Source organism: Dromiciops gliroides, chromosome 2, assembly GCF_019393635.1.
Source record: "Dromiciops gliroides isolate mDroGli1 chromosome 2, mDroGli1.pri, whole genome shotgun sequence".
Classification (NCBI taxonomy): domain Eukaryota; kingdom Metazoa; phylum Chordata; class Mammalia; order Microbiotheria; family Microbiotheriidae; genus Dromiciops; species Dromiciops gliroides.
In genome coordinates, this window is record NC_057862.1 from 180656343 (window position 1) to 180728431 (window position 72089).

At 37.2% G+C, this 72089-nt stretch overlaps 2 protein-coding genes and 1 pseudogene across 2 annotated transcripts; 2 read left to right on the forward strand and 1 right to left on the reverse strand.

Moving 5' to 3' along the window:
- Positions 1–9626: 9626 nt before the first annotated feature.
- On the forward strand, positions 9627–22189 carry LOC122738517 (olfactory receptor 4K2-like). Its single transcript, XM_043980531.1, has 3 exons — positions 9627–10543; positions 10891–10990; positions 22052–22189. Exons 1-3 carry the CDS (start codon positions 9627–9629, stop codon positions 22187–22189), a joined length of 1155 nt encoding a protein of 384 aa, XP_043836466.1.
- A 22446-nt stretch (positions 22190–44635) lies between these two features.
- Positions 44636–45592, forward strand: LOC122742780 (olfactory receptor 4K2). The gene has a single exon (XM_043987280.1). The coding sequence runs from the start codon at positions 44636–44638 to the stop codon at positions 45590–45592; it is 957 nt and encodes a 318-aa protein (XP_043843215.1).
- Positions 45593–54955: 9363 nt separating this feature from the next.
- Positions 54956–55809, reverse strand: LOC122738286 (annotated as a pseudogene).
- Between the last annotated feature and the right edge of the window lie 16280 nt (positions 55810–72089).

A 72089-nucleotide genomic window follows, 5' to 3' on the forward strand; every position in this document is an offset into this window, starting at 1 on the left:
CTAGTTATTGTTATTGTTGTTATTTCATGTCTACTCTCCACTCATACTATCCAGCACTGTAAGTTCAATTTCACATCCTTTCATACTTGTAACAAGTTTCCTTACTGCTGTTAATCTCTCTTATTTCCAGACCATCCCTCACACAGTTAGCTGACAAAATAATCTTAACCCACATACAGGTCTAACTGTGTCATTCTTCTTATAAAGGATATTCAGTGTCTCCCTGTCCCCCCCCCACCCCGCCCCTGGCTATTGGATAAAATGTAAATTCTTTAACTTTGCAGACATGACATTTTTAGGAGTTGTAACCCACCTTTTGAACTATATTTCATGCTATTGGCCTTCACAAATTCGAACTCCATATAAACTGAATGACTAGATTTTTCTTTGATATCTTAAGCTCTTCCACCTTTCTGTATTCACATAGGACATAGTGTACTTATTATCTATATCTTTCTTTGTCCCTACATTACTATACTTTATTTTTATATTTAGGCATGTAAATGTCTTATCCCCTCTGTTAGACTGTAAGTTCTTTAGGATTCCTGTGTTATTTGTCATCTTTGTATTCCTGGCATAGTCCCTTGCACGTAGTGAGCAAATTAGTAATTACTAGTTGAATATTATTGCATGTGAAATGACTAATTTTAATATCTACAAGTCAAATCAGCAAGTATTTATTCAGCATCTAATATGTTACCTCTCTAAAAAGGTTATCACATTTTAATGTGTGATCCCTGGAAATACATTAATGTGTGCTTTTTTCACAACAGCAAAATACTAATGGGGTACCCTTCTTTTGAGAAATGGTTAAACAAGTTATGGTATATAAAAGTAATGGAATATGTACTGCACTACAAGAACTGACATGAACAATACCAGAAGAACCTGGGAAGACCTCTTTGAAATGATATAGAGTGAAATGGGAAGACCTGGGAGAATAATTCATGCAATAAAAAACAAAATTATAAAGATAAATAACTTTAAAATAATTTATAACATCAGTATTGTAAAAGCAAGCAGTTTTGAAAGGGTTAATAACTCTGATTAACCATAATTTCAGAGGAATGAAAAAGAACTCTGTCCATCTCATGACAGAGATGATAAACAAAATATATATAATACATAATAAAAATTACATTATTTTCATGGGACCATTGTGGGAACTTGTTTTGCTTGTTGATGCTTACATGATACAGGGATTTCTTCTTTCTTCTTTCTTCTCCCCCCTTCAGTAAAAGGGAGGGAGGAAAAATAAATACTTCATGACTATATAAATAGGAAAACAACTTTGAAAAACTGTAGAACTCTAGTCAATGTAATGACAAACTACAATTCTAGAGGACCAAAGATGATATATGCTAACTACCATCTTCCAAAAAGGTGATGAATTTAAAATGGAGATTGAGGCATACATATTTAGACTTGGACAATGTAAAAATTCCTTTTGACATATATATTTATTATGGTGATTTTCTTATTTTTCTTCCTTTTTATTGCTCAGTGACATAGAATAAATTCTTATTAATGTGGAAAATGTTAAAAAATTAAACTGTTGGGAAAAAATATAATGACATAACATAAAGGAAAAGACATTTTATGGTTGGGTTTTAGACACTGTGGCCAGATCCACAGGGAGATAATTGGAGACCTAGAAGCTTTTTGGTGTCCCTCACATTTAATAACTGACACTCCATTGACATTTCTTACAACCCTGGGAAAAGCCTGCTAAAAGTTTTAATAACTCCCACTGCAGACTGTGTGCAGTGTTTAATCCCTGCTCTATAAAAGCTTACTATCTCCAGTCAGCTATCGTTTCAAGACAGGAGTAAGTATATATTCACATGCCAGCATCCTGTTGCTAACCAGAAAATATTAATGTCTTCAACAACTTGGTGGTTTCTGGAGTATATGGTGCTTCTAATTCTCCCTGCATAGCTGGTAGGTAGAATAGTTGACAGAAGTTTGTAAGACATGGAATGAGGGCTGTGGTTTATTTTTATAATCTGGACACTAAAATTTGGTCTTGATATTGCAAGAATGATTTTCAGCTATTAAATGTGAGCTTGCATGTAAATAGAGAACAATGATGGGGAAAAGGAGCTAATCTTGGCCATCTGTCCAGGTTGAGCAGAGAGTGGCCTATATGGAATGATTTGAAGGTCACCCAAAGGCTTTTTGGCTTTCAAATGTTTTTTCCTGTGCCTATCACAGTGTTGGAACTACCTTGTTATTATTCTTTGTGTCTTCAGTGCCTAGTACAATGCTTTATATGTTTAAAAAATTAGATCTGTGATTTCTCCAATATGAAGAACTGCAGGTGATGAAACTCCATCTGACAATGCAAGTGAGCATCCATTCAGAAGCTTCCAGTATTAGAGTAGCCAGAGGGTGTTGAAAGGTTAGGTTATTTATCCATGGCCACACAGGCTATCTGCACCACGAGTGACACTTAAATCCAAATCTTTCTGACTCTAAGGTTGGTTATGCCATGCTGCTACCTCATATGTACTTTGCATATTGTAGGACCTTAATTTCAACTGAATAATTAATCAAGCAAAGAAAACGTGATTCAGGCATTTTACTTTTATGTCAATATTCATGATAACTTAAATATGAGTATATAAACAGAACCAAAAGAATGTCAGAGCTAGAGGAATATTAGTTATGAGCTAGTCCAATATCCTGATTTTGATAGATGAAAAAAACTGAGCCCCAGAGACACAAAGCATTCACTCTCCCCTCTCCCCCCCATTCAAAACCATAGCTAGTCATTGAGGCAGCTAGAACTGAGTAAGTAGACAGCTGACCTCAGAATCAGGAAGACCTGAATTCAAGTCCTTTACCAGTCCCTGGACAAGTAATTTAACCTCTAAGTAACTTTCTACGACTATTAATTGCAGGGAAGGTACAGACTTGTTCAAGTAGAGGGAGTTACTTCATCTGGTAATTCTCTATATCAATGAAACCACATGTCTAATCCCTACCCTGTTTCAGAGAAAGGCAGAAAGGGCATGAATAGAGCTAGAACCCAGTTCTCTTCGCTCCCTGGCCACTTATTTGGTATTTATAGTTTCCCCGGGTTTTCAGTAACTTATTCTATATTTACCTTAGATATTTTTAAGTAGAAAGTAAATATTTATATTTCTTAAAATATTGTTACTTATCATTCAAAGAAGTTAGGTGAAATAACTGAATTTGGAGGTCCCTTCCAGCTCTAAATCTATGATCCTTTGAAATGATCTTTTAACCTTTAACATTTGCTGATCTAATACTTAAATTCAATTATACAGATAAGGAAACTTAGGTCCATGGTGGTTGTAACTTCTTCAAGCTATTATTATTTATTTATTAATTTATTTTTTTTGTGGGGCAATGAGAGTTAAGTGACTTTCCCAGGGTCACACAGCTAGTAAATGTCAACTGTATGAGGCCAGATTTGAACTCATGTCCTCCTGAATCCAGGGACGGTGCTTTACCCACTACACCACCTAGCTGCTCCCTCTTCAAGCTATTCTTAAATGGTATGGAATACCTTTTAATCAGAATTAAAATTAAGCCTGGCCAAAGGTAGGTAGCCACTCAGGGTATACACAGAAGGAGTATAAGGAAAGAGAGCATCTAAATTTTTTTTAAAAATATAAATGCCCATAATTTCACTGCCAGAAAAAAAAAATCTGTGATATCAAGCTGACAGGCCATTTAGTCCCACTCATTCATTTTATAGTTTAGGAAACTAAGACCAAAAAAGGCTAAGTGACTTGAGCAAGGCCACATGGGAAATAAACATCCCAGGCAAGATTTTAACTTGTGTCCTCTGACTAAATAGATAATGCTCTTTCCATTGTATAGCCTCCTCATAAAAGGTGGTGTGAAGTTCTTGCCAGCACAGACCCAGCCCCAGCCAACCAGGAACAGGCCTCAGAGCCTCTGAATCAGGAACAGCAGCAGCTGCTTCTGGAACTCTTAGCCTGCAGATGGTAATGGGGTCAAACGGTTGGCCAGAAACAGATTACAGGGGTTTCTTTGCTAGCACTGAGGCAGGACTTTCTTGTTTTACCCATACTATAAAACTTAGGCATACTCTTTGACCTAGTAAAAGAGATAAAAAACAAGAAGTTAAATGATCTATATCTACAAAAAATATTTATGGCAGCTCTTTTTTCTGATGCAAAGAATTCAAAATTGAGGGGATGCCCATCAATTGGGGAATGGATGAAGAAATTGTGGGATGTGATTATGATGGAACACTTTTGTGCTATAAGAAATGATGAGCAAGATGCTCTCACCCTGATACAACAGACCTTTCCTGCTGACCTTCTAAGTTGCCTTTGGCTGGAAAAGTATTTCACCCTGTCTTTTTGTGGGTCCTGCTACTCCAGGAATTTGTCTTATGACATTATTTGAAGGTATTTTGAGGGGTCTTAGGGAGAGCTCAGGAAAGTCACTGCCTTTCATCTTCCATGTTGGCTCCACCCCCAACAATGATGAGTTTAGCTAGAGTATGGAGCACGTGAAGGGAAGTACCACAAAATAAAGCTAGAATGGCAGCTGAGGATCAAAATTTGGAAAACCTCAAATGCCAGGAAATGTGTTTACATTTACTCTTCATAAGAACTAGAGCCATAAGGGACCTAGTTAGCCCACTAGTGTCACTGAATAGATGAGGAAACAGAGACCTAGAAAAGTTAAAGCAATTTATCCGGGGTCACAGTAGGAATAAATTGTAGAGCCAAGATTCAAATCCAGCTCCTCTGACTCCAAACTGAACATTCTTTTCTCTCTTTTATTTTGAGCATTACTACTCTTTTTTTTGAGGGTTACTGATTTGTTAATTTTCTAGATTTTTAGTTGTATTTATTTTTCCCCTCATTTTAAAAAATGAAAGTGTTTAGAAATGAAGATTTTTTCCCCATAAGGACTGCTTAAGTTGCATTTTATAAATCCTGGTATGCACTCATTATTATACTTTCCTTTGATTTAATTATTTATAGTTTGTATGGTTAGTTCTTTGGCCCACTCTTTAACAAAAAATCATTTAATCTTCATTAAAAAATTTGAATTTGGCTCATATTTTCCTAATCAACTAAAATCATATTGTGTTATGATCTCTAAAGAGTATGTTTAATATTTCTGCAAATCTGAATTCACCATGCCCTAGCAATTGATCCTTTAAAAAAGTTATATGCTTTCTGTATATACAGATTGTTGTGCTTAAAGTGAACCCCTTGACAATAACACACATTCAAACATTGTTTTGACATTTCCCTATTCAAGTCCAGTTCTTTACTAACTATAGTGTACCACTACAATCTTAACAACAACAAAACCTTTCCCTTGAAAAGGACAGATAAGAATGAGGGTCATAAGATCCCCATTGTTCAACAACTTCTAACTTATGTTTCAGTGATTTTCATCTGTGAAGCTCCAGTTACCAGAAATAAGTTCTTCCTCCCCGATTCTTCCATAGGATATTTTTATTTGTACATTTTTTGAATATCCAAACTCATAGACTGACTACTTGTCCTCTTATTTACTTCCAAATAGGATGTTACTTAATAGCAGTGTTTCTTTCCTTTTGGAATGTAAACAGTAGATCATCCCTTACTAATTTGAAGTGACTCCAAACTGAACATCCTTTTCACTCTTTTATTTTTAGCATTGCTACTCTTTTGGTTTTTTGAGGGTTATTCAATCAGATTATTTCTCTGAGCATTTTTTCCAGGTCAGATATTTTTGACAATTTATAATAATGTACTTTTCCAGTTTTGCCATCTTTTGGTTTTGACCTAATATTTTTGCATTATTTCATTTTGAGTTCTATTTCTTTATTCTTATTTCATGACATCTACTGTTTGCTAAAATCATCTAGTTTCTGTTTTAAGCTAACAATTCTCCTTACAAGTTTTTTTTTTTTAATTAAGAACTCTAATGATTTCATCTCTCCCTCAACCTATCAGTATTTTTGTGGCTTTTTCATTGTCTTTTTTGACAATTATATTTCAGAATTATTCACTTCTGGAATTTTATCTAGAATTCATTAACTACTTAGTATTTAATTTTATTGGGAGTATATCTTTGCTTAAACATTTTAAAGTATTTCTGACATTTTCCCCCTGTTATGAATTCCTTATGCACATTTCATTTTCACTTTTACTGGTTTTAGGTTGTTGTTGTTTTTAATTTGGTGACTTCTAGCTGTAGGAAGATAGGCACATATTTGAGGGGCTTACTCAGACTTCTTATGTGGAGCCAAGATGACATTGAAACAAGACTATCTTTTCTGGATTCTTTGTTTACCTTCTCATCCCCATAATATTTTCAGTCCATACCACAGAAGATAGAAGAAATTTTTTTAAAAATTCCATCTGAGTGGGTGGGAAATCCAATTGAATTGCTGCCAAAAGGACGCTGAGAAGCATATGCTTCCAGAGCTCTACAGAACTACAAGTCTAAAATGAAGAATGGGGGAATGGGAATCATGAAAGTACTTTGTGTTGTTTTTCTTTCATAAATGATATTTTTGGGATCCCCCCTTTTATTTTTACTCTTTGACTTTGGCTCATTTTTTTGATGTTTTGAGGAAGTAATGTCATACTAAGCTTAGATATAACCTCCCACTCAGCATTCTTTCTTGTTTTAAATAATATTTTATTTTTACCCAATTATGTTAAAACAATTTTCAATATATTTTTTTTAAGTTTTGAGTTCCAAATTCTATTTTTTTTCCTCTGTCCCCTTCCCCCTCCCTGAGATAGCAAGTAATCTGATATAGGTTATACATGTGTAATCATGGAAAACTCACATATTAGTAATTCTGTACAAGAAGACAAAGAAAAAAAGAATGGAAGGAAGGAAGGAAAAGAAAGAAAAAAGGAAGGAAACACTATGCTTCAGTCTGTATTCAGATATCAGTTCTTTCTCTGGAGGTGGATAGCGTGCTTAATTGTGAATTCTTTGGAATTGTCCTGGATCATTTGTATTGCTGAGATTATGTAAGTTGTTCATGATTCTTCATCATACAATATGGCCGTTACTGTATAGAACATTATTCTGGTACTGTTCAATTCACTTTGCATCAGTTCATATAAGTCTTTCCAGTTTTTCTGAAATCATCCTGCTTGTCATTTTTTATAGTACAATAATATTCCATCATAATCATATACCACAACTTGTTCAGCCATTCCTCAATTGATGGACATCTCCTTGATTTCCAATTCTTAGCCACCATAAATATATATATATATATATATATATATATATATATATATATATATATGTTTTGTACAAACAGATTCTTTTCTCTTTTGGGGGAATATATACTTTCTAGTGGTATTGCTGGATCAAAGGGCATGCATAGTTTTATAGCATTTTGGGCATAGTTCCAAATTGCTTTTCAGAATGATCAGTTCCCAACTCCACCAACAGTGCATTAGTGTCACAGTTTTCCCACATCTCCTCCAACATTTATAATTTTCCTTTTTTTTCATATTAGACAATCTGATAGATGTGGGATGGTTTTAATTTGTCATTCTCTAATCAATAATGATATAGAACATTTTTTTCATAATACTATAGCTATCTTTGTTTTCTTCATCTGAAAACTGCCTGTTATATCCTTTGACCATTTATCAATTGGGGAATGACTTGTACTATTATAAATTTGACTGAGTTCTCTATATGAGAAATCAGGCCTTTATCAGAGATACTTGTTGCAAATTCCACCCTTCCCCCCAGTTTTTTGCTTTCCCTTTAATTTTGGTTGCATTGGTTTTGTTTGTACAAAACCTTTTTAAACTTTTAAATTTTATATAATAAAAATTATCTCTTTTACAATTTGTAATGTTCTATATATCCTATTGGTCCTAAATTCTTCTCTTATCCATAAATCTGACAGGTAAACTATTCTATGCTCTCCTAATTTGCTTATGGTATCGCCTTTTATGTATAAATCATGTACCCTCAACATTCCTTCTTTAAGGGCTCCCACAGAAATTTTTGAAGACCACCTACTAAGTTGTAGTTCATAGCATGCCCTTCTCCCCTTGATGGTGGCCAGTATTCCCATGGAACTATCCCTTCAAATGGAAAGGGAGCTAAGGGATACTGGTGAGGAAATGAAGTAATTTATCCGAGCTCAGTGAGAGAATTAGAAATTGCATCAAGATTTTTGACTTTCATCATTTTTCTTTATTCCTTGTAGTTCACAAAGACTAGGCTGGCTGGGGAAGGTTGAAAAGGTTGGTGACATTTATTTCACTTCCCCATACCAATTTTATTTTATTTTATGGTTTATTCTGAGTCTAACAAACACAAACTAAAATGATCATTTCCACATATAAAATAGAACAGAAAAAGAGGATTATACTTTCTTTTCTATTTAAATGTATAATTTAATTCAATATGTAACTTTCAAAGGCGTCCTGTCTATGTTTCCTTGTGTTCTACATTTTAAGAAATGTTTCAGTATTTTTCTTTTCTTTTGAGGGATAAGAGGGGACAGCTCTGTCACTATCTTCCTCTACCTTCACCACCCCTCACTGAGATAAAATAGAAAAACAAAACCCTTGTAACTAATATCCATAGTCACGCAAAACAAATTCCCACATTGCCTGTGTGTCTCATTCTTAACCTTCAGTCCATCCCCCTTCTATCAAGAGCTGGGTAGCTAATTCATCATTCATACTCTAGAATCAAAGCTGTGCATTTCAATTGATCACAGTTCTTAAGTATTTTAAATTTACTTTTCTTTACAGCATTGTTATTGTACAAATTATCATTTTGATCCTGCTCACTTCACTTTGCATCATTTCATACAGGATTCCCTGCATTTCTATAAAAGTGTACTTTTCGTCCTTTCTTATGGTGCAACAATTTTCCATTACATTCATATTCTGAAATTTGCCCAGCTTTGTACCAAAGATGTTACTCTCTCCTTATTTCCATTTTTTTGCCACTACAAAAAGAGCTGCCACAAATATTTTGTAAATATGTGTATTTTTCCTATTTCTGTTTTCTTTTCCATATAGATTTAGTGGTGGTATTGCTGGGTCAAAGGATTTGCATAGTTTATTGACTTTTTGCTATATTGTGCCAAATTGTTTTAGACAATGGCTACTTTGATTTACAATCTACCAATAGTGCATTAGTGTACCTGTTTTCCTGTAGCCTCTCCAAAAACTTCATTTTTTTTTCTTTTTGTCATATCTTTCAACCTTATGGATAGGAGATGGAACTTCAGAGTTACTTTAATTTGCACTTCTCTAACTATTAGTGATTTGGAGCATTTTTCATATGGTTGCTGATATTCTCTCTGAGTAATACATTATGGCCTGTTATTGCCATACTTATAAGAAGACTTTTAAAATAAATCCCTAAAGGGTTATTTTATTTTCCTTTGCCTTCTCCTAAATGTATGATGAAGGTGAGAACACACAATACTAGTTGAGTTTCAGTTGGTTGAGTATTAGTTAATTAAATTTCTATAGTATATATCATCTTTACAACATCATGAGCAGCAATATCAGGATCATTCTCTCAAATATAGTTGCGGTTGTCTTAGATTTTTTTCAACTCTATTCCTCTTGTTCTTTACAGGTTGCCTCATAGCTATGTCTGTGAAATCAATGGAAGGAGTCAATTATTCCAGGGTGTCTGAATTTGTGTTGTTAGGGCTAACTGATTCTCCTGAGCTCCAGGCTTTCTTTTTTGTGGTATTCTCTATTTTTTATATGATGACCATATTAGGTAATTGTCTCATTTTGGTTACAGTTATAACTACTCCACAGCTTCATTCTCCCATGTATTTCCTGCTCAGCAACCTGTCTTTCATTGACATGTGCCTGTCCTCCTTTGCTACACCTAAGATGATCATGGACTTTTTCACCCATCATAAGACCATTTCTTTTGAAGGTTGCATCTCTCAAATCTTCTTCTTGCATCTCTTCACTGGCACAGAGATTGTTTTGCTTATCTCCATGTCCTTTGATAGATATGTTGCCATATGCAAACCTCTCCAATACTCAAACATTATGAGTCATCGTGTCTGTCTGGGTCTTGTGGTGGTTTCTTGGACAGTGGGCTTCCTTCACACAATGAGTCAGTTGGCCTTCACCCTCTATTTGCCATTCTGTGGTCCAAATGTTGTAGACAGTTTCTTCTGTGACCTTCCTTTGGTCATTCAACTTGCCTGCATAGATATCTATGTCCTAGGGCTCTTCATGATTTCAACTAGTGGCATGATTGCTCTGGTCAGCTTCCTGCTCTTGCTTACCTCCTACATCATTGTCCTGGTCACTATCAAGAAGCATTCCTCTGGTGGATCATCGAAGGCACTTTCTACCTGTACTGCACATTTTATAGTAGTGTTCATGTTCTTTGGACCATGCATCTTCATCTACGTGTGGCCCTTTACCAACTTCCTTGTGGACAAGGTTCTCTCTGTGTTTTATACTATTTTCACACCTTTCTTGAACCCACTTATCTATACTCTGAGGAACCAAGAAGTAAAAGCCGCCATGAGGAAAATGAGCAATCAATATTTTAGTTTCTGGAAAACTGCGCAGTTTCCAAGATCCCCTGGACAATGAAGGAAATAAATGTCTGTGCCACAATGCTGTCTGTTTCCCATACTTAGCATAACAATTGTCTTTAATCTAATAGCCACTTATTAAATGCCTAGTATGTGACAAGGTTATTATACTAGACCTGGGAGGGAATTTAAGATATTCTAGACTAATAATTCCATTTTAAAAATGAGAAAACTGAGGCCTACAAAGGTTAAACGACTTGTACATTGTTAGCTATAACAGAATCAGGATTAACCCCTCTATCTCTTACCATAGTTCCCTCTTGGGCAATATATTGCTTCTGCTATTATAATTTACTGTGGAAAAACAGCAACGTGGATGTTCTTGTAAGAAACATTTTTATGGCATCCACCTACATGGAAGAACCAGAAACTTCACTCCTTGCATTTTTATTAAAAGTTGTGAGTCCTTCATGCTGGAAACTTTGAACCACTGACTCCACCAGCCTCATGTTTTAGTATCTTGTCATATTCAGGGAAACAGTCTGAGTGTGTAAGTTTATGTTCACGCATTCTCTAGATGAATGACTGTGCAAGTGTCTGAATCTAAATCTCAACTGTGTCATTAATAAAGTGGAAATAATAATGTACTAATTTTACAGGGCTGTTGTGAGCAGAGTGCTTTGTAAACAAAGAATTTATATAAATGTAGGCTATTATTTGAAGTTTACACAGAATCAGTACTAAGACAGGCAAGACAGGAATCAGCCTAGAATGTGATCCATGTGTGTGTACAGCAATGGATATTTTAAAATATAAATTTGTAAACATGCATATGTGTTTTTTCCTTTCTTTCTTTCTTTCCTTTTTTTTTTTTTTTTTTTTTTTTTTTGGTGAGGCAATTGGGGTTAAGTGACTTGCCCAGAGTCACACAGCTAGTAGGTGTCAAAGATCTGAGGCTGGATTTGAACTCAGCTCCTTCTGAATCCAGGGCCGGTGCTCAATCCATTGCGCCACCTAGCTGCCCCAACATGCATATTTTTTTGTTTTGTTTTTTGGGGGTTTTTTGCAGGGCAATGAGGGTTAAATGACTTGCCCAGAGTCACACAGCTAGTTAAGTGTCAAATGTCTGAGGCTGGATTTGAATTCAGGTTCTCCTGAATCCAAGGCCAGTGCTTTATCCACTGTACCATCTAGCTGCCATGCATATGTTTCTTTTTGTTTGTTTGTTTCTTTTTTGCCAGGCAATGGGAGTTAAGTGACTTGCCCAGGGTCACACAGCTAGTAAGTGTTAAGTCTCTGAGTCCGGATTTGAACTCAGGTATTCCTGACTCTAGGGCCGGTGCTCTATCCACTGCATCACCTAGCTGCCCCCATGCATGTTTGTTTTTTTGGGTTTTTTTGCAGGACAATGAGGGTTAAATGACTTGCCCAGAGTCACACAGCTAGTTAAGTGCCAAATGTCTGAGATTGGATTTGAATTCAGGTCCTCCTGAATCCAAGGCCAGTGCTTTATCCACTGCACCATCTAGCTGCCATGCATATGTTTTGTTTGTTTGTTTTTTGCCGGGCAATGGGGGTTAAGTGACTTGCCCAGGGTCACACAGGAAGTAAGTGTTAAGTCTCTGAGTCCGGATTTGAACTCAGGTACTCCTGACTCCAGGGCCTGTGTTCTATCCACTGCACCACCTAGCTGCCCCCATGCATATGTTTTAATGTCAACAAATTCAGCTCTCCATTGGCCATAGAAATTTATTCTGTATAGTTCCATGAATGGTAATGTAGGTTCAAAGACTCTGGTGGACAGTCACAAAACAAGGGCAGTTCATCATTACATCTTTATTGGACAATTTCTAACCAACATTTGAAATATATTTCATAAGAAAGCAAATGGTACATTCCCTAGGCCCTTTTTACAGTGTTCTTCAGGAATTATCACACTACCAACCACAGACTTCTAAAATGTTGTAATGTTTTTTTTTTTTAATTCCATTTCATTTTCAGTTCGAAATTGAGACGGGATGAAATAGAAAAATCATGACAAATGTGAAACCAGGCAAAACAACTTCTGCATTAGTCATCTTAAAAAAAGAAAGAAAAGTATACTTTAATCTTCTCTGAGTTCATCAGTTCTCTATCTGGCGATGGATAACATTTTTCATCATAAATCCATTAGAAGTGTAGTCGACCATAGTGTTGATCAGTTACTAAGTCTTTCCCAGTTGATTATATTTACAATATTGCTGTTACTGTGAATACTTCATTTTGTATTGTTTTCCCAAGTTTTTTTTTCTAAAACCATCCTTTTTATCATTTCTAACAGCACAAGAGTGTTCCATTATATGCTGACCCATAGCTTGTTTAGCCATTTCCCAATTGATGGGCAGCCCCTCAGTTTCCAATTCTTTGCCAATACAAAAAGAGCTGCCATAACTATTTTTGTATGTATAGTTCATTTTCCTAGTCTGAAATTCCAGTAATATACATGTGACATTCAGGGGATTTGATTTAAAATACATTTTTGGGGTATGGGCATTTTTGTCAGTATGTTTTCAGTCTGGTAGAGACTTTAGATCAAATAGCCTAGCATCTTTCAAAGTATGTTCTGCCAACTTGTAGTATTTTACATGATGCAAATAAGGGCTCTATGAGATTTTGGAGGCAGAAGTATTTTTTCCTGTTAAAATAGTAAATGCGGTGTAGCAAAAAGAACACTGGATTTAGAGTCAGAGAACATGGGTTTAAGAATCACCTCTGTTACTTCCTATCTTTCTGGGTCTTATTTTCTACATCTATAAAATGAGGGAATTGAACCAAATGATCCCAAAGGATTGGCTTGTATCATGCTAATGAAGTTGTTCTCCAACCTGTGAGTAAAGAAACCTTAAATACCTTTGGAAAGAGGTAATCCTCCAGCTCCTGTTTTTGGAAGGAGTCTCCACATGATCATGTTTCTTTCTTCTTGGGAGTCTCCACATGATCATGTTTCTTTCTTCTTGGGACAAAATGCCTAATTCCCTCTATTACTGCCCCTAATTTTTCCAACCCAATTTATTTCAGGGATAAAATAAATTGGTATTATGTTTTTCCTGTCTGTCTCTTCTGTTGTTTTTTTCCCCCCTATAGGAGACATTATGTTCTCTGATCTGTTTGTTCATAGGAGGACAACAGGTATGGAAACAAATTTTTCTGATCTGTTTATTATTATATTTTTGTAGGAGACCGGCAGATAAAAACTATATTGAATTTTCAAGACTTTCTAATAGATTTACAAATATTTACTTATGTCTCATGGCCAATCATAACTAGAATGTAAAATGAGCAGAAATTTTATGTATTTGCCTCATCCTTAATGCATTTATCTCATTAACTTTAATGCTTCAAAGAACTGACTTTGGAGGTTCCTCCATTTTTAAGATCACAACCCCACCATACCATGACAGTTTTTAGGAGTTACTTTGGCCACTCCTTCCTCCAAGTCACTCCCTCTTCAAAAAGAAAATAAAAACTACTTGGTAGCAATCCTTCTGGTAAAGAACCTCTTCACACTTACATTAGGTTAGAACCTAATGGTTCTAATGGGTTGTAGTCAGTAATAAGATGTAAGTTCCTTAAGAGCAGGAAGTTTTATCCCCCTTTTGTCTCTCTAGGTCTAGGGGTTAGTATAGGGCTTTGCAAGTTGTAATTGCTAAATAATTGTTTGTTAAAGTGAATTTAAGTGCAGGCCTTTCTAGCTCAGTAGGAGTTTCCAATTTGTATTGCTCTAGAAAAATCTTAGAGAACTCAAGCTTATGTTCAACACATGATGAGGAAGTAAGGATAGGAATTTAATGAAGGACATCAAAAATACAATAGGCAAAACAGGGAACTCCCTTTAGTTTCTTTGAGAGTAAAACACTTTCTGCAACATCAGTACATTTAATTGCCAAAATCTAGGGCTTTGGTGATTCCAGAACAATAGCCTATAGGAAAGAAAATTTGTGTGATATTTTGGAATTAAAGAATATGGTATTAACATTGAAATAAAGGGAGATATATCCACTTTTGAAATGGTAGTCTTGTGCCAATCATTACTGATCACTACTTGGTATGTTTGTGTAGTTAATATATACTTGTTTTGGGGGCAGCTAGATGGCACAGTGGTTAAAGCGCTGGCCCTGGATTCAGGAAGACCTGAGTTCAAATCTGACCTCAGACACTTGGCACTTACTAGCTGTGTGACCCTGAGCAAGTCACTTAACCCATATCAAGGAGTCAAGAGACTATTAAAGTTTAAACTGGCCAACATGATATCAGGATAGACACATCTGAAAAGTAAGTGGAGCTGAAATTCTTTTTTTTTGGGGGGGGGGAGGGCGGGGTCAATGAGGGTTAAGTGACTTGCCCAGGGTCACACAGCTAGTAAGTGTTAAGGGTCTGAGGCTGGATTTTGTAACGATTGGAATAACGCCACCTGCTGGATACTTACTGTAGAAGAGTTCTGCCCATGAAGGGAAGGTCTTTGAGGGCAAGACCAGGAGTCAGGAAGTGACGCGAGCGAGTGGGAGGAGGAAGGAAGAGACTGGCGCTGACTCTGGGGCTCTTTTCCTGGGGATGCTGGCGGAGAAGGGAGCTAGAAATGTGCTCTCCCTTTAATAGATAGGAATCTAGGCCTTTCTCTCTCTCTTTACCAAATTCTTATTCTCCTTAATAAATGCTTAAAAGTCTAACTCTTGCTAAAGCTTATAATTTATTGGCGACCACTCATTAGATATTTTAGACAGACTAGCTAGAATTTTAGCCCTTAACAATTTGAACTCAGGTCCTCCTGAATCCAGGGCTGGTGCTTTATCCACTGTACCACTTAGCTGCCCAGGAGCTAAAATTCTATAGCAGGAGTCAGTTGGGCACAGCTACTACCTGAGCTAGGAGGCAGAGATAACTCCAGAGGTCAGGACTATTGGTCCAAAAAAAAAAAAAGAAAAAGAAAATCCCCCTGACTCTCAGGAATCTTTCCCCACTCCACCCCCAAAAGGAATGTTCCATGTTCAGGTGGTCACCCCACCTTTTCTCTACAAAAGCTTTTGCTTTCCTTCTCTTGGGGCTGTGGGGTGGGGTGTGACTTCCCTCACAGTCACTTTCTCTAGCACCCAGTAAAAGACCATTCAAATTATAATTGGACTGTATGCAAGAGTGTAATTCTTTACAGAGGAATACCTCCACACCATGACAAATGTCTGACATGTCTGGATGTCAGTTATTACCAGTCTTGTTTATGTAGACCAGCCTTGGAGAATTTCCTTACATGTAAAATGAGGAGGGTGGTCTAAATGTCTTCTAAGGTTGTTTCCGGCTCCAAATCAATTATTCCATAAGTAGGAAGATTAAATTATACCAACCTATTTGGATAGCTAAAAGAGAAAGAATATAATTATGATAAAATAGCTGAATTTATTTATAAGACATTTTGAGGCTCACAAATGTATGATCTCATTTAATTTCCACAAAAAACAAACAAACAGGTGAGATAAGTACTACTGGTAGGAGAAGAGCTGTTTGACTCAGGCTATTGATTTGATAAGAGACATATGAGAAATTAATTAGAGGAATGAAAGAAAAATGTAAAGACACAGGAAAGAGAGAAAAAAGTCTGCCAATCTTGAATTTAACTCCAAATATTTTATTTAATTTTATTTTTATTTCCTATTTTAATGGTTCCTAACCTTAGACACAAAAGCTTCTTTGCCCTCACATTGTCTCAAGTGGCTGATCTAAGGAGACAAACTGAAGTGATTTTATTCCACCCAGGAAGGTAAGGAAGAGAGAGGGTTGCAGACTTTGGTTTGTACCCTTTAAGGTGTAGTTAGGTTAATTTCAGAAAGATTTAGGATCTTTTCTGAGAAATGTATCAGAGTTGGCCACCAGGTGAAGAACTATTTTTTGTGAGCACCTTAATCCCACTATTGAGAAAATTGAGGACATTTGCTTTTAGCGCTGTTTCCCTTTCCCTTTATCTCAAGACCCTTTGCTATCATCCCTCAATTTCTTCTCCCTTTCCCCAGTTTGAGAGAGGTGTCCCTTCTTCTTGCTAAGGTCACTCCCACTCGATCCTTGATTTCATTCCCTCTCACATTTCCCAAGACTGCCTCATACCTCTCTCAATTTACTGATTATTTTCCTACTGCCTTCAAACATGCCCAACTGATGCCCCTCTCTCCATCCTAAAAAGCAAAAAGAAAAACATCATCATTAACTAGACTCCATCTCAAGCTCAAACTACAAGTATCTCAGGCTGTCATAGAATTCTCTTTCCATTCTTAGCCAACTTCCTAGGGAAAGCTCTCTGCTCGGCCCCTCTCCTTTCACTGCATAATCCTTTAAGATCTAGTTTCTTACCTCAATCAACTAAAACTACTCTCTCCAAAGTTCTCACCTAACTGAATCTGATTTTTGGGAATCCTTTCTGACCTCTTCTCTCCATTTGAGGCTGCCTCCTCCCGAATAGTCTATCTCCTCTGGGTTTGCATAACACTGCTTTCTCTTGGTTCTCCTCCATTTGACTGTTTCTTCTCAGCCTTGTTTCCTGGTTTATCAGCCACATTACATCCCTTAGCCACAGATATTCCACACAGGATTCTGTCCTGGACCCTCTTCATATACTCTTTCCTTTTGGTGGCCTCATCAGCTCCCATAGGTTATCATCTCAATGCATCTTACTGAGACCTATACAGCCCTAACCTCTCTGACACTTCAGTCTTTCCTTACCGATTGCCTAATGGGCATTTCAGACTGGATGTCCTGGAAATACCTCACACTCAACACATCCAAACAATTATCTCCACCCCTCCCCCATCAACCCCAAATCATTCTTCTCCTCATGCTTTCAGTTGAAAGCATCACCATGTTTCTAGACCTTTTACTCTCTTTTATTATACATATCCAATCATCTGACATTCTCCTATCTGCTTCTCACATAAAGCCCCTTTATTCTACTCACAAACCCATCACAATAGTTCAGTTCCTGTTCACCTCTCATCCAAATTAGCTGCACCCTATTTGGTATCCCCATCATCAGACCTTATTTCAGTCTGTTTTATCTTCCAGTGGTTTTTCTAAAGCCCAGACATGATGTTACTCCCCATGACAACAAATTCCATTGATTAGGGCCTTTAGAGTCAACTATATACTACATTGGAGGTAGTTAAGTGGTTCATTGGAGAGAGCACTGGGCCTGGAGTAAGAAGACCTGAATTCAAATTTGGCCTAGCACTATTTGTGTGACCCTGGGCAAGTCACTTAACCTATTTACCTTAGTCCATTAGAGAAGGAAATGGCAAACCACTTCTATATTTTTGACGAGAAAACCCTGTGCACAATATGGTCCACAACATCATAGAGTCAGACATGACTAAACATATACTCCATTTGGCTTGTTGGGGCCAAATTTAATATGTAGAGAGTTAATTGAGTGGCTCACTGTAATACTGGGGTTCAGAAAATAATGAGGGATCTCAAGGTCCAAAACTTCCTCCCCTCCAAACTGCCTTTTTAGTTATTTCTCCCAGGCCAATAAGAAAGGAGCTTAACTGCCTCTTTTCCACAAATGAATCAGGTTTTACTAATGGGAAAGGTGAAATTAATAAAGTCAAAGACAAGAGAATAGGGAAAAAGAAAAATGGATAATCCCCTAACTCTAACTAAAGCCTATACAATCCCCAAACCCACTTCTAGCTCAGCTATTTCACAGGACTGGATTTAACTCACCACCAGGGGGTCTGTAGTTTCTATGGGAGTCAGCGGTCTAGTCAGCTCTGAAGCCAGAGGGAGAGAAAGTGTGCTAGTGTGTGAGAGAGTGTGTTCTTCCTCTTGGTGTTCTCTTTTCTACCTTTTTTTCCTCCCCCAAAGGGGAGGTCCTTCAAGTACTGTGGCTGAGATTGGCTCCCTGTTGATCATGCAGTCCACAGCCTCTAAGGACATTCCTTCTCAGGGTTGGCTAAATTTAATTTAGAGTTAACAGGGTGGGCCAGGTGTGGCTCAAAATATAATCACATTTAAGTGGGTACTTAGTAGTTCCTCATTCACACCCAATTCAAACACTACTAAGTCAATCAAGTCAGACCCCTGGGCATCTGCCAAATTCCATTATTTTACCACATTATTTTACCACAGGCTCCTATACCCCTTTGCAATCTGGCCCTAACCTACCTTTCCAATTTTGTTATACATTACCCTACTTCTTAAACTCCAGCCAGACTGGCTTTCTTGAAGTTTTTCCCATACAATATAGTCATTTGAAATTATATGGGGGTGCTTATCTCTGTCCCAAGTTTTAGGGAACTTATCTGGGGTTTCTAATATATTGCTACATATAAATTAGAGGCTATACCATGAGTTTGGGGGTATTAAGCATTTATTAAAGCATATTAAATATTATTAAAGAGAGAACACATGGCTTCGAAAGTTCAGAAGCCCTATGTACCTAGGATAGAAGAGAGCAAGGAGAGGCTGCCTCCTCCGAATCTCAGGCCAAGAGAGCATGTGAGAGAGCTTTAGCTTTTTGTGGTCCAGAACAGAGGCTGCCCCCACACACTGCTCCAAGCTAATTGGCTAGCATCATTGAAATCTATTGGTTTACTGAGCAGTACACGCTAAAGTCAGAGTTCAGAGGACAGATCTTCTGGGGGGAAAGGCTTTCAGATAGGTGTGGTTTTAACCTTTATTGTCTGTATTCAGAGTCTTAGGTCCAACTTTACTGACTCTAGCCTGGCTCTGAAACAGATCAGGCAAGGCTCCAGAGTTAGGCCCTCTAACAGGGGCCTCTGGAAGTTCCAAAACCCCATTATTTTCTCACAGTATAAAGCTCTTCTTGATCCTGCCTAAAAACTGAATTATTTTCCTTGTTCTATATATATTTTATACATGTACTTGTGAGAATCAGAGTGCTACCAACGTGCTGAGAAATATATTTTAGGGAAGTTCCACCATGAGGAGAAAGCATAAGGTGATCTCTGGAGGTTTCAAAGGTCAGATTGGTGTCAGGAAGTGACATCTGCCACCTGTGGATCATGTCAGTCAGAGCTACCAGCCAATTAGCTTGGAGATAGGGTGTGTGTGTGTGTGTGTGTGTGTGTGTGTGTGTGTGTGTGTGTGTGTGTGTGTGTGTGTGTGTGAATGTGAGAGAGAGGGGGGGGGAGGCAGGCTTCTTGGAGAAGCGAGGGTCTTTTGGGTAGACTTGGGGCTTGGTGGAAGGACAGGTGCTGGCTCTTAGATAGCTAGACAATGGCTGTTTTCTCTCTCTCTCTCTCTATATATATATATATATAATATATATATATATATATATATATATATCCACTAACTTCTAATACACTTTAATAAATACTTAAAAGGCTAAAACTCTTGCTAAAGCTTCTAATTTAAGGAGATCACTCATTAGATTTTAGACATCACAGCTAGAATTTTAGACCTTACATACTTGTTTCACTTTCTAATGAAGCAATGTAAACTTGGTAAGAGGTTGTTTAGCAAATTTAATTTCTATCACTAACACTTAGTACATAAGAGATATTTAACAACTCTAGACTTATAAATACATTAGAATAGCAAATAGGCAATTCCAGAAGATTTAGGCCAAATCCAAGGTTCCTGCATACAAGTCTAAAGTATGATTATATTATCTACTTACCTCATTTTTATATTAGAATTTTGGTTCCTTGAATTAGTTATAGAATCTTATTTCCATTCCTATAAGATAGTTCTCTAATCTTTATTGTGGTTAAATCTTTGCCCTTGGAAAACAGGATTTTTACAAAGAGCAAGATGTCATCAAGATGGGTAATTCCATTTAGCATCAAACCAAAACAGGTAGATATGCATGGAATCCTTATTGCCCATCTCTGGAACTTGATTATATATACTATCTTGTTTCCTCTCATTGCTTCAATTTAATTCAATTATTCAATTATTTAACTCGATTGTGTTCTTCCCTTCTTATTCTAAGTTGTTAGAAGGGAAAGTTTGCATTTCTTTAGTACTTCCCATAACTCCTAGCATAGTAACGGCATACATATGTATTACATACTTAATTAACAGAGCACAGTGACAGGACAACCATTATTGCTGAAGAGAAAGGCTGCTATGTTATAAATCTTTGACTTGATCAGTTAGATGGTTTGGAGGTTTACAAAGTTAACTGGTGATAAGAATGATGGTCTTCCCATTAAGAAAATGAATGTAATTTTTAAAAAAATTAGAAACCAATATATTGAAGATTAAATCATGTTTTATTTCATTAACACCAGAATTGCAGAATTTCACTTTTAATCTTCACTCTTGTTGCCTAACGAGAGGCTGCTAGATTGCTATGTTTCTGTCCTTTATTGGATATTACAGGGATGTCCTTTTGGTAGTGTTTTTTGTTTGTTTGTTTTTTTGTTTTTTTGAGGGGGACCACCTTTTCATCCTCCTGGATATAGCAATAATCATAAATAGTAGCTGAGGTGGTTCAATTTTTATAAGATAAAACATGAAAAAAGTTACAACCTATATGATATGCCATATTTTCAATCCCTCATCCCAAAATCCCTTCTCCCAGAAAATATGACTGTCCTATTCCTGGACATACTTTCACAGTATCAAAAAAGGAAGCTCTTTCCTTATTCTGCTTCATTCTAGAACTTTTTCTGGTAATCTCTTCGACAAATGCTATTCAGAGATTTGATATTCCTTGAATGCCATATTTCCTGAATTCAAGACCCCTCTCACACCCCAAACTTTGTCCAACATATAACCAATGGCAATATCTCTATGGTGAGGTGACTATGGTTCTACATGTCTGGTAACATAATAAAATGAATTCAAAAAATTATTCCTCTTAGGCACCAGCAATATATAGCTTCTTTAAAGTATTTCCAGCTAAACCCTGTGTCTCACTGAGGTCAGGGCGGGGACTTGCTATATAATTGCTGCTGCACTCACTTTTTCCCCTGGCGCACTGGACAACCCTTATTGTCCACCTTTTCCCTTCTCATTTCCCCTCAACTCACTGTGTGCACAGTGCTTCTGGTATTTCAGCCGCACTGGTACTATTAACGAAGAGAAATTACATTAAACATCTGTAAGCTTGAATTTCAAAATCTAAAAAGTCTGTCTCAACTCTTATCAGGGAACTGCAGTCATTTCCTTGGTCCCAGGATGGACCTTAGTGGTGTATTTAGCAATGAAGCAGAGGGTAGAGAAACAATTTCCATCACAACATAATCCCTCAGGATCATTACCACAAAATAAGAGTTAATTGTAAAGAAATATCCCTGAAGTTCAGCTGGTTCTCATATTTCCTGAATGTGACTGATCAAGATCAGCTGGAAAACACCAGTTCTTTTCTAGTCTAGTATGAAGTCCCTTTCACCTCAGTTCAAAAATGTCAGCAAAAGTGGCAAGTGCAATATACAATGACATATGCCAGGTGAAATCTGTGATGACTTACAAGTTGGCTGTCCACCATTACTGCAATGTGATTCTAGGAATTCTTTTCCGTTTTGAAAGTCCGCTTCACTTCAGTTCAAAAATGGCAGGTGCAAACTACAAGAACATGGAGACTCATACCAGGTGAAATCTGTGACGACTTACGAGGTCTGCTGCCCACCATTACAGCAGTTCAATCTTAAGAGTTCTTTAAGATGAGTCTGAAATCTCTTTCAACTCAGTTAAAAAAAATGTTAACAGAAATAGGTCACAGAGACTCATGCAAGGCGAACTCTCTGTGGGCAACAAAGGTCTTTAGTGTATCTTTACTACAATTTGATATGAAGTGTGTCCACACAGATGGGCTAGGCCTCTCTGATAATGCTGAGCATCTAGGGAAAATTCACAGGGGCTTCAGGCTCACTCTGTATTAGGGCTTTAATTTGCCCAAATATCATCATGTGATATCTAATGTCATTCTTGACATGTGCAAAGCTATTCTCTTAATCCAGAAATAATGACTTTTTTCCTAAAGTGTATTTATCTACCCGTTTGCTTCCCATTCAGCAAACTAGAGTAATCTTTTATGTTCCCAATTGACCACTTCACAGGCTTGCTATATTTGATCTTGACTAAGAAATCCTGTATTCTGGTGTAATTAATAAAGCTGTGTAAGCTGGGACAATTCTTCGAAGTGACGTTCTGACTTTACAATTCCACATTGTCAAACTGACACAGTTAGACTAGATGATTTCTAACATGTAATAATTCTGTGATTTTACTGTCTTAGATTTTTCCTAGTAAACCCCAGAACTGCTCTACATAAATGGTCACCATCAACCACATCCCCAGAGCATCAAGAATATTCATAAATTGAGTTAGAGAGGAAGCCAAAAGGGAGTCAGATTTAAAATTCATTCAGTGGGGATCACATTGCACTCATATTCATTAAGTACATTTTCAGTTCTCTGAATCTGTAGCTCAGAAGTCACACCTCCATTCTGGGATGTTATCTCAGCACCAGGTCTCTCCATCAAACTCCACATCTTTCCTGACACTGGAAGAGCTGCTACAGGATAGAGACCATAATGGGCTTCAATGGGCCTCTCTCTTCTCTTGTTGCTTCTTATTTACTGAACTAAGAAATATGACCAGTGGCATAATGTTCTAATAATTTTCTTTTTCCATGAGAAACCTCTTATGAGTCATTTACTGAAGTACAAAAAAAAAGGCATAGCCCCATATATTTTGTTAGGTTGGGAAGAAACCAGGCTGTAGACAAATTAGAATTATACTATCTTGAGAAAACTAGACCCACAGTACTTTAGGATCCTTATGCTAACTGCTATTGGAGGCATCATTGTTAAGGACAACGATAGATGAAACCAAATCTGATGAAACATTTGTCTGGATGGGAAAATGTGTTGCTGATCTGTAGAATGATGAACTACCTCCAATTTGGAAGTGCCCTTCATCAGCTCATATATCAGTGGAGATCAGCAGTTCTTTGCATTCTGCAATCTTTCAGTGCCAATATTAATGTGTGCCCAAATCCATTTCTATTGACTTAGAGATTTTTCTAATGAGGCTTCCTCCCTTCTCTCTTCTTTCTTTTCCTCTCCAGAGATATATTCCTCCAGGGAAAATGTAGACTCCAAATATATGTGAGGACTACAGAAACCCTCTTTAGTGCATGTTAATAGATTAAATTAAAGGAATATTCTGATAATATTTTTCAGGCAGAAAAAAATTATTTTCTCTCTTATTCCAAATGGAATCTCTTTCTTTATTCTTAGGCTTGTGTGGAGACCTCAGATTAAGAGAAGGGATTCACTGGTTCTTCTGACCACTTCAAATATGGATGGATACTGGATATCTGGGGAGACAGCAACAGCAAATTTGGTTAAGTAATTAATGCTTTAGTTTTCCTCCCAATTTTTCCCAGATCTTTAGGCCAGACCAATATACTGTCTCTGTTGTCGGTTCTTACCACTTTAACTCCTTTGGCTTTTCAGATTGTTTCCAGATAGGCAGAATCATAAAGCTTAAATTTCATTTAGCCCAGGGCATTTTAATCTTTTTGTGAGGAAACTTTTCATTTTTTGAGATACAGTAACAACCTGTTAAAGTAGTGGACTCTACTCAGTTAGAAAAAACATGTCCATATAAGGAACAGCAAGGCAATATTATCTAGTAAACTAGGCCAACTCAAGAATTTGAGAAAATTAAGTTTTTCAGGGCTAGAGGGAGAACAAATAAAAACCAGTTTGAGAGGAAGCTAGGTGGCGCAGTGGATAAAGCACTGGCCCTGGATTCAGGAGGACCTGAGTTCAAATCTGGACTCAAGACACTTGCCACTTACTAGCTGTGACCCTGGGCAAGTCACTTAACCCTCATTGCCCTACAAAAAAATAATAATTAAAAAAAAAAAGTTTGAGCTGACTCTTGCTGGTGCTCTAGTAAAAGTAGGTAAAAGTTCAACCCTAGTCACTACAGTACTTGCTTAATAGACTTATTAATATTAATTTCTCCTCCCCTGCCTAAAATCTCCACCCAATTTTCAATCATGGGTTGCATGAAGGTGTATGTGGGTGGGAGGGGTAACATGTCAAGGAGAATTTAGTTAGAACTCTTCTAGGAAGATTGTGAACCTGAGCCTAGCAACCTATAGTGACTCAGGGGAGAGACTTACTGAGTCGGGGGCTAAGGATAAATACAGGCTGCACACTCTCAGCACTGGCACTCACTAATTGGCTTTACTGTGGGTGCCCATTCTCATGAGAATGAAATAAAAAGTTTTTGTGATACCAAAGTTCCTCTGATAGGACTTATTTTGAGAAGGTGGTCTGAACCTATTTCTCTCAATTTCACCCTAATCTATAGTTTATCAGTAAGGGCATACCAATGCAATGAATGAAGCTCCTGAAGTGAAGTGGGTAAGGGTGGGTATTACCACTGGAGCCATACTCCTCTTCCTCCTGGGAATCTTTACATTGTGAAAAGAGGAAATAGTTTCAAGATCCACTCAACCTACTGGCTCAGTACCTGTGTTCTAGATCAGGGTTTCTTGAAACTTTTCCCACTCTTGACCCCTTTTTGTCCCAGAAACTTTTACAGGACCCTGGGTATATAAAATAAGTAAAATTGTTGCCAAATTTTTCCTGACCCCAAATTCAGTTATGCAACCTCATATGGGGTTACAACCCACAGTTTGAGAAGGTTTGTTCTAGATCATGAGTTAAATGTTTTTGGCGTCATGGACCCTTTGGGCAGTCTAGTGGAACCTATGGACTCCTCAGAACAATGTTTTTAAAAGCATGCTATAAAATACATAGGATTATAAAGGAAACCAATTATATTGGTTATCAATATGTTAAAAAAATAAGATCACAGGTTTCAGGTTAATAATACTTCATTTTGCAAATAAGGAAAATGAAACAAAGTTGAGATTCAACAAAGGCAGGGGTTCTTAACCCTTTTTTTGTGTCATGAACCCTAATTTAGGCAGGCTGATAAAGCTTATGGAGCTTTTTTCTGGCTGTTTTTAAATGCAAAAATTACATAGAATTACAAAAGAAACCAATTAGGTTAAAACCAAGCTTATTGAAAAAATTTAAAAATAAGTTTACAGACCCCGTGATTAAGATGCTCTGGATTAAGGTTACACAAGGCAATGCCAAAGCCAAAACCAGAATCTAAATCCCTTGATTCAAATCCAGTGTTTTGTCCCATAGTACTGCCATTGAAATAAACACAATCCTATTCCTTTCTGATTGCTAAATTAAAAAAAAAATAGCCATAGTAAGAACCAGAATGGAGGGGGGGGGGGAAGGAAAGGCTAATTCCTAAAATATAATTCAAGGTGATCTTTCAAATAATCAGACTTTTTTAGGTGACATTTGAACATGATGGACAGTTTCTATACTAACTTCTCAATAGGCTCTTTTGAGGATAGGAAGTATATGATTTTGGTTTTTTTATTTCTTATTTAGCACACTATTCACCCCAACAGTAGATGCTTAATAAACGCAGTTGAATTGAATTCAAACTAGTACAGCACCTCAGACGACTATGGACCCACAATAACAGGCTTCTCAAATACCAACCCCCCCCCCTCCCCCTTCCCTAAACTTTAATAATCAGATCTGGTTAATCCTTTCCCCACCTTCTTAGGTCCACCTCTCCTCTCACCTTTGAGGAAGCTCAAGCTTCTGGCCTCAACTTCCGGGGGCGGGAGAGCAGTATTCCTAGAGAAGAGATAGCTGTTCAATTTTCTGGATTAAAGAAATGGGATAGTGGTCTCTAACGAGCTTCTTCTTCCTGACTTTCCGTTAATTAAGCAGTTATCAGCCCTTCTAAGGGGGGGAGGAGGGTATGGGCAGTCAACGGCCTGCCCTCCTTGTCTATTGGGAGGGAGAGGCCACGTGACTGTGATTCCCCTCCCCCACTGCAAGGGCCCAAGGTCTCTTGCCCTTCTTTTCTATCGGAAATTGGGGGGAGGGGTGAAGAGCCAACGGCTTAAGACTTCCACATCTTGGGGTATTCAACCACTTAGATGGCAAAGTGGCCTAGTGTCTTAGGGCCTTAGACTCAGAAACTGTCAAGGACAGTTTACTGCCCAGAACAAATCCCTAAAATCTCTCTTGCACCTTAGTTTCCCAACCCTAACTAGACAGCGACCGACATTTACCATCTATAACAAAGCTCTTTAGATCCATTAATCTCCTTTGAGCTCACAGATATTAATTGACCCCATTTTACAAATTAGAAACTTGGGCTCAGAGATGTTAAAGGGCCTGCCCATTGTTGCCCCCAAATGAGGAAATGCCAGAGAGATAGTAGAATAAAAGATGGGGGGGAGGTACCATCAATTCATAAATCCTTTCAAGCTGTAAATCTATGATCTCTTTCTCTCTTTTTTAAAGTGGGGCCTGCTCACTCTATCCCATGCCCTCTTACTCCACGGAAAACAACCCCTCTAGGGTAACCCCTCAGATGAGGCCTCACCTTTTTTTGCCTAGGGCGGGGGCGGGGTGTCTTCCCATTTAACTATAAGTTTTCTCAAGTGGGACCTCTGTCAAGCAAAAACAAAAAGCCAGAGGAAACAAATGCTACATCAAACCTTCCTCATTAAGTTTATGAAGAAAGACAAACAGGTGGGGGTGCAGAGGAATCCTTTGTTCAGTTGTCCTGGTTAAGAGCAAAAAAAACACCCAGCTAAAGCACGAGTCACAAAATTGGTTTGGCCCAAAGAAGCTGGTAGTCTTTCCATTAGAGGAGGTGGAGGAGAGGTGGGACGACTCTTATCTGTGCTCTTCCAATGGGAAGAGGAGCCAGAGCTTTTTTTTTTTTCTTACTATCCAATGGGAAGAGAGGCAAGGCTACCCTCTCTGTCCTTTTACCATGAGAGGGGAGAAGGTGGGGTTATCCTCCTTTCTTCTCTTACCACCCAATAAAAAGAAAACGTATTGTAGTGTTTCATTCTCCCTAATGTTTTAATAACCAGTCTCTACAAATGCCGGGACACACTTTTAAATTTAACTTCCGGGGGCAGCTAGGTGGTGCAGTGGATAGAGCACCAGCCCTGGAGTCAGGAGTACCTGAGTTCAAATTCAGCCTCAGACACTTAACACTTACTAGCTGTGTGACCCTGGGCAAGTCACTTAACCCCAATTGCCTCACTAAAAAATTTTTTAAAAAAATTTAACTTCCATTATTAACATTTTCTCCATCACTTGAAGTCTAGACAATCAACAGACAGGCCCTGATGCTTAGCATTTGCGGATTTCAGAACTATAAATGTTCTCAAAGAAAATTTAACAATTCATTCTCAGGATCCACTCCAATCTGGCTGTAACACAGCCTTGCACCTTCTTCCAAGAGTAGGAAGAGGATCGGCTGGAATGAAGCTTCTAGATTAGTGACAACTTTCCATTTTCTTCATTTTTCCTTCACCTTCCTCCTTCCACTACTCCCAACAAGGAGGGGCACCCACGCATGAGTCTTTCTGCACATCTATAGATAAAGCTTTCTTCTGAAATAATGACAGATAAGATTCAACCAGAGATGGATGAATTGTAAATAAAACAGGAGGTGTCCAATTAATCATAATAATAATTAGAATTATATAGAGTTTTAAGGTTTTGCAAAATGTTTTCCCTACTTTATCTCATTTGATCCTCACAACAAGCTGGGGGTAGGGGTGGGGGTTAGGGTGGAGACAGGTTAGGAGAGTTTAAGTAATTTGCCCAGAGTCAACACAGTGTTTCAAGAAGTTTGAGCTCAGGTTACTCCAAGTCCAGAACTCAGCTACCCTAGACAATGGCTGGCAAGCTGCTTCAGGTCCATTGATATCATTTGAGCCCACCGATAATATTGGCTGCATTTTACAGATAAAGAATTTGGGCTCAGACATGTTAAGGGTGGGTACACGGTGACCCCAAAACGGGAGAGAAATAAATGCCAGAGAGGAAAATAGTAGAGTAAAAGATGGAAAGGGACTTGAATCATTAACTCTTATTTTACAGATGAAGAACCTGAGGCCCACGGAAGGGGGAGTCATGGGTTTGGAGCTGGAAGAGACATTGGAGGTCATCTAGTCCAAGCCCACTCATTTAAGGCCCAGAGAGGTTAATTAGTGAGTTAATTAGTTTTACACAGTCAGAAAACTAAGATTTGAACCTAGGTCTTCTAACTACAAATTAACCACCTGCTTTGCTGTCCTATACTTGCTTTACAACTAGGAAGAGTTGTTCTTAGAGCAGGAGATGCCACTCAAGGAAGGCCACAGCAACAGCTCACTGGGGCAGGCAGAGTGACCTATGTGCCCAGGGGAGAGGTTGCTAGGATATGCTTTCCCTGGGGTGGATTTGGAGTTGCTGATAGAAAGAATCAGATTTCCCAAAACTTCACCCTGAGTAGTAACATGCTGATAGGGCTAAGCCAACATGCCCAACAGATACCCTCAGTACACACCAGAATTAGCACAAATGACCCTTTCTAGAGCTATTACAAAGATTTTAGGATTGTAGAAGACCTCTGTGGCTGGCAGTCACTGGACCCAGCTGAGTTTTATCACAATGTGAAAAGGTTTTCCTGGTAAGTGTACCTCACTTCTTGATTTCTCTATTTCTATTGAGGGCATCACTATCCTTAGAGTTACCAGGTCCAAATTTCTCTAGAGTCAACCAATCAATTAGCATTTATTGACTGCCTACTGTTTGGGACAAACTGCCTCAGTTTGCTGTCCTATACTTGCTTTACAAATAACTTGAGGAGACCACCAAGTCAAGCAGAGATAGATTTATTACATCCTCATGAGGACAGGCAAAACCCAATTACACATTGTAGATTACACATTGCAAATATATGCCCAATCCTCTAGGTTTTTATAGTAATCTTGAAAAGGACTGTCCCCACATACACCTAGGGTGGATGAACTCACAATCTAACATCCAATCCTATCTTACCCGAGGTGCGTGCCCAGCTCGTGATCCATGTATGGAGACATGTCCAAGAACAAAGGGGAGAAGGGGAAGGGGTACAAGTCTGAGGAATGTCAAAGAAAGAGGGAAGCAGAAATCATTCCCTTATCTGACTGCAATTAATCCATGACAGGGACTGGGGTTTTGACATGTGAAAGGGGAGTAAGCCGACTGGTTTTATTACAAGCCATAAACTAAGGTGTAGCTGGCATGTGGGAATTAAGCAGAAGTAAAGTAAATAGTGCTAATTGGTAGAACTGTGACAAGTAATAAAACTTACTGGGGGACTGGATATCTCCCAGACCCCATCCCCAAAGTTTACAGAACTGTCCCAAGTCCATTATCTCAACAATAAAACTTAAAGGAGACAGTGAGAATTTGACAAGCAATTAACTTTTAAGCAAAGCGAAAGGCTAGCTATTGGGGGGGGGGGGCTAGGTATCTTTCATACTCCATCCTCAGAGTTTAATCTGACTCAAATCCATAATTGTCCCACACACTGCTATGTTCAGAACTGGACATAGACAAAAATGAATCAGTCCCTGCTCTCAAGGAGCTTACATTCTATTAAGAGAGACTATACATATACATATACATATACACATACACATACATGTACATATATATTTGTGTGTATAAATATATGTTCATATTTGTATATATATGTTTATATGTGTATACATGTGTGTATATGTATACATACATTTCTCTCTATCTATATCTATCTATCTATATATATACATATATATTCTATAAAAAAACAAGTACAAGTATAGCACCTGGTCCAGGTCTTCTATCTCAACTTCCATTGGCAAGTTGGGTCCCTTGAGGTTGGCTATAGTATCCCCTTTCAGGATTTTGGGGGACCTTAAGGAGTTGAGTATCTTTTTACTGCTATATTGTTTATAGGTCCTCACTGGCGCTTTCCCATTAATTATCAATTCATATAAATCATTAATCCAAACTTAATTAGCACCTAGAAAGGTCTCTTTAGACAAAGTAAAAACAGTTGGAAGAAAACATCACCTAAAAAGTCTGTAATATAGTCTCTCATATGCATATAGAGTCCAGGGCAAATTGTACTCAAGCTTAATGAGCAAATGAGTCAAAAAATGGTAACTCACAGCACATGGTTCCTGGAAATACTTTTCTTCATTTTGTGGAGTTCGCCTACATTATGAAGCTTTCTTCTGAATTTCTTGGATAGTCCTAATAAAATTTCTCTCAGTATGTCTAGTTTGGCTTTATACCCTAATGCAAAGACACTGCCTTCAGCTTTTTCAGTGATGCTTCTAGGATGCCAATTAGAAGGTCCTCCTTTAGCCAAGGTTGCCATGGGGTTAAGATGGACTTTTTCTGCTCCAAACCCCAACAATTTCTTCTCAGGGGCTTTGCTGAAGATTTTCTCTCTTTGCTTTCCACTACAATGTTGGTGCTCCAAATTGGCTTGCTATTTTATAGAAGACTCACAAGGCATGAATGAGTATTATCAGCCAATACCAACACACACTCTATTAAGAATCACATAGTATCTGAATGTGGACTTAATTTAGGAGGCAGTTTTGGCAAGTGGCTTCTATGTTCCTTCTTACACTTTTAGTTCCTAACGCCTATTTATTGTTGCTTTACAACAGCTACTTACATACCTACTAAACTACTGATGGGATGGTTGTGGGGACCATAACAAGATATCATTTCAACAGAGATTAGAATATTGTTTTGTTTTGTTTTTTGTTTTTTTTTGGGGCAGGGCAATGAGGGTTAAGTGACTTGCCCAAGGTCACACAGCTAGTAAGTATCAAGTGTCTGAGGCCTGATTTGAACTCAGGTCCTCCTGATTCAAGGGCTGGTACTTTATCTACTGTACCACCTAGCTGCCCTGAGATTAGAATTTTAGCTGAGAATCAAAGGAAGCTAGGAAGGCCAGGAGATGAAGGTGAGGAAGAAAAGAATTCCAGGCATGGGAGACAGGTAGTGAAAATGCCCAGAGTAGGGAGATAGAGTTTCATGTGCAAAGGACAGTAAGGAGACCAGTAGCATTGGGCAATATATAATAATTAGAAAGGTAGGAAGGGATACAGGTGCTGAAGGACTTTCAAAGTCAAACAGAGGATTTTGTATTTGATCCTAGAGATAGTAGAGAAATTTTGAAATTTATTGACAGGTATGGGACATGGTTAAATCTGTGCTTTAGGAAAAATCATTTCAACAGCTGAGTAGAGAATGGATTCAAGTGGGGAGAGACTTCAATAAGGGAGTTAATGCAAAATGTATTTCCATATTAGCCATGTTACAAAAGAAAACGGAAACAAAATAAACAAAAATAAAGTTAAAAATTATGCTTTATCCTCTCTCTCTCTCTCTCTCTCTCTCTCTCTCTCTCTCTCTCTCTCTCTCTCTCTCTCTCTCTTTCTCTCTCTCTCTCTCTCTCTCTTTCTCTCTCTCTCTCTCCCTCCCTCCCGCCCTCCCTCCTTCTCTCCTTCTCTCTGAAGGTGAATAGTATTTTTCATCATGGGACCTTTGGAATTGTCTTGGATCAATGTCTTGATCAAAGTATCTAAGCCTTTCACAGTTGATCATCCTTACAATATTATTCTCTTGTTCTTCTGTGTACAATGTTCTCCTGATTCTGCTCACTTCACTTTGCATCAGTTTATGTAAGTCTTCCCAAGGTTTCCCAGGTTTTTCTGAAACCATCCTACTTGTCATTTCTTATAGTTCAATAGTATTCTGTCATAATCATATACTACAACCTGTTCAGCCTTCATTCAGATGCTTAGTTGAAGGATATGCATAGCTTTATAGCTCTTTGGGAATATTTGCAAATTTTTCTCTAGAATAGTTGGACTAGTTTACAATTCTGCCAGCAGTGCATTAGTGTCCCAAGTTTTCCACATCCCCTGCAGTATTTGTCATTTTCCCTTTCTGTCATGTTAGCCAATCTGATAGGTGTGAGGTGATGACTCAGAGTTGTTTTAATTTGCATTTCTTTTATCAGTAATGATTTAGAGCATTTTTCATGTAAATATTAATAGCTTTGATTTCTTCTTCAGAAAACTGCCTGTTCCTCACATGAATAATCAAAATAAATTTGCTGGGGCAGCTAGATGGTGCAGTGGTTAAAGCACCAGCCCTGGATTCAGGAGTACCTGAGTTCAAATCAGGCCTCAGACACTTGACACTTACTAGCTGTGTGACCCTGGGCAAGTCACTTAACCTTCATTGCCTGAAAAAAATAAATAAAAGAATTAAAAAAAATAAATTTGCTTGCCTTCTCAAGAGGATGGGGGGAAAGGAAGGGAGAGAATTTGGAACTCAAAATTTCTTAAAAAGCTCAAAATTAAAACAAATATTATTAAAATTTTTTACATGTGCTTGGGAAATATTTAATAAACTAAATAAAAGTAATTTAAAAAATAATGTTTCTTACCCATAGCTATGAAAGGCATTATTGATCACCTTTCTCTCTGGAAATTTTTATCTTCTCTCTTTTTCTTATTTTTATTTTTTGACAACCCCCACCATCTCCTTGTTCTATGATTTACTTGGAATTTGCTTTATTCTCTGCTTTAGTTCTTTTCTTTTTTTCTTTTTCTTTTTTTTGCAGGGCAATGAGGGTTAAGTGACTTGCCCCGAGTCACACAGCTAATACGTGTCAACTGTTTGAGGTCGGATTTGAACTCAGCTCCTCCTGAATCCAGGGCTGGTGCTTTATCCACTGTGCCACCTAGCTGCCTTCCCCCTCCACCCACCCCGCTCCCCACCACTCTCCATTTCAGTTCTAACAGGCCAGACACTAATATTATTTACCACCTTGTTTACTGGAAATGGTTCTGCCTTCAGCTGCCCATGAAGGGCTCCTTACCAAAATTTCTGTGTCTTGGAAGTAGTCTTCTTGTGTGTAGCACCTCTCCTAGGTGGAGCTTGAGTGATTTCCTGAAGTCTCCTGAAACTATTTTTCTGTAGAAAAACATGGCTCTTGATTGGCTGAAAGACCTCTGAGTTGCAAGTTTATAGGAAACTGTGATTCCTAACTGACACAGAGATTTTAAAAGAAACAGAGGCTTCTAAAAGAAAAGGAGAGGGGAAGCTGAGAGGTGGGAAAAGAGAGAAGGCATAAACTTTAGCTATTAGGAAACCTTGGAGTGCTAAGCATGTGGTTAAAGTCATTATGTGCCTCGGTTTCTAGCATCTGTACCCCAAGAGACTGCTAAAAACAGACTTCTCAGGTGAGATTGTCCACTCCTTGGTTTATCTGAGATTTCATTTCAGTTCCTTGTTGGATTCTCTGACTCTTATATGTCCTATCACCTCAAATAATCAGTGTAATTGACCATATTAGTGTTTTATTGTTTGATTTAATAAAAGTTTACTTGTTTTCATGACTATATTTTGTGTAATAAGTGTTTGTTAAGAGAGGAGCTAAAGAGACTGAGAATAGGCTATAACTTTCATGGTCTGGAATGGGACTACTTTATGTCCAGAAAAACCAGGGAAAGTTGCTTTTATTCTGAACCCCAATAGAGCCTTTCACTTTAAGACTGCAAATATCTAATAATCTAGCCCAATACCATTCTTCCAGATAGGATAGCAAAGGAGTGACTCTCCAGCCATAGCTATCTTCCTATTCTTAGAAAGGCATTAGAAATCTCCAACTCCCTTAGAAACATGAATTGTGGCATTGAAAACCCTAGATTTGTTTATAAATCTATGCTATGTTTATCCTGGGTCTGTTACCTAGAAAATCTGTGGCCTGCTTTAGATGTGTAATCCTAGATTACACAAAAGAGTTTACTGTTGTTTTTGCCTTTTTTTTTTTTGTACTTTTGCTTCTTTTAGCTTTTTTTTTTGTCTTTGCCAGCAGCTGATGAATGTTAATTCTCTGTGGAATTGACAGGGTGCAGTGGGAAGTGTTCTGTAACCTTAGGTTAGAGAACCAAATACTTTTATTTTTTATTAATTATTTTATGTTTTTTTTAAGTTGTCTGTTAGTGTTTCTTCTAATTCTTCTCTTCATACTTAGGTCTCAGTCTTTTGAAATCTGGTTTGCAACCTCTTGATTCAACTGAAACTACTCCCTCCAAGGTTACTAGTATTTTCTTGACTTAGTTGCCAAATAATGATAGACTTTTCTAGGTCTTCTACCTTGTTGACCTCTCTGTAGGATTTGACATCATTGATCTGTCTCGTTTTGTCTTGGTCTCCATCTCTCTAATCTCTTTTGTTTTCCATCTCTTTATTTTACTATGCCCCTTTTTCTTCTCTCTATAGCCTTTCTTGGAGACCTCATCAGTTCCCATAGGTTTAATGATCATTTCTACTCAAATGACTACTAGATCTATGTATTTAGCTCTACTGTCTCTTATGCTTCTGCATCATCAGCTACGTATTGGACATTTTTAATTGTATGAATTGTAGTCATTTCAAGCTCATATGTAAATTAGAACTTTCTTTCAATCCCTCAATCCCTAACCCCTTTCTAAACTTTCTTATTTCTATGAATGGCAATGCCATTCTTCCAGTCAAAAAGCACTCTAATTTTGGTGTTATCTTTGACTTTTCACTCTCACTCTCACTATATCCAATCAACTTTTATATCTTATTGTTTCTACCATGATGTTTCTCATATCCATCACCTCTTTACTCCCTCATTCATCACTCTTATCAAGCCCTTCTAACCTCTTACCTGGACTATTAAGCCCTTCATAACCTGTCCCTCTATACTTTTCCAGTCTTCCTACACCTTACTCCCCACTATGTACTCTATGATCCAGTAACACTGGCTTTCTTGCTGTTTCTTGAATAAGACTCCACATTTCAACTCTGGACATTTTCACTGGCTGTGCCCTTTCATGGAATGATCTCCCTCCTCATGTCTGTCTCTTGGCTTCCTTCACTTCTTTCAAATTCTAGCTAAAATCCCACCTTTTACAAGAAGCCTTTATTCGTCTTAGTTTTAGTGCCTTCCCTCTGTTCATTATTTTCAATTTATCCTGCATATATCTTGTTTGTAGATGGCTATCATATTTGGGTGTTGTCTCCTCCATTAAATTGTGTGTTCCTGGAAAAAAAAGAATATCTTACATTTCTTTCTTTCTTTCTTTTGCAGGGCAATGAGGTTAAGTCACACAGCTAGTAAGTGTCAAGTGTCTGAGGCCGGATTTGAACTCAGATCCTCCTGAATCCAGGGCAGATGCTTTACCCACTGTGCCACCTAGGTGCCACAATATCTTACATTTTTTTGGAGCACAATGTCTGCCATATAGTATGTAATTAATAAATGTTTATAGACTAAGTGCCTCAAGAAATGAAGGAAGGAAGCATTTATTAAGTGCCTTCTATATGATAAGTGCTTTGCAAATATTTTATCATCACAGTAACCCTGGGAGATAGGTGCTTTAATTATTCCCATTTTATATTTGGGGGAAAAAACTGAGGCAGACAATGATTAAGTGATTAATTCGAGAGTCTCTAAGCTTAGCAAGGCTATATTTTGAATTTGGATCTGACCATGTGCCAATGCTCTCTCCTCTGAGCCACCTAGTTGCCTCTAGGTTTTGAAATGCCTCAAAATCCTCTCTTTTCTCCATTCTATCCTCCACTTGTTTGCCAAAATGATCTTGTAAATCATAGGTTTGACCATGATATACTTCCTACTCAACATATCAGTGGCTACATACTACATCTAGCATCAAATATAAACTCCTTTTGCTATGTTTTTGTTTTTATTTAAAGCTCTTCACAATTGCTCTGACCTATTATCCCAGATTTACTGTACATTATTTACCCTTCACAACCCTACATTTCAGTCAAACCCTTGTTTGCATGCCTTTGCTGACTGTCTGCCATGCCTGGGATGCATTCATTCTCATTTTTGCCTCTTGGAATTCCTTGTTTTCTTCAAGATGAAGTTAAAACACTATGTTTAATGTGGTGTCTTTCCTGATTCTTTCTAACACCGGTGTCTTCTCCCTCCACAATTACTTTGTAATTATTTTGCACATATTTTGTATATACTTACATATGCGCACACGTTATCTACCCTGATAAAATTTAAGGTCCTTAGAAGTTTCATTTTAATGTTTGTTTCCTCAGTGCCTAACATAATGCTTGGCATATAGTAACCACTAAATATGTTCATTGTTTGATTTTTTCTAATTCCTTCATTTTACAGGTAAGGAAACGGAAGCCTATAAAAGGCCTGTTAATTACATGTATTAAGTATAAGTACAGTACTTGATAGCAAGTTGGTACTTAATAACTACTTGCTGACTTGCCTACTCTTGGGATTCCATGCTTCCTCACAAGGGGATTAAATCAGAAGTGATACTCTTTTCAATGACCACCCCTTGAATATCTGACATCCATTTGAGACCAGTGCTTTTTATACTCCAAGGGATACTTGAAGTATTTTCCCTTTGTTCCCACAGTCATGCTAGATTGGCTGTTTTAATAACTCCCATTGCAAGGTGAGTGCTGTTTCTATTCCCAGTTCTCCAGAAATTCCATTTTGTCCACTTCTGTTAGACAGCTAATAATACAACTAGGGCAGGTATTTAAAAATCTTTCCATTATATTACTGGGGCAGAAGACAATTTGATTGACTATAGTGTGCTCCTGTTTTCTGCTTCTGATCTGGTAGGTGAAGACATTTTCTAACATATTTGCCTTCCAAAAGATTAAAAGTATGATGAATGGATAGGAGATAGTGAAAAAGCATAAAATGAAGGAGAGTCTTAATCACTATGTTGGGGGTAGTAAAATCAACATGTGATATGTAGGCAGAAGACCTAGAAGTAAATTCCAGCTCTTCCACTTAATAACTGTATGACCTTAGGCAAGGCACATTATATTTCTGATTTTTAGTTTATTTATTCACATAATGAAGGAATTAGGATTAATGATCTTTAGGATTTCTTCCAGCTCAAAAATCATCTGATCATTTTGTAAGATTTGACCTTAACTTTTATTCCCTTCAGAGCATGTGCTAATTGTATTAAAACATAAAGTGATGGGTGTAATGGTAGAGTTTAAAATATAGACTTTGGGAGCTAAATGAGGAAATGGGACTGAAGAAATGAAGGGATTCACTCAAGGTACCATAGCTAGGTAGTAATAATACCACAATTGAGACCAAGGTCACTCAGTGTAAAAACCTTTCCATTATACTATGCTGTATATAAAACTCATTTTCATCATGTTGCCAACTGGTTTCTAAACAAGCACCTGTAAAAGAAATGTGAGGAGCCCCATATTTTGGAAATTGATGAGTTCTCTAGAGAGAATCCTGTCTTTAGACTCCAGGCCATTGTCACTCCCTTCATGAGGTCATTATCTAGTGCTATCTTATTGTTATTTTAGGAAGCAAAATGTACAAGATCAAATCCAAGATAGACTTTATACTGAATTCTAACATGTAGAAAATAATGTGATTGAGGCAGCCCAGAATGCTTAGTACAGTATTTGGCACATAATAGGTGCTTAATAAATATTTATTGACTCACTTACTGTGATATATTAACAAGAATGATGGATTTTAAACCAGAAAATCTCGATTAAAGTTCCAGGGCCACTCTTATCCAACTCTACTATCCTGGGTGAGTCACTTAATTTTTCCCCCTAATGTTTCTTTACTTGCAAAATGAGGATGTTAAACTCAATGGCTTCTAGCTCTACTTTTCTGAAATTGATCTTCCACATAGTTCTGCCTGGAGGATAGAAAAAAATTCTTTTTAATATTGATAATCACTATAGTTATAATTATCATTGAATCATAGAGGTAGAGCTAGAAGGGGCTTTAGAGGCCATTTATTTTATTTGTTTTTGGTTTTTTTGGTTGGGCAATGAGGGTTAAGTGACTTGCTCAAGGTCACACACCTAGTAAGTGTCAAGTGTCTGAGGCCGGATCTGAACTCAGGTCCTCCTGAATCCAGGGCCAGTGCTTTATCCACTGGGCCACCTAGCTGCCCCCGAGGCCATTTATTTTAAACCCCTCCTTTTATAGGAGAAAACTGAAGCTAACAGAAATTAAATGATTGGCCCTGGGGTCTCACAGGTAGTAAGTATCAGAAGCAGGATCTGAACCTGGACCTTTTTAATTCTCAGTCCAGCACTCTGCTGTACTCTTTTCTGGTCATACAACATCTGGAATACTAAATTCAGCTCTGGTTGATACATTTTAGGAAGGACAGTTGCAGACTGGAGAGTTATGCTTATACTTAGGTTAAAGAAACAACAACTTCACAACTATAACATGAGAAGGTATAGATAGATTGAAAGTTGCATAAAAAAAAAAGCTGGGGGTTTTGGTGGACAGCAAGTTCAAAATGAGTCAGCTGTGTGACATGGTTGCCAAGGAAATTAATGTAATCTTAGGTTGTATTTAATGAAGTATGGAACTCAGGAATAAAGAGGTCCTAGTTTTCATTTATTTTGCCCCTGGTCAGACCATATTTAGAGTATCATGTTCTATTGTGGGTGCCATATTTTAGCAAAAATATTGAAAAGATTGAGAATGTCCAGAGAAGATTGAAAAACCTTGAGTTCATGGCAAATTATGATTAATTGAACGAATTTAAAATGTTTATAATGAAGAAGAGAAGGTTTTGGGAAACATGATAGCTATCTTTAACTACTTGAAGGACTGTCAATTAGAAGATGGACTAGTCTCCTTCATCTTGGCTTCAGAGAGCAGAAGAGCCATGGATGGAAATGTAAAAGAGGGAAATTTACGCTTGACTGAATGGAAAGAGGAAAGATTTAAATAAATAAAACTGGGGCCAGCTAGGTAGCACAGTGGATAAAGCACCGGCCCTAGATTCAGGAGTACCTGAGTTCAAATCCGGCCTCAGACACTTGACACTTACTAGCTGTGTGACCCTGGGCAAGTCACTTAACCCCCCATAGCCCCACAGAAAAAGAAAGAAAGGAAGGAAGAAAGGAAGAAAGAAAGAAAGCTGCCCCAAAGTGGAAAAGATTTTCTTAGATTTCCCCTCAAAGTAGATTTTGAGCAAATGAGGGATGATCTTTCTTGGAGGTGATTTTAGAGGTAATTTGCAGTTTTGATATAATCTGAATGAGATGTCCTCTCAGGTCCCTTCCAACTCTGAAATTCTATGATTCAAAGTGGTAATCCAAAATTTTATTTATTCCATTTTAATAGAAACTTTCTTCATGGTCTCTAATAAACTGTGCAAACCCTTGTAATCAAATTCTCTAAACATAAAAAAGTAGGATTTGAAATAATGTGATTTATTACATTTTGTAAACCATAATAGGTAATATAAACATGAGCTCTTCTTTCTAGTTTCCCTCCCTCTCTCCAATCTCAATCTAATAGTGAGCCATTTCAATTCTACATTATCTTCTGCTTTTAAATTCCTTCCCCCGTGTCCTATTGCTGCTCTTCTCTTGAAGACTGGCTTACTCCCATGATCTGCCTCCTCCACTCCTAATCACAAATTGCTAAGCAAAGTTGGAGGAAATCCTACAACTGTGCTGCCTGGGTACATAACAAGTTCAAGTTATTCGACCTCACCAGGTCCTTCATTGAAGCAAAACAGACCTTTTATTGTTCCCTAATTGAAGCCCTTTCTCAACCTCTGAAGAAGCCATTTCAAACTTATCTTCCTTCCTAACGCCTCCCACTACCCACCTCCTTTGATGACTCATCATGCACATCATACCCCCTAAACGTAATTCTGCAACTTGTCACTATTTTTCCTAAAATGTATCAACAAGAACTGTGTTCTAGTTGTTGTCTGACCAGGGAAGAGTACAACAGAGTGCTGTACTGATGATCAGGAAGGCCTCAGGTTCAAACCCTGTTTCTCATACTTACCAGCTGTGTGAGCCAGGGCAAATCACGTAACTTTTGTAATCCTCAGTTTCCTCATCTGAAAAAGGAAAGGGTTAAACTAGATGGCCTCTAAGGGGAGGCTATATCTACTTTTTCCAGAATAATGATATTGTAAATAAATTAGACTTTACTGAATACTTATTATGTGCCTACATTGTGTAGGAGATACAAACATCACTAAGACATAGAAAGTCCTTGCACTTAAAAAGTCTGAGCAATGTTAGATGGCTAGTAGTTTGAGCTATGCATTGCCTCTGATCTGCCTAGGACTCACTCTCTGTATGAGGTTGGGCAAGTCACTTGACTTCTTAGGTTTAGTTTATTCTTCTCTATAATGAGGGCTTTAGGCTAGATGATTTTTCAGATCCCTTTCCGTTCTAACGCTATGATTCTATGATTTCACTCCCACATCTTTTTAATTTACAAGTTAGTTTGGCTTTAATGTTGGCTCATCTTAAGACATGACACTATAATTTAATTGACTTACTCAAGGTTCCAAAGCTATACATTGACATCATCCATTAATATCTCCTCAGATGAATTAAATAGGTTTTTGGATTTAAAATCTAAACTTCAATTGCGTCTGGCTTGCTCTTTTGTTGTTTGATTGTCAAAGATTTCTGTTACAGAATAGTGTTCTATATGGAAACTTTCCATGATTGGAAAGGATAACAACCTCAGTACTTCTCATAAATTCTTCTTTAACTGTTCTAATTCTTTAGTAGATTTTGTTTATTTTGGCGGGGGGGGGGTGTTGTTGAGTATCTGGGTAACTATTACCAACATACTGTATCAATACTATATGTGTAATGAGGAAGAGCGATGAGTCCAGGATCGTATTAAGATTATCAACTTGACACACTGGAAAGATGAAGCTTCCTTTGACAGAAAAGGGAAGTTTGGAAGAGACAATATATAAAAGAAGAGACAATGAGCTCAGTTTTAGACCTGTTAGGTTTAAGATATCTTTAAAATATCCAGTTGGACATGTACACTATGCAATTGGTAATGGGGAACTGAAGCTCAGGAAAGAGACTAAGGCTGGGTATGTAGATCTGGAAATGGGAGCTGTTGAGGTTACTGAGAGTGTAGAGGTGAAGAAAAGAGGGGTCAGCACAGAACTTTGGGAACAGCCACAGTCTAGGGCTATAATGTAAATGACGAGTCATCAAAGGAGACTGAGGAAATTCAGACTTATGAACCAGGAAAGATGAATATCATGAAAACCCAGAAACAAAAGATTATACATGAGGAGATGGAATTTAACAGGATCAAATGCAGCAGATACAGCGAGACAGATGAAGACCAAGAAAACACCATTAGATTACATAATTGAGAGGTGACTGGCAACTTTGGAGAGAATAGTTTCAGTTGAGTGGTGAAGTTGAAAATCAGATTGCACAGGTTGGAGGACTAAGAGAAGAGATTAAATAAGTAGAAGCAGTGAGTGTAGAGAATTTTAGCTAAGAACATGAGGAGGGATATTAAATGATAGCTTGAGGGAATGATAGAGTCTAACGAAGATATTTTAAGAATGGGAGAGACTTCGGAATATTTGAAGGCAAGAAGAAAGGAGACAGAAGATAGGAAGAGGTTAGAAATTCAAGAAAAGGGAGATTATTAAGTATGTGATCTCCCGGGGAAAAATGGGATCAAGTGCACATGTAGAAGGGCTATCCTTGGCAAAGAGAAGGTCCATCATTTCATCATAAAGGGGAAAGAGGAGAGAGTGGGGGATGATACCAAGGGTATTTGAAATGAAAAGAATGGGAGAAGAGGGATAGTCTCATTTATTTTTTCGGTAAAGTAAGAGACAAGATCCTTGGTGGAGTAGGGTGGGTTGTGGGGGGCTTCAGGAGGGAAGATAAAGGTTTGAAATAGCTTCTTCAGAGAATAAGATAGCACTTCAATTAGGGAATAATAAAAGGATTGCTTTGCTTCAGTGAAGGCCCAGGTGAAGTTGTATAATATGAATTTCTTATGTACCTAGGTAGCACAATTGAAGGATTTCCTCCAACTTTGTTCAGCAGTTTGTAAGTAAGAGTGAAGGAGGCAGATAGGAGAAGTAATCCAGTGCTGGGTTTAATCAAGAGAAGAGCAGCAATAAGACACAGGACAAGGAATTTAAGAGCAGAGGTCAGTGTAGAAATAAAATGGCTAAGTTTTGGGTTGAGGTTAGAGGAGGAAAGGGAAATCAGAACAGGTATGATGGCTTGTGAAAGCACTGAGGGATGGAAGGAAAGAAAGTCTCAACAAGGTCAAAGAAAAGCTGTGAAACATAGGGAGAAGTGGAATAATGGGACATTTTAGGCATAAAGTAGGATTTCAGATTATCCAATTAGGAAAAAGGATCTCTTTTGGGTAATGTCGAGATCTAGTATGTGACCATCCCTAAGTGTGACTGAGATAAAGCGAATAGTTTATGGGGCTTAAGAAACTGGGGAAATGAGAAGTTAGAGAACCAGAGAGAACATCTACATGAATATTAAAGTATCCTAGTATAAGGGAAGGAGTTTGGGGGGAGGAGAGGAGGATGGTGAACCAGGTGCTGACCCCTTTGAGAAAGGAGGGAGAATGGTGTGGGCATCAGTATACTACAACTATCAATTTTAATTGTGTGGATTTCAAAGAGGGAAAGATTAATGAGTGAAGGAAGCAAAGGGGGAGTCTAGAAGTGACAATGAAAAATAAGGAGTTTTCCAATTCCTTCTCCAGGATGAGTATGATAAGAAGAGTGGTAGCAAAGAAGGTACAGGCTGTGCTGTTGTAGATAGCCAGGGATGCCATGTGATCAGAGGAGTGCCAGGCCTCCATGAGGGAAAATACGTGGAAAGAGTGGGAGAGAAAGAGGCACAGGTTGAAGGGAACTGGAATTTCAGAGGACTCAGAGGAAGGAGTGGGCAGGTTAGATTAGGATATGGTTGGGGTTTAGTTTGAGGAGAATGGAGATGAGAGCTCATATGGAGAAACCTGGGGACATTTTTCTCCTAAATAGTTGCTAATTAATTGAGAGGTAGGAGAGAAATGCTATCATAGTGCAGAAGTCAATGTTATTGCCAAATGCTTAAGATGTCTAGTGGGACCCTTGCTATGCCTGTGGACTATTATTGTGAAGATACTCCTTTTGCCTCTTTCTCCTCTTTTCTATTTGTTCTCACTCCAAGTTCTGGGTCAGCTTTTGCTTCTATCCAGGCATCCCTTTCATCTCTATCTACCATAGGGGACTGAAGGTGATTCCAATGCCTATACTGAATGGCTGGACCAGACATCTTTCTGGGTCTTCTCTTCCTTCTCTCTTGACTGTATCCTTAGGGAGTATCAGATAGTAGTGGCTCAACACTCTCTCCACTATTTATTTCACTCCAGTCCAGTTCCCAAGGGAGTATTTAGTGGCTGCTGTAGTAACTGGAGCAATGTTGCCAGTTCTTGGCCCCCTCTTCAACCTTCTTTACACCTAATCCTGAGAGATTTTTATTCATGAGAGAAGCAAACCTTAGCTGCAGAAGAAGAGTTTAAGATAGCATTTAGTTGGTTATTTATCTATAGCACAAAGTTGAAGAAGCCTGCTGTAGCAGACATTGCTTTTCCTAAAGTATTCTACTGAAGCAGTACATGATGGTGACATTCCAATGTGCCAATTCTCATGGTTAGATCCATCTTTTATTTTTTAGTTTTCTTCTCCCCTCCTTTCCTCTTTGCCCTTCCTCATCCTCCTCTATCTCATGACTATTTTGCTATCTTTTGAGGAGCTTATTTCCTTTTCCCTGGTGCTTTTTTTTTTCTGAATAAGCCACACAAAATTCACAAACAGCAAAGGAGCAATGCAACACTGAGATCTTGTGCTTCTGTTTCACCAATGTGGAATATATTGCATCTTTTATATTGTGTTTAATTAGGTGCAAGTGAACAGACAGAAATGATGTTTTAAAACAAAAACACTAATCACCAACAAGGAAAACTTGTATATTGTTCTCCACTAACTTTAGACCCCATCTGGCAACTTGATAACTTCATCCTGGGATATGAAGGTGCTTTAATGCTTGTGAGAGTAAAGCTAATAAATTTTGAAGAATAAACTATTAAGGGTCAGCTAGATGGTGCGGTGGTTAAAGCACTGGCCCTGGATTCAGGAGTACCTGAGTTCAAATCCAGCCTCAGACACTTGACACTTACTAGCTGTGTGACCCTGAGCAAGTCACTTAACCCCCATTGCCTGAAAAAAAAAAGAATAATCTATTAAACATGAGGTTATCATACCCATTACAACATTATTTATTTATCTCTGGTTTCTTTTCTACAGTCCTTTGCCTATGCCGTGAGACAATGGATATAGGCAATAAATCTACTGTGTCTGAATTTGTATTGTTGGGACTCTCCAGTTCCCGGGACCTCCAGCTGTTCTTCTTCATGGTGTTTTCTCTGTTTTATGTGGCAACAATGGTGGGCAACTGCCTCATAGTCATCACAGTCATCGCTGATTCCCACCTTCATTCTCCCATGTATTTTTTGCTCACTAACCTCTCCCTCATCGATATGTCTCTAGCTTCCTTTGCTACCCCCAAGATGATTACAGACTATCTTACTGGACATAAAACTATCTCCTTTGATGGCTGCATCTCCCAGATTTTTTTCTTGCATCTCTTTACTGGCACTGAGATTATCCTGCTAATGGCCATGTCCTTTGATAGATATATTGCCATATGCAAACCCCTTCGATATGCAACCATTATAAGCCCCCGGGTGTGTATTATGCTTGTAGTGACATCCTGGGTTGTGGGTGTCATGCATTCAATGAGCCAGGTGGTATTTGCTCTTCACTTGCCTTTCTGTGGCCCCAATGAGGTAGATAGCTTTTTCTGTGACCTTCCTGTGGTATTCCAATTAGCCTGTGTAGATACTTATGTACTAGGATTCTTCATGATCTCCACAAGTGGCATCATTGCTCTATCCTGCTTTATCCTCTTATTTAACTCCTATGTTATTGTTCTATTAACCATCAAACAGCATTCCTCTGGAGGGTCTTCCAAGGCACTTTCCACCTGCACTGCCCATTTCATTGTTGTCTTCATGTTCTTTGGGCCATGTATCTTCATCTACATGTGGCCATTAAGCAGTTTCTTGGTGGACAAGATCCTCTCTGTGTTTTACACTATCTTTACCCCCATCCTGAATCCAATAATCTATACACTGAGGAACCAGGAGGTGAAGACGGCCATGAGAAAACTGAAAAACAGATATCTGAATTCCAACAATATAGCACAGTCACCTCATTACTCCTAATTAGTTAAGATGAAGTCACTTCTAGACATCCCAACTGATCTTACTCATGTATTTTATGTGTGGTTATTGTTCAAATGATAATTGCCAAATCAGTTATGAGGAAAAACTTATAATTATTTTGAAACTTCTCTATGTTAAAAGTTGAGTTTTTTTAAAGCTCTAAAGGGAACTCTTTTGGCCTCTTTAAGTAGGAAAAGCAGCTTTGAGTAGAAGCAAAGAGAAAATATATGTGTTTGTACCACTTGCCTCAGCAGAGTTATTGAATATTAATTAGATATTGATTACAAAGTAGAGGTAAGGAAGAAGGAAAAAAATGGAACACTAACCTGGTTGTACAAAAATGTTAACTTATTCAGCTTTTTTATTAACAAGCATTTATTAAATGCCTACTTCATGCCAGACACCATGTCAAGCACTGGGGATGCAAAGATAGAAAACCCCCAGAGGTGTCTCTTGGCTAGAGGAATTTAGAGATGTAGCCTGAGGATTTGTACACTAATGAGAAAGTGGGGCATCCTGATGTAGTAACTAAGTATCTAGCGAGCTTAGTTGGGTCTCGGGGACCCTCCTTTCCCAGCTGGTGCCATAAAAAGACCTCATATCAGCTGGTCAACAAACATTTATTAAACACCTACTATATGCCAAGTACTGATGCTATTTTATATTCAGTTCACTCATATACCTCTTCCTTCCCTAGGGTGGGACCACATTTTCTCAATTTTATTTACATATTTATATAGCTTGTCTAATTATTTTGTGACAGGACCTTTTTTCTTTATTTTTTTAAAATATTGATTTCTAAAGATTACTATTGCCATTTATTTTAAATTGCTTTCATAAGTATGAAATAGGAAATACTAAGTGTAAAATATCTTGGGCTAGTCATCTACCTAGGATGTCCCTGGTTTCAATCCTTCCCTATTCCCATAAGAAAATGTCCCTGATTCCTCAGGTAAGAAGATCCACTTCAGAAAGTGATTACATATATGTATGGTGGAGAATACTACGAGAAAAAATAAAGAGAAAACAGGAGATGGGAACACACTCCTTATAAAAACTTCATTTTCTGTGAAGTCTCAAAAAGAACTATAAATATAGTCACAAGAGTTGAGTTGGAATCCAGCTTCTGATATTTTTCTAGCTATGTAAATAATTAAGCCTATTTTTTAATCTTTAAAATGGATATTTGTCCTGCCTACTTCAAAATACTGTTGGTAATTATCAAGTGAGATATGAAAATATGAAAAAGATATGTAAATTGTAAACCATGATAGAAATGTAAGAAGTTATTATAAGGGGGTTTTTTGTCTTTTTTTTTTTTTTTGCTTTTTTCTGCTTTGATTATTCAGGAAAGAAGAAACAGAAAGCCAAATACCCTAGGAGGGCCTGGGTGGAGTAAGAAGGAAACATCTTGAAAGAACTATGAAGTTTCTTAGCACATTCTGTGTGGTTATAACACATAGGTGAGACTTGTGAGGCCTATTTCTGATAAGGCTGAGTGGCTAAAGTGACTTGAAAGCTTCTCATAACAAATGATTTAATAATCATGGCATATTAAAGGTGGGAAGTATCTTGGAAAGCAGCAAATTTAATCCATTTATTTTACAGGCTCAAAAAACTGAGGATTAGAGGGGTTAAGTGACTTACCGACTTACCTAATACCACATAGCTAATAAGTAACTAAGCAACAATTTGAAGTCTGATATTTTACTCTAAATTCAAGGGGTTTTTTTTGTTGTTGTTGTTGTTTTTTATTGTATTTTTTAGCTATTTCAGCTATTTCTCTTGGGAAGGTAAATGAATACTACGACATTTTAATAAAGAGATGTAGCAATAAATAAGTTACTGGAAAATAGGACTTAATTTTTACCTTGTATTTATTTCTTTATATTTAATCAGTATTTTTCTAGTGTCAATATTTACATATGTATAATTAGCATAGAGTTACAGTCATTGTGTTAGTTTCTTAGGTTTTTGTATTTATTTTTACAAAAACAGATTTATATGTGGAATATTTTTTTTACATTCTGAGATCTCATAATTCTTTATGCCTAATATAATGGGCCTAAAGTACCCAGAATACCACTGCACCTGATGACTGTTACTAGACTATTAACATTAAATATAAAATTTCAGATGGGAATAATTAGTGTTGGTGAGGGACAGATGGCATAACATTGACACTTGTTAGATAGAGATCAAAAGTTATTTCCTAGATGACAGAATGAATAAGTGACATTTTTGCTTGTTTATTTATTTGTTAAGGTTGAACTTGTTGTGACTGATGGTCCAAAATGTACCCAAAGGAAAACAGTTCTGGTGCAAGTACAGAATTGCACAGCATTTGCTGCAATTTCTAAAAGGCTGCTATCTCCTGAGTATGATGCTGCTATTGGAGCCAACAAGGAACTGTCCAGATGAAGTTCATTAAGGGTAAATTTGAAGGCAGTTCACTTCTCATTCTGTCATAAAAACCTTCATATGCCTGTGAGGTGCTGTGTATGGCAAATTGTCTTAAATTCTTTGTTCTTCCAGTTCTTCCAGATTTTCTGATGACATCTTATTGTGTTTGTTTACTTGTCCATTACATTTTGTGCTATTCTGCTACCAACAAAACTTCTGATCCAGACCCCACCTTTCTTCTCTTGTTCTGTCTGCTATTTAGTCATTTATACCTACAATAATTGCCCCTTGGCCCTGAATTGCCAAATTGTCTATTTTGGTTCTTCTCTGAGAAGGATCTTTTGACCATGGACCTCCACTACTCCCCAGATAAAGAAGCCACATTCTTCATCATTGAGAATTTCTAGTTTCAGCCCATGACTACCTTACCCCTCTCCAAGCCCAGGGGCAGGATCAGGATAACATCACACTCTAAATTCAAGTTATTAGTTATGTTTTGGAGCCATTCAGTAGATGTAAACAATAAGAATTCTTGATTTCATTCATTGCTAGTGACCAGTGAAAGTGAATGCCTTTATTTTGTTCTCATGTCAAATGGTTATGGCTAGTAGGGAATTATGTTTCTTCATTAGTGTAGGCATAGACCAAAAAAGAACCTAAACCTTGTGTATAGGATGTTGTGACCTAAAGCTACTAGCATCATCTGATGCAAAGAGAGGGAACTAGAAACTATGGTAGTATTTAGAATGAAATGTAAGTATTTGATAAAATTGTATTAATGTGATATAGATATAGATAAAGATATAGTTAGATTCCGCATCAGAAAAGCTTGGGCTCAAATATTGACTCTGCAGCTTATTATTTTATATAACTTTGAATAACTTAAAGTCTTTGGGTAATATTTAACTTTTCTTCTTAACTTCTTTTTAACTTAATATTTAATGTCTTTCAACTGTCAATTCCTAATCTATGAAATGAAGGGGCTGAACTAGATGATTTTTTTTTTTTAGTGAGGCAATTGGGGTTAAGTGACTTGCCCAGGGTCACAGAGCTAGTAAGTGTTAAGTGTCTGAGGCCGGATTTGAACTCGATGACTCCTGACTCCAGGGCCAGTACTCTATCCACTGCGCCATCTAGCTGCCCCAGAACTAGATGATTTCTAAGGTTTCTCCTAACTTTAAATTATTATTCCTTTGGGGGGGGGGGGGCCGGGCAATGAGAGTTAAGTGACTTTCCCAGGGTCACACAGCTAGTAAGTGGCAGTATTTGAACTCAGGTCCTCCTGAATCCAGGACCGGTGCTTTATCCACTTCGCCACGTAGCCGCCCCTAAATTGTTATTCTTAATTCTGAAATAAGAATTAAGATGAAAATAATGAATGGGTAGTTTGGATAGTAAATCTCATGCATTTTTTAAGGTTAAGATTAATTTTTAACTTAATTTTGTCCTTATTTATAGCTGTCTGGGTAAATATATTAAGAATTAAGTAACCAATATGTGTTTTTAAACTTTTAAATGACTACTTTCTTAGTCCCTATTTGCAAGATAATTTTTTTTTATCAAGCTAAGCAACATTTTGAAGGTCATCTGAATTCTGTTGTTATGGTTATAGTTATAATTTTGTTTGAAGCTAGGCATATTTTCCCATGAAGATGTAATCTGTACCTACTTAGAGGAGGGGAAGTCTATTGTAAAAGAAGAATTTTCACTTTATTTGAGGAGAGAATTGTCAACACTCATTTCTTCCTTTAAACTTAGTGCAACCCTACCTGAGCAGCAACACTGTATTCTATGCTACACTGCCAAATGTCAGAGTCCTCAAAGGATATGTGTCTTCAATAACTGCTGCAAAGAAAATGTGCTTCAGAAAGGGAATGATTGCCCATTTCAACAGTGTTGTATTTTTTCCTGGAAAAGTAATTTAAATTTAAAGTATATCACTGCTGTATCCAAGTCGGTATTCTCTCTTTCATCCAGCTATAGGATGATCTAAAAAAAAGTTCATTTCCCCAAACCCTAAGAAAACACACACATAGAGCCCCCTATTATGAGATGAAAACAGCCTTCAATCTTTTTCTTAAAAAATCTGTTTTATTGAAGTTTAACCCTCATACTTTTGAAATATGTCTACAAATGAAGATAACCATACATGTTCACAACGTTCTATTCATTATTTATTTATTTATTTATTTTATTATTTTTTTGGTGAGGCAATTGGGGTGAAGTGACTTGCACAGTGTCACACAGCTAATAAGTGTCAAGTGTCTGGGGCTGTATTTGAACTCAGGTCCTCCTGACTCCAGGGCCAGTGCTCTATCCACTGTGCCACCTAGCTGCCCACATTATTTATTTTTGAAAAAGAAACTTCAATTCTTCCAAACAAAGAGAATGTGGTGTCATGCAGTGATCAGTGAACTTGAATTTGAATCCCTTTTCACTTTGTGCAACATGCCATCTGCGCGACCTTGTGTAAATCATGTAACCCCTCAGGACCTCAGTTTGCTCATCTGTAAAATGAGGGCATTAGTCCTCTAATATCCCCTCTAGCTCTAGACCTCTGGGTCCATGATCCTATAAGCACAGGTATTCATAGAATGTAGGCTAGATATAATGGAACAATTTGGATCAACCATTATTTGACTCTTCTGTAGGGTCTAACATACCTGGATAAACCTTCTTCCCATCTTACATGCATACCTATGCCCATAGGTTAGGTTTTATGTATGTCAGAATATTTATGGTGATTACAAATACTAGAAATTCTGAGCCTGCAGATTCTTCCTTTAGTTGTATACCATAACAATACAAACTTCTTTTAGTTACGGGGCATCTTAAGCTCTGACTGTTAATTCAGGGATTCATTCTTAGACTAAGAAAAAGGAAATCAAACTGATCAAAATGCTGTGAAGTTGAACATAGTTCCTTCTTCAGTAGAGTGACTATATTGGAAAAGAATGGTACTACTTTTCATGGTAATGGAATGTAGTTCATTAGCCCTTCCTTTCTGAAACACAACAAAATAAAACAAAACTGGTCACAGAGAGTAAGGAGATAGCTGAATATGATACATTAAAGGATATGATTCCAGAAATAAACTAAAATGGTAGGGAAAATCTATCCAAATGCTGTTATATCCCCATTGGTCAATTTGCCACATGGACTATTTGTTTTTTCTTCCTTTTTTGCTTTAAGACTATCCCAAACCTTGCATACTGTATTCACAGACTCAGAAAAAAATATAATGATGGGCAATGGCATAATCAAAATTTTAAATGCATAGAAACCGCATAGTAATTATGTATATCACTGTGCTTAATCTTATGTGGAAATTATTATGCCAAAATTCCTGCTTTATAGGAATATCCAATCCAAACAGTCATCACCCATATAAACCATTATAGTCTGTGTCAAGCTAGCCATACCTATTTCTAAATCAATTTGCCACATGGGTTATTTGTTCTTTCTTTGCATTAAAGAAGATTTAAGAAGGTAGATCCTATTTTTCTGTATGAATTTAACCCAGTTTCCTACCATGTTAATATCTAAAACAAAAATAAAACGTGAAAATGCGGGGCAGCTAGGTGGCACAGTTGATAGAGCATTGGCCCTGGAGTCAGGAGGACCTGAGTTCAAATCTGGCCTCAGACACTTGACACTTACTAGCTGTGTGACCCTGGGCAAGTCACTTAAACTCCAATTGCCTCACCAAAAACAAAAATAAAATTAGAAAAAAAAGAAAATGTCAATTTATTAAGGGAAGGGTAATTACTGTTAGTCATTTGCATATGGCACTGCCTGCCAGTGGGCAAATCAATTTATGAGGACAAATTACATATTGAAAATTTGATTGATGAATATAAGATTAAAGCAAATGGAGTTTTATGTCTTCGAGGAATATTTCCACTCAGCTAGCAACTCAATGAAATACCATGGCATTGTAAATAGGACACTGGCCTTGGAATCAAGGCCTCAATTCAAGTTCTGCTTTGATACAGACTAGGGGATGATCATGACAATGTGAAGGTCATCTAATCTTTTGGTGCCACACAGGCAATTCTGTAAGCATATCAGTTATGAAAGAGTTTCCCAGCTGCATTTGTGGAAGGAACTTAGAAATATAATTTTTCCCATAGTCTTTTCAGTTCTCTGCTTCCTTTTTGCTTATCTTTCCGTTGGACTTCTATCTTAAAGAAGAAAATTAAAGTGCTGTGTTGTTATTGTGTTGCTCTCTGTGTCTTTTCATAATTCATTGAGTTTTTTGTTTATGAATATAGATGTAATGCTATTTGGTGCATATATTTAATTATGATATGTCTCCATTATTGAATATGAACATGGGATTGTTAAAGAGAATCTATTTGAATAACTTTATTAAAGAAATGTAAGACTAAAAATAAGTTTAGTCTTATAGAGTAGGAGATAACCAATGGGGAACATATATTCTTCCACTGTATCCTTGATATATCAAGAAAAATGAAAGGTCTGTATAGAATGTATAGAGACAAGAATCCAACAGGATAGGCAGACACAGATGGCTTGTAATCTGTATGGTTGGAGGAAATAACGTGAGACCACAAATCCATTATAATATTGTTTCAATTTTATGTGAAGCCATTGTTGTTGTTTTGTCACATGCAACTCTTCATGACCATGTAGACCATACTGTCCATAAAATTTTCTTGGCAAGAACACAGGAGTGGTTTTCCCAATGGATTAAGACAAACATAGGTTAAGTGACTTGCCCCAAATCATATAACTAGTAAGTGTCTGAGGCCAGATTTTAACTCAGTTTTTCCTGATTCCAGGCCCAGTACTCCATTCACTGAGCCACCTAGCTTCTTCCCAGGCAAATAGAGGTTAAGTGTCTTTACACAGAATGAAAATTTTCTGTTGGTTTATCTTTTTTGCCCTATCTAAAGTCATCATGTCAATTCATATATATATATATATATGTATATATATGTATATATATATATATATATATATATATAATTTCCTGAGATAGAGTAAATTTTGTTCCTGACCTTCCATTTTATTTCTTTTTAAAATGGTACATATGTGTGTGGGGGGGTGTAAAGATATTAGGATTCATTTTTATACATTCTTACTGTCATTTCTTTGGGTGATTTAATTTGCTGATTTTAAAGATCAGAAATATTGTGCTATTCTCTGTTTAGTTATTTAAACTGATCCCCCTACTTTTAAAGTTTTTAAATTAAAAAAATTATTTTGTTTTTTATCATCTGTATTTGCCATTATATCCCTCCCTGCTCTTATACTCAGGGAGTCATCTGGTGTTACAAAGAATAAAAAGGAAATAGAACAAAAGCAATTTATCAAAACTAATACATTTATTGAGACTGATAATATATGCAAAATTCAATACCCATAATCCCTTAACTGTACCAAAAAGAAAGAAGGTAGATTTTCTCATCTCTTCTTTAGGAGTCATTACTTATTATATGTATAAATTGTTCAATTTTTCTTGTTGAAGGTAGCAGGCAAAGAAGTTTGGTGAAAAGAAAACAGGACGAAATCAACTTGTGGAAGATGTAAGGTCTTGCCCTTTTATATTTTATTTGTTTGCTTGTTGAAAGTGGAAGAGGAAACTTTTCATACCAAAAAACTGATTAAATTCACATGTGAGAAGACACTGTTTCACAGAAAGAGATATGAAGGGCACAGGCTATTAGGTGGCCCAACTAGAAAAGTATATCTCAGATGAATGTATTGAGTGGATCTGTCTGAGGTCAGAAAATGCCTAAAGAATCAGTGAATTGTGGTCCTTGATTTCATTTCATGTATCTGTTTTTAGTATTTGAGAGGTTATAACTATGAAGTGGTCAATAAATGGACTATTTGGAGACTGTGACAATTAAATAGATGCTGTTCAGTTTATACCCAACAAAAATGTGGATTTTTTGTTTTATCTCATATGGGAAAGATGAGTCAAAGCCCATCAAAGAGCTTTGATTTGATGCATTAGAAATAATTGATCCTAGTGACCAATACTCACTCTTATTACGATAACATGTTATTCCAGTGAGAAGCAGGTGAGCCATATTAACTATACCATTATCAAAATCACTATTTTAAAACCACACACTCACTCAATAACTAAATGGTCCACCATATCCTTTTTTGTTTGTTTGTTTTTGTGGGGCAATGAGGATTAAGTGACTTGCCCAGGGTCACACATCTAGTAAGTGTCAAGTGTCTGAGGCCAAATTTGAACTCAGGTCCTCCTGAATCCAGGGCCGGTGCTTTATCCACTGTGCCACCTAGCTGCCCCCCACAAACTTTTAAATGGATATTGAGCAGCAACTGAGTGCACATGTATTATAAATTTGGTAATGACATCAATTTGCTTTATTTTTTTATAACAACAGATATTTGTGTAATCACCAATATAATTTTTTTCTTTGTGGTACATATAGCCTATCAATAAGGCAATTCTTTCTACACATGTAGCCACCTTTTAACTATGTCTTCATTTAAATGCAGTATTTCTAGAAGCCTCTTTCCAAAGTTCCCTTTCCCTCTGCCCAACATGGACCTTTGCTGAAATCTAACTAAATTTGATATGTAAATTTACATTTCTCTCTTTTTCCATGGACAATATTGATTTTCTTTTAACATTTTTATAAATGGAAGGGATAAGGAGACTGGAAAGAAAAAAAAAACACCTATAGTTAACAAATAAAATTGTGTTAGTTTGTGTCATCACAACTCTCTTCATTCTCAGTCAAAAATCATGTTTCCTTCCTGTTTTGGTAAACAGTTCAGGAGTTTAGCATAACTATCTAAGTGTTGTCTTTGGTCACATTACTGAGTCAATAAAAAGATAGAATGGGTTTGGGAAGTTTACTTGGGTCCCAAGGAGAGAACATTTCTTATTAAATCAGACAAATGGCCTTATTTCAGCTATAGGCTCTTTGATTTGGACATAGTTGCCTTATCTTAGTTTCTCAGGGTTCAGATAACTGGGTTAAGATGGGAGTAATGCTAGTATAAAGCACATCAAGAATTTTGTCTATTGAGTAGTCACTGAAAGGCTATACATACATAAAGATACATGGCCCAAAGAAGGATATGACCACAGTGATGTGGCCAGTCAGTGTGGAGTATGCCTTTGCCTTGATAGCTGATGACTGTTTCTGCACTGTGGTAAGTATGATTGTGTAAAGAAGAGAAAGGAGCACATGGAAAGGAATTTACTGACTGCAACAAGCTGATAATCTAAGTTTCTCTATAAGCCACTTTGGTCACCAAAGGGAGGTATAGGAAAAAGTGTATACTTTGTTGGGACATAGAAGGGTAGATTAACAGTAAAAGGCAACTAAATGGTTGTGTGTCTTAGGAAAATACACCAGGGGATAATGACCAGAATGATACAGACATGCTGATTCATAATGGTCATATAGTAAAGAGGTTTATATATAGAAAGATAATGATCAAAGGCCATCAATAGAAATAGCAACATTTCATTGCCAGCAAAGAGGTGCAAAGAGAAAATCATAGCTAGACAACTCTCAAAGGAAATGCTCTTATGTTCAACAAGTAAGTCTGCAATCATCTTGGGGGTGGCAAAAGAGGCTACACAGACATCTATAAAAGAGAGGTTTATTAGGAGAAAGTACATGGGAGAGTGAAAATGTGTCTCCAAAGTGACAGTGAGAATGATTAAGAAGTTTCCCAAAATGATCACTACACAGAGAACTGAAAACAACAAAGAGGAAATGTTGAAACTCCTGGGAACTGGTTAGTCCCACCAACACAAATTCAGACACCCAAGATTGGTTTGTTCCATTCATTGTCTCAGGTTAAAGAGATTTCTTTGCAGTTATCTGGAGGGAAGATAAATAGCAGAGATCAATACTCTGAAAGGAGGCAGGGTTTTAAAAAGAATTCAATTATTGTTGAGCATTTCTGAAGCACTTTTTTACTATTACTAAAGCAAAGGAGATGCTGACTCATGATAGCATTACGCCCCCATAGGAGGGGAGGTTTGTATTCATCTCCAACTAACAGAGTTCAAAACCCTTGTGACAGTGAAGTCTCAAATAGAATATAAAAAGCCTATTAAAAAGCCCATAATATAAAAGCCCATGAGTCCATAAAAACAGGAAAACTGCAACACATACCAAATTCATATTTTCTATTCCTCTACAGTCTTTTCTTATTAGATCCATTGTAGCCAATAAGAAATATTTCATTTAAACTGTGGGGACCAATTTTTAATTGGGGAGTGTTAGCTAAGCAGCTCGCCACATTATTGGGGCAAGGAAGGAGACCGGCAGCCTCCCTCAAAACAGAACATGATTTATTTTAACAAGAACGAACTTAAAAAATAAAAACACAAACAGGATCAGTAGGATCAAGGGAAAGGAAATAAAATGGGGAAAGGGAAATTATACAAACTGAAAAAATACCACCACCCAGGAATCAGCTGAGAATACATAGCCCCACTCCTGCTCCTGTCGCCTTCCAGCTTCCAGCTAGAATGGCCAATTCTCCTCCCCCTCCCCAGAAAACCCCAGCAGCCCCCAACCAATTAGCTGGCTGCTCTGACAGTCACATGACTTCCCTCACCAAGCTTCCAATCATTATAATTTTGCCAGGCTCATGTATGCATTAGCAAGTGGTGATGATGTGAGGTGCCAGCGCCATGGCGACAGCTACAACCAATGGGTGGAGCATCGTGCTGTTTGCAGAGCCCCAGAGGTCAGTGCTCGTCCCGAGGTTTTTTTTTGTTTTTGTTTTTGTTTTTTTTATTCTAGGCAAAAGATGGGCTCATAAAAACCTCAAATAACAATTAATTCTTTACACAACAAACATTTACTAAATGCCTACTATGTGTAATGTCCTGTCCTAAGAACAGAGGAAGATACAAAGAAAAGTGAATTATTATTCTTTCCATCAAGAAACTACAGTTTAGTAGAGGGGATAAGGCCATTGTACAAATAACTACAACATAAAATTGGTGTTTTGAGTATTTTAAGGAATGCTCTTTTCCATTGGAGGCAGGAAGAGTCTATGAAAATTTCATAAAGGTTATAGCATATATAAGAGGCTGATCTCCAAGGAATCATGGGTAGGGAAAAAAAAAGTGGCCAACATCTAATATATGAATGAGATCCTTGTACTCCTTAGTCTGACAAACAATCTTACATAATAATAGTCTCATCACCCAAAATTGCTGATCATTCTCTTCCTCTCCCCTGAGAACATGATTATTTCGGGATCTTACCTCAACAGTGGAGCATGAACCCATCATGTATTTGTATCCCAATGTTATTAATTACACCATGGCTTTAGATGTGGCTTTCTGCTTCTTTCTTTTTTTGTGGCTTTCTTTCAGGATATTCATTCCCTTACCAAATCCTACTTTTCTCAGTTAACCAGAGTAATAACTTACATTTATACTGTGCTTTATGGCTACATAGATGATTTTACTTTTTGGTTTTCTAAGTCAATGTGCACCCAAAATCTATTTCTATTTGAGTTTGACAACATTGCTTTTGATAGTTAATTATATATTATATATTTGAGTTTGATAACATTGCTTTTGATAGTTAATTATAGGAGGGGATCCAGGCAAACAAAATGAGTACCAAAATACATAAAGTAGGAAGTATCTAATAAAAGAGACCATAATGAGCACTGAGTCAGGGATGTGCAAGTGGGCAGATGTCTATGAAATGTGATTTGGAAAAACTGTTACAAGTGCCCTTAGGTCTGAGGTGGTGAAAACTGGCCAAGCTATGGTATTATTCCTATGACCCCTTTTACCTCTAACTAAATCCCCTTGGCTCTCTTAGAATTGGACATATATGCAAACATTTTTATTATGTTAATTACTTTATAATTTACTTATTACTTTACTTACTTGCTAGTAGAAATACTAAAGTATGTGTTTTATATCATGCTTATAAATACACTTTTTTTCTTTAGTTCCGTATTACAACAAAAGGTGATGCTATAAATGTTTTGAAGTCAAAGAACTATGATATAATCCCAGTTCTACCTTCTAATAACTATGGGACTTTGAAAAAATTATAGAACAAAACATTTATGGAAGCACCTTTGGTTAATGCACGTATATGTGTGAATTTTTAACCTTTAAGGATAATCTATATAATAATATTGGCTTGTGAAGAAGAGCTGATGTTTGATTGCTACTTTTGCCACATCCATAATGATTGTTGACTTTTTAATAGAACACAAAAGCATCTGCTTGAGTGCTGCATGGCCAGAGTATTCTTTCTCCATGCCTTTGGTCATAGTGACATGGTGCTGCTTGTAGCTATGGCCTATGACAAATATATGGCTATATGCAACCCCCTACACTATGCAACTATTATGACTTTGCAGAAGTGTACAGTTTTAGTTGTGGATTCCTAGGTACTTGGAGCCATGTACTCCTTGAACCTGCCATTCTATGTCCTCAATGAAGTAGACAGCTTTTTCTGTGACCTTTCCTTGGTAATCAAACATGAATGCATGAGACTTGACAATCTTGGACAGTGGACTAGTGGCCATGGGTTCTTTTTTTTACTCCTATTGATCTTTTACTTCATTATTCTAGATACTATGAGCCATTCATCACGTATCAGCTGGCAAAACTAAGGTACATGGCACCTTAACAGTTCACATCACTGTCATGATTTTCTTTGGTCCCAAATCCATACCTGGCCATTTGGCAAATTTCCAGTAAAGTCCTCTCTGTATTTTACACAATCTGTACTGCTCCCTTAAATCCCATCATCTATACCCTGAGGAACAAAGAAGTGAAATCAGGCATGTAGAAACTGAGAGGCCAGTGCATGAGCTCTAGGAAAATTGCACATTTATCCCTTGCAATGAGAGCCCTTCTAAAACCCATATGTATTTATGTCCATTTTTCCCTTACAATGATAAATCTTTACTGTGAGAATAATTATCTATTAACATTACAGGCTTGGAGAACAGGGAAGAAAAGGAAAATCAAGTGGAAAACCTACCTGTTATCTTTTCTAAAAGCCTAAATATTTTTCTAACATTTCCATTTACCAAATTTATTGCATGTTCTGGGTTCCATGGACACTGATATATATATATATATATATGTTATAACAATAGAATAGGTTAAATAATTTCATTTCAACTATTTTCATATTTGTAGAAGAGCAATGCTAAAATGGTTGAAGGCAATTTGTTTCTCATAATAAAACTGAACATACTACCACTCCTTTCGCCATGTCTCCCCTCCCTCCATTAAACTGTTCATTCTATTAGTTTGTTTGTCAGATCCTTACATCACAGAGGTAAGGTAATGATCAGCCCAATTCCTTTCCTAATTACCAGAATTTTGAGTGAGTGGAACATGAATCAATGAGTTTTCATTTTTTGTCTGTGGAATATCTCTGACATGTAGAGTAACACAATGAAATAGCAAGGGAAAATGAAAGCATTTAAAATGAAGAATAATGTGTTCTTTGTTTAAATGGCTAAAGGAGAGCAAAAACCTTTGGAACACTGGGACAGATGGTAGAATGAGTAGGAGGGGATAAAGGTTTCACTTTATAGTCCTTGTTTAAAATCAGGAAAGGTGGGACATTAATCCACTTTTAGTGGAGTTGTGAAAAGATCCAACCATTCTGGAGAGCAGCTTAGAACTATGTCCAAAGAGCTATAGAAATGTGCATACCCTTTGATCCGGCAATACCACTACTGTCCCAAAGACATCCACAATAAGAGAAAAAGACCTATTTGTACAAAAATATTTATAGCAGCTCTTTTTGTGGTGGCAAAGAATTGGAAATCAAAGGAATGTCCATCAATTGAGGAATGGCTAAAGAAACTGTGGTATATGATGGAGATGGGATATTATTGTGCTATAAGAAATGACAATCAGGATGACTTCAGAAAGTCCTGGAACTACATGTATGAAATGATGTATTGTGGAGTAGAACCAAGAGAACATTGTACACAGAGACAGCAATATGGTTTGATGAAGAACTGTGAATGACTTGACTATTCTCAGCAAAACAATGATCCAAGACAATCCCAAAGGACTATTGATGAAACATACTATCCACCTCCAAGGAAAAAACTGATATTGATGAAGGGACTGAGGCATGCTATTTTTCACTCTCATTTTTTCTTTTAATCAAGTTTTCTTGTAGACAAATATGGTAATGTTTTACATAATCATACATGTATAACCTATATATTATTGTTTGCTGCCCGAGGGAGAGGGAAGGAGAGAGAATGAAAGAGGGATAAAAATTAGAACCCCAAACTATAAATAAAAATGTTTATTATTTTAAAAAATCAGGAAAGGTGGGGGGTGGAGCCAAAATGGTGGATGAAAGGCAGTGATTTGCCCCAAGATCCCTCCAAATACCTTCAAATAATGCCATAAGACAATTCCTGGAGCAGCAGAACTCACAAAAAGACAGGATGAAGTAATTTTCCAGCCAAAGACAACTTGAAAGATCAGCAGGAAAGGTCTGTTGTACCTGGGTGAGAGTGGAGCACAACCCTATTCAGGCCATGCCAGCACAGACCCAGCTCCAGCAAAGACCCATCCCCAGCACAGACCCAGCTACAGCCATATCAAACCAGGGAGCAGCACTAGGGAGCCTTTGAATCAGCAGTGGCAGCAACTGTTTCTGGAACTCATCCCACAGATGGTAAGGGGGTTAAACAATTGGCCAGAAGGATATTACAGGGATCTCTTTGCTAGCACTGAGGCAGGACTCTGTTGTTTTGCCCATTATTTGGATCCTGGTCACAGTATTAGGTGTCCTTCCTAGGTGGAGAAGGAGCACAAACCCACAAGAGCTTGCAGCCACAGTGGAGCAGGAATCTGTTCATAGTTTCAGGACAGAAGAGCAGGCCTGTGGTTGCTTGCAAACCAGAACACAGGACAGGAGAGTGGTAAACATACCTCTCCTTAAATCATACCACCTTGGAAGAACTAAAAACTTACAAATATCTAGAAGTATTTCTGAAAACAGCTGCACAAATCCCCTGAAACTTGGTACAATGCACCCTCCACCCCGGAAGTAGTGTCCCACTTTAACAAAGAATTAAAAGTCAAGAAATAGGCTGGGAAAATGAGCAAACAGAAAAAAAAAACGCTGACCCTAGAAAGTTTCTTTGGTGATAAGGAAAATCAAGATATACCCTCAGAAGAAAACAAAGTCAAAGCTCCTACATCCAAAGCTTCCAAGAAAAATAAGAATTGGTCTCAGGCCATAGAAAGGCTCAAAAAGGACTTTGAAAATAAAATCCTTAAATAAAAGAGGTAGAGGAGAAAATGGAAAGAGAAATGAGAGTGATGCAAGAAAATCATGAAAAATAGTCAACAGTTTAGTAACAGAGACAGAAAAAATACTGAAGCAAATAACACCTTAAAAAACAGACTGGGGGGGGCAGCTACGTGGTTTACACTAGCTATGTGACCCTGGGCAAGTCACTTAACCCTCATTGCCCCCCCCCAAAAAAAAACAGACTAGGCCAAATTGTAGGAGAGGTGCGAAAATCCAATGAGGAAAAGCATGCCTTGAAAAACCAAATTGGCCAAATGGAAAAGGAGGTACAAATGCTTTGTAAAGAAAAAATTCCTTAAAAATTAGGATTGAGCAAATGGAAGCTAATGACTTTATGAGAACTCAAGAAACTAAAGCAAAACCAAAAGAATGAAAAAATAGAAGATAATGTGAAATATCTCATTGGAAAAACAACAGACTTGTAAAATAGATCCAGTAGAAGTAATTTGAAAATTATTAGGCTACCTGAAAGCCATGAACAAAAAAAGAGCCTGGACATCATCATCCAAGAAATTGTCAGGGAAAATTCCCCAGATGTTTTAGAAACAGAAGGTAAAATAGAGATTGAAAGAATCCACCAATCACATCCTGAAAGAGATCCTAAAATGAAAACTCCCAGGAATATTATAGCCAAATACCAGAGCTCCCAGGTCAAGGGGAAAATATTGCAAGCATCTAGAAAGAAACAGTTCAAGTATTATGGAGCCACAGTCAGGATAACACAAAATTTAGCAGCTTCTACATTAAAGGATCAGAGGCCTTGGAATATGATATTCCAGAGCACAAAGGAACTGGGATTACAACCAAAAATCACCTACCCAGCAAAAATTCAGGGGAGAAATGGGAATTCAATGAAAGAGAGGACTTTCAGGCATTCTTGATGAAAATTCCTGAGCTGAATAGAAAATTTTACTTTCAGATAGAAGACTCTAGAGAAGCATAAAAAGGTAAACTGGAAAAAAGAAATCATAAGGGATATTAAAAGTTTAAACTGTTTACATTCCTACAAAGGAAGATGATACTTATAACTAATAGGAACTTTCTCATTATTAGAGCCGGTGGATGGCATATATTTAGACAGAGGGCACAGCTGTAAGTTGAATATGAAGGGTTGATATCTTTAAAAAAGAAAATTAAAGGGTGAAAGATGAATGTACTGGGAGAAAAGGAAAGGGAGAGTTGGAATGGGGTAAATTATCCTACATAAAAGCAAGGAAAAGCTTATACAGTGGAGGGGAAATGGGGAATATGCTGGGAGTGAGTGAACCTTACTCTCATCAAAATTGGCTCAAAGAGGAAATAACACACACACTCAATTTGATATAGTAATCTATCTTACCCTACAGGAAAGTAGGAGGGGAAAGAGTTAAGGAGGGGTGTGATAAAAGGGAGGGCAGATTGGGGGAGGGGGCAGTTAGTAGCAAAACACTTTAGAGGAAGGAAAGGGTGAAAGGAGAATAGAGTAAATGACATGGGGAGGGAGTAAGATGGAGGGAAATCCAGTTAACAATAGTAACTGTGAAATGATGAGCACGTTGCTCTCAGAAAAACCTGAAAAGACTTATATGAGCTGACGCAAAGTGAGATGTACTGTATACAAAGTAACGGCAATATTGTAAGATGATTGGCTGTGAATGACTTAGCTATTCTCAGAAATGCAATGATCCAGGACAACTCTGAAAAACTTATGCAAAATGTGATCCATCTCCAGAGAAAGAACTGATTGTGTCTGAACACAGACTGAAGAATATTATTTTTAGTTTCTTTTTCTTGATTTTTTTCTGTCTGTTTTCTTTTACAACCTGACTAATGTGGAAATGTTTTGCATGACTACACTTGCATAACTTATATTGAATTGCTTGGTTCTTTTTTTTTTTTTTTTTGCAGGGAAATGGGGGTTAAGTGACTTGCCCAGGGTCACACAGCCAGCAAGTGTCAAGTGTCTGAGGTTGAATCCGAACTCAGGTACTCCTGAATCCAGGGTCGGCGCTCTATACACTGCACCACCTAGCGGCCCCTGCTTGTGTTCTTAAGGGGGTGTGGGATGGGGATGGAAGGAGGTTGGGAAGAAGAGAATTTGGAACACAAAGTTTTTCTTTTTTTTTTTTTTTTTGCAGGGCAATGAGGGTTAAGTGACTTGCCCAGGGTCACACAGCTAGTAAGTGTCAAGTGTCTGAGGCCGGATTTGAACTCAGGTACTCCTGAATCCAGGGCCGGTGCTTTACCACTGCACCATCTAGCTGCCCCCACAAAGTTTTTAAAATAGATGTTCAATCGTTTTTACATGTAATTGGGGGAAATAAAATTCTAAATAAATGGAAAAAAATTTTTTTAAATCAGGAAAGGTTTGAGTGTCATGGTAGATGGCAAGATTCCTCTGCTGGATAATTTCCTAATGTATGTCTGGATGGGTTGTAAAGAATGACTTGGGGCTAGCTACATATAGTGAGTTAGGTGAGTTATCCACCAACAAGGATAACTTAGCCCAAGAGCAGAATCCCAGATTTGAGTCAATTATTTCTCCGAGGTTGAAGGAGAGGGGTAAAGGATTCTTTTCTAGACATCCTGGTCTAGAAATTTACCATTTCTGGAAAGAAGAAAGACAGTGGAAGGGGAAATGATAAGAGGTCTGCACTGGATACAATATTATTTCTCAAGATACAGAAATATTTTATTTTAATGTAATCAAGACTTTATATTATGTATAATAATTAAATCTATTAATAGAGAAAATAATCTTCCATAAATAAAATAAATTATTCCAATTCCCCTCCCCCCCCCACACACATACACCACCTTTTGTGGTGAATGACTCCTTTTGTCTACGCTGGAAGTTCAGTGTCCATTCATGGGCCTGATTCCATTAATCATTGACATGAGCTATTTGAGCTGCTCCATTTAATTCCTGGCCCTGTTTCCCTCTTTTTGGATAGCATGATGGCCCCATTGTTCCTATGAATTTCCCATATTGATTCCAGGCTATCATTTATACCCAATAATCTTAGCCCACTACAGGTCAAAATTCATGAGATAGAGATCTACCAGTTCCAGTGTCTCCAGTAGTATGGGTTACAGGCTTGTGTCACCACACCAGCACACTGAAGTTTTTTTTAAAAGATTTTAAAGTTCATTGAGTTCATTAATTCACTGAGTTTTATGAATTCAGACAATGTTATACATAAAATCTATTAATTATGACAATAAGTTAGAATAGTTCATATTTTCCCATTTAAAGAGTTACAGGATATATCAATATAATCTATGAACATATTTCTTGTAGAAAGTAGATTTTATGCAAAGAAATTAAAATTTATAACTTGGTCTAAGATATGTGTCCAAGACAAATATAAATGGCAATGATGGTACTGAATAAAATGGAATTCAATTATAGCAAAAAAAATTGAATATGATAATCAAGCCCATTACATAATGGTGAGAGTGGAAATGAATAATAAATATATCACATTTCTTTTTTTTGGTTTTGGTTTTGGTTTTTTTTTGGGGGGGTGAGACAATTGGGGTTAAGTGACTTGCCCAGGGTCACACAGCTAGTAAGTGTTAAGTGTTTGAGGCCGGATTTGAACTCACGTCCTCCTGAATCCAGGGCCAGTGCTCTATCCAATGTGCCACCTAGCTGCCCCTACATTTCTTAACTTATAAGCATGACATAATATCAAGTTAATTATTTAATTGACATTTTATTATCATAATAAATAATTATTAATTACACATTAATGTTTACATTAATTATTAATACATAATATAGAACATATATTAATTAATAGTAAATGAATTAATAGTAAATAAATAATTTAGAGGTGTTTTTTAAAATAAAGATTAATAGTGATAGAAGAAATATGCAGTAAGGAAAAGGAAATAAACATTTCATTATCTGAAAATGACAAATAGAAAGGATGATAGAGATAATATAGATATTACTTTTTTATTTTATTTTATTTTTTGCGGGGCAATGGGGGTTAAGTGACTTGCCCAGGGTCACACAGCTAGTAATTGTCAAGTGACTGAGGCCAGATTTGAACTCAGGTATTCCTGAATCCTGGGCCAGTGCTTTATCCACTGCGCCACCTAGCTGCCCCTTAATTATTTTATAAATTCAAATTAGTATAAATTTAAGGATCACTCAGTGGGAGCAGCCAGCAATGCATATTATTTTTGAAAACATTGTACTAGAAAATGATCAATATCCAGCAATACTATTACTACATCTATATCCCAAAGAGATCATAAAAAAGGGGAAAGGACACACATGTACAAAAATATTTATAGCAGCTCTTTTTGTGGTGGCAAAGAATTGAAAACTATGGGAATGCCCATCAATTGGGAAATGGCCAAACAAGTTGTGGTATATGAATATAATGGAATACTATTGTGCTATAAGAAATGATGAGCGGGCTGATTTCAGAAAAACCTGGAAAGAATTATATGAACTGAAGCTGAGTGAAGTGAGCAGAACCAGAATACTGTACACAGTAACAGCAACATTGTGGGATGATCAACTATGATAGACTTAGCTTTGCTCAGCAACACAACAATCAAAGACAATTCTGAAGGACTCATGATAGAAGATGCTATCTGCATCCAAAGAAGGAACTATGGAGTCTGAATGCAGATCTAAGTGTACTATTTTCGCTTTTTTTGGTTTCTTTCTTATGGTTCTTTCCTTTTGTTCTGATTCTTCTTTTACAACATGACTAATATGGAAACTTGTTTAACATGATTATACATGTATAAGCTATCTCAGAATGCTTGCTGAGTTAGGGAGGGGAGAGGGGAGGAAGGGAGGGGTGAGAAAAATTTCAAACTCAAAATCTTATAAAACTGAATATTGAAAACTAACTTTACATGTAATTAGAAAAAATAAAATACTATTAAGAAAGAAAAAAATAAAAAGGAAAATGATTATTTGGTTGCTGAGAAAACATACATGGATTAAATAAACTAGAGATTATTCTCACTATAGTTTAGACCATACTGCCACAAATTAGGATTAATTCAATTCAATTAAACTAGCTTTTATTAATTGCTTACTGTATACATAATGATGTATGACTAATGAGGTCTACAGTCAAAGATATATCATTAAGGAAATGTAATATAGGAAGAGAAGATTGGTTGAACATAAGGTATGTGTAAAGGATGAGAAGTAGAAGGCATAAATAGTCTCTTGTATCTTTTCAGTGTCAGCAGAAAGTGAATAAGGCTTCCAGAATGTTAGGTAGATTTCTCGTTATGATCTTCTGGGAGGTCATGGTCAAGAGTCACACGGAATAGTCAGGAATACAGAAGTTATAACCTTAATCATTGAAAAGAACTCCCAAATCAAATTAATGAAATCATAGATATATTTGAATATTGGAAGAAACTGTGCTAGAGCACCAGGTATATAAAACCCTCACTTGATCCTTCCATCCCTCTAACTATCATCCTATATCTCTTTTGTTCTTTGAAGCTAAATTCCTCAAAAAAAGGTCTACAACAGATTCACCCACTTTCTCTTCTCTTACTCTCTTCTTAACCCCTTACAATCTGACTTCCAACTGAAATGATCTCTCCAAAATTACTAATGACCTCTTAGTTGCCAAATCCAATGGACTTTTCACAATCCTTATTCTCCTTGACCTCTCTACAGCCTTTGACACTGTTGATCACTCTCTCCTTGATATGCTCTTCTCTCCAGGTTTTTGGGACACCCTCTTTCTTGTTTTTCATTCTACCTATCTACCTGTTCCTTCCCTGTCTCCTTTGCTAGATTGTCCTCCAGACCATGCCCTCTGACTGTAGGTGTCCTTCAGGGTTCTGTTCTTGGCTCTTTTCTCTTCTCCCTCTATACTATTTCTCATGGTGATCTCCTCAGCTACCATGGATTTAATTATCATCTTTATGCTTATAATTCCCAAATCTACTTTCCTGCCCCAATCTCTTGTGATGTTTAAAATCTAAATTGTGGTCGCCTTAAATCAGAAGCTTCAGCACCAGTCTTTGGGCATTAAACATTTATTAAAGCATAGAGGTATTCACAAGGAGTTCAGAAAGTTAAGATATAAACCTAGCAGTGGTATTGCTGGATCAAAGGGTATGTACAGTTCTGTAGCCCTTTGGGCATAATTCCAAATTTTGACCTGACTTTTAAAAGGAAGACAGGAAATCTTAAAGGTAGAGCTGATATAGAGAACATTTGGAATAGGGGGAGAGTGAGTGCAAAAGCAGAGATATAGGAAATAGAGCATTATGTATGAGGAACCTCAATCAGGCTAGTAATGGTAGACCATAGAGTGCTTGGAATGGAATAATAAGTTAAAAGACTTGCAATATAGAAAGGGATCAGATTATGAAGAACTTTTAATACCAAAAGAAAGTTTATTTTTAACTCTAGAGAGAATAGACAATCATTTGAATTTACTTAGTAGATGGATTAAATCATGATATTTATGAATTAGGAGAATCACATTGGCAGCAGTATGGAGGATGGAGTATGGAGTGAGAAGAGACTTAAGGCTTTGAATATAGCAGTTTCATCTTTGTCTTCCTCTGAATTTGTGTTTTGATCTTCCCTGTTACCACTGTAACTTTTTGTGGTTGGGTTCTTTTTTTGTTGTTGTTTCCTCATTTTTCCAGTTTATTTCTAGACTTTTAACTTGAAGTTACATTTGGGCTCTGCTCCCATGGTAGAGGGAGCACTTTCCTAAGCTTCAGGGCTGGTTTTTTTTTTTGTACAGCTATTTTCAGGGTGAAACAATTTTCCAGCACAAGTCAACTTAGAAGGTTGGAAGGAAAGGTGTGTTACAACAGGGTGATACTGCATTACAGTGCAGCAGAGCCTATGCCAGCTCAGCCTGTGCTCCAGCAAACCAGCAATAGACCTTGGGAGTAACTGGATCAGTGGCAACAGAGACAATGATAGCAGTTATAGTTTGCAGAACTCTCCATCCATAGGTAGTAAAGGGATCTAGAAGGAGATTGGGGCAGCTAAGGTGGTGCAGTGGAAGAGGCACTGGCCCTGGATTCAGGAGGACCTGAGTTCAAATCCAACCTCAGACACTTGACACTTACTAGCTGTGTGACCCTGTGCAAGTCACTTAACCCTCATTGCCCCACAAAAGAAGTAGATTACAGGGGTTCCTTTGCTGGTACAGGGTGCATTACCCATACACAGAGTGGGGTCCCAGTACTTGCTTGTAGGCCTGAGCTGGCATTGCCTCTGCTGGACTGTACTCCACTCTCACCCTGTTGTAACAGATCTTTCTTGCAAAACTTCTAAGTTGTCTTGGCTAGAAAGTTGTTTCACCTTGATCTTATGTGGCTTCTGGCACTCCAGAATTTTTAAGTATACACTACATTACTGATAGCATCCAATCCTCCTATTTCTAGGTCTGAGACAATTCAACTAAATAGGATGTTCCTACTGCCTTGCAAATAGAGGTAATTTAATAAATCTTTATTGAATAGATTTTTTTGTTGTATTGAAGGAAAGACTTTACTTTTTCATTCTTCACAGGAATTAAAATGTTTGATATCTCATTAACTGATACAAGGAGGTTTATCTATGTCTATATCTATATCTGTTCACTTATCAACTCTTCCACACTTAATAGGAGCATGATGACTATATGAGCAACCATACTTGGTTAGTGGAGTAACAATTATGGGCTGGAAAACCTCACAGAGGAAGTAGAAATTGAATGGTAGAATTTGGATACATGGTCAAAAGTTCACCAGGGATTGCCTTCTTGAGCTGACACATATAGGTAATTCGTGAGGAGTGGGGGTGGGGTCAAGAGAATGATTTTAAAAGAGCAATGCAATTGAGAAGGAGTATTGAATAAAATTATCAATTCACAGAATCATAGTATTAGAAGGGACCTTCCTCTCCAGCCTACACTGTAGACCTCTACCATTCTCTAGTTCTTCATCATGAAACCTTCCTTCAGTCTTGGAATTTACACACAGGATGTATCCTCTGTCTAGTAGCCTCTGTATGTTATTGGATAACTCTTCCCAGAGCCTCCATTTAAATTGGCTACCTAGGCCAGTCACATCTCATTCCTTTCCAGTCTGCGTTCCAGACGTCTACTATGCTCCCTTTTGGGGGTCACCTTTGACCTCCCTCCTTCAGCTTCATATGTGTTATATTCCCTCCTTAGAGTAAGTTTCTTGAGGGTAAAGGTTATCTTTTCTTCTACTTCTATTTTTATTCCCAGCTTCTGACATGTACACATGTGCTTAATAAATGACTGCTGACCAAGTGACTTCAGAGTTAAAAGATAGAATTCTAATTCAAAGTATGAGTCCCAGTTACAAGATCATCAAGAATTGATTTTCCAGCCTCCCTTTGAAAAACTTCAGTGACAAATGAGGAACTGATGATCTCTGGTCAGCCTTTTCTATTTATGCATAGCTCTAATTGACCTTTTAGTCACAATTCAATGCATTAGGAGCCAAGCAGAACAAGTATAATTGCTTTTTCACATGAAGTCATATTTGTTCCAATAGAACATAATAAATACCTTGAATACAATTTCCTTCCTTCCTTCCCTCCTTCTTCCTTCCTTCCTTTTTTCTTTTCCTGTCTTTGTTATTTACTTCTTTTTAATCTAGCATGTTTTTTTTAAAAAAAACTGTAAGTGCTTAATGAATTGGATGAAGTAGGATTGAATTGGGTTGGGTTGAATAATACACATGGTTCAAGTTGTGAGGTACAAGAAGACCTGGACAGCTTTGAAATACTAGACTCATGTTTGCTTTTCTTAGGCTCTGTCCACTCTTCTCACCCAGATTGAGAATCCCATCCCACTGAGGGTTCAATTCCTATTCTCTTGGAACATTTTTAATATTGAGACATTTCTCTAGCTTGTTAGAGTCACAACACATTTAATTGGTTGTGTGAGAGGCATAAGGGAATTCTTTAAGAGACTGGGGAGAGTGGATAACAGTTTGGATTACTGGGCTTAAGCCATTTTGTTTCTTCTTTTATGAGATAGATAAGACTTGGTAACAAAGGATTTCACTGGGAATAAATCATCTTGCCATGGGTCATTTTGTTTTCACTTTGAAGAGAGATAGATGAAGAGTGTAGGCTAAAACTAGAATTCATATGAAGGTTAACTAAGGAGAACTCTATAAAAGCCTAGATCTGTTATGGAAGTGCTTTGTGAGCTTATTTAGAGGGGGAAAATGCTTCATATATTCTGGTATTGCTAAAATTGTCAATAGGAGTTTATGAATTGGCAGAAACAAAGCAACATTTCTAAATTTTAGTATAATTCAGGTATGTTTCCCTATGATATTTTATTCAATCTTTGCTATAGATCTTCCTCCTAGACGATTTTGGTAAAGCACTTTGCTAGAGAAATTGTTACCCAATGGAATGAATTATATAGTGGTATGTATATATTTTGAGGTGCGTTAGTAAATGTTGACTGACTGTGTCTCCAAAAAAAAATGCATACAAGATACTCTTTTATGTTTAATCTACTTTATTAACTTTTTCTCATCAGTTTGATAAGTCCAGAAATCAACAAAATAAGAAATTGAGCCCTGACTTGTAGCATTTGCAGATTTCCAAGGTGAAAACACTTATACTGAAAATTTAGCAGCTAGCTCTCCCATTTATTAGATTCATCTTTTTGATATACAACATATGGGAAGTAGTGGTATGCTGAAACCAGTTCATATCTGCTTGGGAGAACCAATGTCCAGCTTGAGCATAATGGCTACAAATTAAGGCTTCATTTAGTTTTTTGTTTATTCTTTAGTCTTAAGAAATTGATGGAGAAAATTTTGACAATGAAGAAAAAACTTAAAAGTGTGACCTGTATACCTTTTTTTCCTCAGAGAACCAGTTATTAAACATTTAATAGCACATCCCTGATAAGAAGACTCCTCTTTATCTGGCATTTTTAGTGAATGAAGGTACTCACAGGTAACTGATATTTAATAAAATTCGACATCTATATTTGAGTACTTGCCACGAGTATGTCTGATAATTTGGAAGCTTAAACACTCTAAATGAAATAATGAAACTTCATATCACAGACTTTATTAAGAGGTGCTGGTAAAGTTAATAGCAAAAGTACCCAAACAATCATTTTTATAAAAATCACTGTGAAATATTTAATATTCTCTCCTGACTTTTTAAGCAGTATCCTTAATATAATTGAACATTTACTTGATAACTCAGTCATCAGCATGAGCCTCAATGGCTACAATGTTCTATAGTGATGATTTTAGTTTAGTCATGGGTTAGACTAGGTGATCTCTGAGGTTCTTTCTAATTCTGTGATTCTCTAAACACAATCACTGTTGAACTTTCATAAAATATTAACATGTACTATGCACATGCTCGAGTACAAAGTAGTCCACAGGAGCTTCAAATTACATTTAAAAAAATAATTATTGCCTATATTTTAACAGAAGATAAAAACAACTATAAAGATTTGTCATGGTCAGGGTGATATAAATAGAGACATTGAGCTCATGAATACCTCTGCTAGGAATTTTGTTTTCTGCTTGTTATTTGAACCTCATTTTTCAAGAAATGGTATTGTCTATTGACATTGAGAATGTGGTGGAGTGAGGGTTAGTGGACAGAAAATATTATCTTTTCTATCCTTTCTTTAGTGGAGTTTCCAACATGAGGTCTTATTGTTTTGTTTGAAATGTTGTGAAACTTCCCAATTCTCAGATATATTCCTATATTCAACACTAGAATGCAATTGTTTTTTGTTGTATTCTGTGTTAAGTAGGTTCCCTTATAC

Bases quoted from the DNA above. Each gene is read 5' to 3' on its own strand.
- LOC122738517 (XM_043980531.1), top strand. From the start codon at position 9,627: ATGGAAGGAGTCAATTATTCCAGGGTGTCTGAATTTGTGTTGTTAGGG. The intron at 10,544-10,890 runs TAGTTTCTGGAA...TAATTTACTGTG, and splicing joins AAAATGAGCAATCAATATTT to GAAAAACAGCAACGTGGATG. The intron at 10,991-22,051 runs GTGAGTCCTTCA...CCGTTTTGAAAG, and splicing joins TTGCATTTTTATTAAAAGTT to TCCGCTTCACTTCAGTTCAA.
- LOC122742780 (XM_043987280.1), top strand. From the start codon at position 44,636: ATGGATATAGGCAATAAATCTACTGTGTCTGAATTTGTATTGTTGGGA.